At 34.1% G+C, this 70,623-nt stretch overlaps 8 protein-coding genes across 12 annotated transcripts; 4 read left to right on the forward strand and 4 right to left on the reverse strand.

Moving 5' to 3' along the window:
- The first annotated feature begins 3,198 nt into the window (after positions 1-3,198).
- On the forward strand, positions 3,199-14,287 carry LOC116127454 (probable serine/threonine-protein kinase SIS8). 2 transcript variants are annotated; one of them, XM_031413100.1, is made up of 13 exons: positions 3,199-4,281; positions 5,302-5,739; positions 7,381-7,484; positions 7,928-9,183; positions 9,296-9,336; positions 10,111-10,179; positions 10,894-10,994; positions 11,789-11,867; positions 11,977-12,075; positions 12,184-12,252; positions 12,572-12,621; positions 12,708-12,884; positions 13,716-14,287. In XM_031413100.1, the coding sequence occupies exons 1-13, from the start codon at positions 3,790-3,792 to the stop codon at positions 13,879-13,881; spliced, it is 3,141 nt and encodes a 1,046-aa protein (XP_031268960.1). In that variant the 5' UTR covers positions 3,199-3,789; the 3' UTR covers positions 13,882-14,287. The 2 variants fall into 2 exon arrangements, with proteins under 2 accessions (XP_031268960.1, XP_031268961.1); XM_031413101.1 differs by having other exon boundaries at positions 4,164-4,281; positions 5,283-5,739.
- Positions 14,288-15,848: 1,561 nt separating this feature from the next.
- On the forward strand, positions 15,849-16,951 carry LOC116127632 (peptidyl-prolyl cis-trans isomerase FKBP17-2, chloroplastic-like). The gene is made up of 3 exons (XM_031413274.1): positions 15,849-16,222; positions 16,331-16,375; positions 16,458-16,951. The coding sequence occupies exons 1-3, from the start codon at positions 15,849-15,851 to the stop codon at positions 16,813-16,815; spliced, it is 777 nt and encodes a 258-aa protein (XP_031269134.1). The 3' UTR covers positions 16,816-16,951.
- Positions 16,952-17,446: 495 nt separating this feature from the next.
- Positions 17,447-21,827, forward strand: LOC116127623. Of its 2 annotated transcripts, none has more exons than XM_031413262.1 (10): positions 17,447-17,589; positions 17,686-17,755; positions 17,883-17,950; positions 18,282-18,343; positions 18,597-18,678; positions 18,772-19,005; positions 19,915-20,043; positions 20,136-20,197; positions 20,308-20,424; positions 21,562-21,827. In XM_031413262.1, exons 1-10 carry the CDS (start codon positions 17,539-17,541, stop codon positions 21,608-21,610), a joined length of 924 nt encoding a protein of 307 aa, XP_031269122.1. In that variant the 5' UTR covers positions 17,447-17,538; the 3' UTR covers positions 21,611-21,827. The 2 variants fall into 2 exon arrangements, with proteins under 2 accessions (XP_031269122.1, XP_031269123.1); XM_031413263.1 differs by having other exon boundaries at positions 21,568-21,827.
- Positions 21,828-21,948: 121 nt separating this feature from the next.
- LOC116127545 (golgin candidate 2-like) lies at positions 21,949-26,010 on the reverse strand. The gene is made up of 7 exons (XM_031413197.1): positions 25,999-26,010; positions 24,946-25,003; positions 24,094-24,146; positions 23,851-23,943; positions 23,118-23,243; positions 22,552-22,599; positions 21,949-22,462 (listed from the first exon to the last, which is right to left on the reverse strand). The coding sequence occupies exons 1-7, from the start codon at positions 26,008-26,010 to the stop codon at positions 22,109-22,111; spliced, it is 744 nt and encodes a 247-aa protein (XP_031269057.1). The 3' UTR covers positions 21,949-22,108.
- Positions 26,011-27,218: 1,208 nt separating this feature from the next.
- On the reverse strand, positions 27,219-27,732 carry LOC116127466 (golgin candidate 2-like). Its single transcript, XM_031413116.1, has 2 exons — positions 27,658-27,732; positions 27,219-27,570 (listed from the first exon to the last, which is right to left on the reverse strand). Exons 1-2 carry the CDS (start codon positions 27,661-27,663, stop codon positions 27,277-27,279), a joined length of 300 nt encoding a protein of 99 aa, XP_031268976.1. The 5' UTR covers positions 27,664-27,732; the 3' UTR covers positions 27,219-27,276.
- Positions 27,733-27,739: 7 nt separating this feature from the next.
- On the forward strand, positions 27,740-32,056 carry LOC116127465. Of its 2 annotated transcripts, none has more exons than XM_031413114.1 (10): positions 27,740-27,818; positions 27,915-27,984; positions 28,112-28,179; positions 28,511-28,572; positions 28,826-28,907; positions 29,001-29,234; positions 30,144-30,272; positions 30,365-30,426; positions 30,537-30,653; positions 31,791-32,056. In XM_031413114.1, exons 1-10 carry the CDS (start codon positions 27,768-27,770, stop codon positions 31,837-31,839), a joined length of 924 nt encoding a protein of 307 aa, XP_031268974.1. In that variant the 5' UTR covers positions 27,740-27,767; the 3' UTR covers positions 31,840-32,056. The 2 variants fall into 2 exon arrangements, with proteins under 2 accessions (XP_031268974.1, XP_031268975.1); XM_031413115.1 differs by having other exon boundaries at positions 31,797-32,056.
- Positions 32,057-32,177: 121 nt separating this feature from the next.
- LOC116127464 (golgin candidate 2) lies at positions 32,178-37,400 on the reverse strand. The gene is made up of 10 exons (XM_031413112.1): positions 37,259-37,400; positions 36,084-37,094; positions 35,666-35,776; positions 35,455-35,514; positions 35,175-35,232; positions 34,323-34,375; positions 34,080-34,172; positions 33,347-33,472; positions 32,781-32,828; positions 32,178-32,691 (listed from the first exon to the last, which is right to left on the reverse strand). Exons 1-10 carry the CDS (start codon positions 37,310-37,312, stop codon positions 32,338-32,340), a joined length of 1,968 nt encoding a protein of 655 aa, XP_031268972.1. The 5' UTR covers positions 37,313-37,400; the 3' UTR covers positions 32,178-32,337.
- Positions 37,401-38,710: 1,310 nt separating this feature from the next.
- Positions 38,711-43,171, reverse strand: LOC116127588 (ras-related protein RABA6b-like). Of its 2 annotated transcripts, none has more exons than XM_031413227.1 (2): positions 42,721-43,171; positions 38,711-39,311 (listed from the first exon to the last, which is right to left on the reverse strand). In XM_031413227.1, the coding sequence occupies exons 1-2, from the start codon at positions 42,981-42,983 to the stop codon at positions 38,873-38,875; spliced, it is 702 nt and encodes a 233-aa protein (XP_031269087.1). In that variant the 5' UTR covers positions 42,984-43,171; the 3' UTR covers positions 38,711-38,872. The 2 variants fall into 2 exon arrangements, with proteins under 2 accessions (XP_031269087.1, XP_031269086.1); XM_031413226.1 differs by lacking the exon at positions 38,711-39,311 and adding an exon at positions 40,961-41,563.
- Between the last annotated feature and the right edge of the window lie 27,452 nt (positions 43,172-70,623).

A 70,623-nucleotide genomic window follows, 5' to 3' on the forward strand; every position in this document is an offset into this window, starting at 1 on the left:
TGTTCGTTCATGTTTGGTTTGATTGCAGGCCTATGACTGGGTGGAGATGAGGCGTTGGATTTTGGTTTCAGTAGATTCGACTAAGAAGTTAATGGGCGGGGTGGTGGAAGAAGAAGAAGTAGGTGGGTTCAAAACGATGTTGTTTTCTTAAATCCTTATAAATAGCCAAGCCGAGCTCGAGCTGTTTATTTTTTTAAACGAGCCGAGCTCGAGCTCCTGCGCCAGAGCCCCTCGAGCTCGAGCTCGAGCCTCCTCCTAATACATTCGAGCCGAGCTCGAGCCAGCCACTACTCGACTCAGCTCGGCTCGTATGCACCCCTAGGCTCGATGTTAAAATATAATTTATCAATGCTTCTCGAGTAAAGATTAAATTTAATAATTAATAACCTTATTCGTTTACAAGGATAATTTTATCTGAACCTCAGATTCATGATCGAAGGTTTGATCAAACATAATCCTCCGACTCTTTAGGAAATGTTATAATGAATCAAACCATATAATATCCAACGAAGAAATTGGATACATTAAATTGAGAATTAAAATAATAATCTAGTGACCTGGTAATGGGGTAGAATAGATTGGCCTCAAAAGGCAAACTAGTTGACCAATAATTTAAAATGGGGTTTTAGGGATTATTATTAAATGAGGATGACAGCTACCCAAAGTCAATGAGATTGACCTATAGGTATATTTTACTTAAAATATTAATTAATTTTATTATAAGATTTTAAATGTTTTCCTACGTGTAAATAGTAAGTTGGGATAATTCAAAATATTATTTAAAATATTAACAGTCATTTTTCAAATAATACGAATTAAAAATAATATTCTAATAAGTAATTGGTATATTCGTGAATTGAAGCCGTTACACTCAATTTATGATAAAAGTAGTATATTATCCACTTTTAATTAGAGCCGCAAAATTGTCTATGTAATGTTTGGTCCTTTTCATTTATTTATGAGAGCTACATCCAATAGAACTATAGTCCTCCACAAAGTTAATTAATGAAATTAAAGTATATGCTACAAATTATTCAAGCTTAGAGTTAACTCCATGCAATTAAAGTATATGCTACAAATTATATTAATTAAGACATATCATATTACATATGAAAATCAATTGAAGAGATTAAATCAAATTTTACAAATAATTTTTCATTACTTGAATTGATATTATTCGAGACTAAAATACTTTATGCTATAGACAATTTTGGGTAAAATATAGGTGGATATTTGGATTTTGTGGAATCGTATTTATTTAGTCCTTCATAACCAAAAAAATAAAAAATAAAATCTAAGGCTTCGTTTGGTTGGATTTTGGGAATACTACTTTTAGTATTCCCAAAAAAGTTAAACAGTAAAATACCCAAAAACTCACAATATTATTCAACTTTATTCAACATTTTTTAAACCCCCTAAATTTGTTAATTCAATTAAATACCCCTAAATATTTTTAATGTTTTTGTTACGGCGACTCCGGCCACCCTCCGGCGGTGGTGGCCGGCTGTCCATATTTGAGGGTGGATTGGGGGTATTTTTGTTAACTTTTAATATTTTATTATAAGGGGTGTTTTGTAAAAAAACAAACATAGGGGGTATTTTAGAATTTGTAAATCCTACATCGTAATACCAGTCCAATTCAATTTTTTTTTAACTTTTTTCAAAAAACTTTTCCCAAAAACATAAAATTGTGAACCAAACGGAGCCTAAAATATTATAGAAATCCCGCGATAACCATACCACAAGGTGCCACAAGCTAATGTTTTTTATATCAGATTTAACTTTTATTATTATTGAATTTGATTGAGGGTCCATTTGGTGCGGCTTCTATAACATAAATTATAGAAGAACGATTTATTAGAATAGAACTTATATGAGTAGAGCTTCGTTGAAAATTATGATAATTGTTTGGTCAAGAAATTATAAAAGAGCTGTCTAATATTAATTTATCAAACAAGAATAACTCAAGTCAAATTTATTAATTTGAATAGGAATATCTTTGAAATTTCAACACTTTAAATAACTTATTTTAAATTATATAAGTGCTTTACGCAACCAAACAACAGAAAAACAATTTCAAAAGTACTTATAGCTTTAAATAAGTTTATTTGGGTAGTAAATAAACCCAACTAGATAGGCTTCGATAATCATTAAAATTAATACTTGTCTATATACCTCTATTTTAAAACCCAAATCGGACCAATCTGACTAGGAACCAGACTTTTATCTGATTCGAGTTGTAGCAATTGGACTGGATTGACTTGGGGTTGGATGGGCATAACAATGTCGAATCACCAGTTAAACCGCGAGTCGACCAACCATTTTCTCTCAACTCCTATAATACCTCGCTGGTCGGACTAGTCAAACCGCCAACTCGAGGGACTAGCCCCTTGATCGGGTCAAGGCCAGTCCGAGTATATAAACATTGCTATAAATATGATTATAGTAAACAAAGTAGACAAACAAGCTAAAATTATACTAAAGTAAAGAGATAAATATTGGTAATTAAGCATGAATAGATATAAGAAATGTATTGTTGCCATGTGAATTCATAACATAGAGCAAACTTTGACGCGTGAGAAATTGCACGTGGGGTTTCCGAATTTGGCCCAATGAAGCGCATTTGAGAACAAAATTTTTCCATATTTGAATATTTATTTTATTTAAAATTATTAAAGGAACAATACTCAAAAATAGCAATAATCCAAACATATTTTGCACGTATAATACACCACCTCAAAATTAATTATCAGTATGGTAAAGTAATATAATTTACAAAAATATTAAATATAATCTAAATTTAAATAATTATCAGAAGAAGTTTTTAATTATCATTTTATTATGATATTTCATATAATTATGTATAGTGCAAATCGCCTTTTATGTTTTATAATATGATTAATTTTATTTTTCTCTATAATGTGGAACATGAATGATGTAATATATATAGATAAGAAAACATTTTCACAATATAAGTGAAAAATAAAATAAAAATCCAATAAGAAAAAAGAAAAAAAAAATGATCTTTTTGTCGAAGTAGTTTTAAGTTTTCACCACAAATTTCCAAGCTTTGCCACCATTGATAAGATGGAAGTATTTGGAGTCCCAAGATTTTGAAGACACAATAGTTTATACTTTACAGTTTTGGACATAAAAGAGAGAGAAAGAGACATTGTTTATTTGTTTGTGGACTTCTAGATAGGTGGAGAAGAGGAAGAGAGAGTGAGAGAAACAGCGAACAAGTTGGTTGTTGGTGTAGTTGTAGTTGTTTTGGCACCAATTAAACCTTTTTATGGGACCTTGAAATCCTTCTGCCTCTAAACTCAAGTGGGTCACTCTATTTTTGATTTGAGGTCCTACTCTTACTTCTCTTCTCCCACTTGCTCCTCCTCTTAGTTGTCTCTTTTCTTGCTTCTGTTTCTTCTCTCTTTTTTCTATGCCTTCCTCTCTATTCTACTCTTTATCCTAAGAAAGATCTAATCTTTTCTCTTCTCACTTATGTTCAAGGTTGAAGCGTTCAATATCTTTGTTTGATGTTCTTCAAACTTTGATTGTTTTGATCTTCAAGAGGGTGGTGTTATTAAAAGTGGATGTTTATCTTTCAATTAAAGCATCTGGGTACTTTTGTTGTGTAAGTCAAAAGGGTGGTTTTCTGTTGGATTGCTTAGAGCTTTGTGATTTTTGACTTGGTGGCTTGAGATTTATTCATGCTTGGTCCAAGACAATGGAGATGTTTATGGCCAGATTTTTATTTTTTTAGCATTCAATACATTAGCTTGGTGAAATAGTATGAAGAATCTTCTCAAGAAGCTTCATATCATGTCTAATCCATCAGAAGATCCAGAAGGATCAGCTTCATCAAAGATTAGTAAGTCCCATGAATTACCAGCATCGTCATCGTCATCATCATCATCATCCCTCCATAATCCTGAGAATAAATCCAATTCTGGTCTTTCAAATTGGTTGAATTCAGTTGTAAATAGAAAAAGTCCAAGTCCACCATCTTCTTCAAATGTGACAAGAGCAGAAAGAACAACTGAGCCTGCTGATTTGGTTAGTGGTAGTGGCTCAGATGTTGTTTTGGATACTGTGAGGCATGACTCAGGGTCCACTAACTCCAGGGATCCTGATATAGAGGAAGAGTATCAGATACAATTGGCTTTGGAGTTGAGTGCAAAGGAGGATCCTGAGGCTGTTCAGATTGAGGCTGTTAAGCAAATCAGTTTAGGTTCTTGTGATCCTGAAAATACTCCTGCTGAAATTGTTGCATATAGATACTGGGTAAGTTTGCCTTTTCAATTACTATCTAATTGACTCAAGTCAAGTCTTGTTGCTATTAATTTCATTAGTTATTATAACTTTATGTGAAGGAACATTTTCATTACTTCTTGGTTTTTTAAGTCAACTGACATGTTCTATTATCAAGCTATTGATGTTGCCATAAATTTGTTATTTCTTTCTGATGAAATTATTTGTCTTTAATGTGAAGTTAAGTTAGGAAGACGAAAGAAATTGAATAATAAGTTCTGGGAAGTTGTCAGTGTCATTCATGTGATTTTCGTGATATATGTTACTCAAGATGTGATGAAAGGAAGAGACAATAAATTATTAATGTTGTTAGCTTCCTGATGTCAGACCCATGTTATTGAGAGGCCCTGTCGAGTTTTTTAACTAGTTGAAAGAAAGGAGTAATTGTTTCGATAGTTGAGCTTCATTATCTGTGAAAATCTAGTTTCAGCGATACATATTGGCCTGGAAAGTGAGTGTGGAGAGACTTCTTTTGTGGAGTTGGTAAACAAGTTGATAGAGTAATAGCATTCACAGAAACAGGAAAAGTCAGATCAGCAATTAGGTTGGTCCATTATCATCTTCTACTTTAGATTATTGGGTGATATTTGTGAAGACAATAGGGCTTCCCCTATGTTGCTATGTGGTTCAATCCTTGGTTACTCATGGACTTTGTTACTAACTGAAATTCAAATCGGATGCCCATGTTTGAGATATGGTTGATAGACTTAGATATTAGTGTCGGAATCTTATCTAATAGCTTATGCTTTTAGGTTAAGTGGCTCCTTAACAATGATCAAATGAGTGAAGCAATTGATGAAATCTGTTTTGGTTTGTAAACATTCAAGGTTTATTAACCTTATAAGATATATTCTTAAGAAGTTGGATATACATATGCTATGTGCCATCTTTAAATGAATGCTTGGCAATTGGCATTTGTTTTAAGATTTAGTTTGCCACATGTTTATTCCTTTCTAACATATCTCATATCGTAGATTTGTCCGTGCTTCACAGAATTACAATTCTCTTAGCTATGATGACAAGATCTTGGATGGATTTTACGACCTGTATGGAATCTTGATGGCGTCCTCCTCAGACAAAATGCCATCCCTTGTTGATTTGCAAGGAACACCTGTTTCAGATGGTGTCACCTGGGAAGCGGTTTTGGTCAATAGATCTGCTGATGCAAATTTGTTAAAACTTGAACAGAAGGCCCTTGAGGTGGCTGTCAAGTTAAGATCACAAACTCTAGCTTCTGTGAGCAGCGATTTGGTGCAAAAGCTTGCTGTTTTAGTTGCTGAACACATGGGTGGACCAGTTGGGCATCCTGAAAACATGTTAAGAGGATTTCAAAGTCTTAGTTCCAGTTTGAAAGCAACTCTTGGTAGTATGGTTTTGCCGCTTGGTTCTCTAAGAATTGGTTTAGCTCGTCACCGTGCATTGTTGTTTAAGGTACTTGCTTCACTTATTTATTCTTTTTGTGGTAAGTTGCAGACATTTATTTGTTTATGGTGTGAAATTTGATATTGCACTGGATAGAGTAGAATGTCACAGAAAACAAAGTTCATGCAACCAAATCCATTTATGGTGGTTGAGACTGGGATAAGTTAGAATTTGGATAACCCATAGTGCCATTTTTGCTTCCATGTTACAGGGAGCTTTCGTTTCCAAATTCAAAATATAAATTTGGATTATTAACATGAAATTTTCCTTGAACAATTTGGCACTTTTAGCTTCCCTATGATGAACAAAAATTCTGTACTTTCTGTCCCTGTTTATGTTACTTATATCATTGTGTACCTTTTTTTAGATTTGACTTGTGATTAGAAATGTATGGACATTGGAATGAGGGTCAATTTCTAAACAATTTTCAGATCAACTGCTTCAGATTAGGTTAACAAGAGAATATGAAAAAATGCTCAAATATTTGTGTCATTCCATGATATGGTATTCTCAATTTCTTTACTCGTGTCATTAGCTAAAGTTTTATTCATCCTATACCTCAATCTTCCCTGTGACAGAAGAGCTTTTTATTTGCTTTTGACTTCTACTGAAAAAACATTATTGTTCATGCAAGTGTTGTATTTGAGACAGACATGGGATGTCCAATATGAGAACTGCCAAAAATCTTGATTTAGGATAGGGCTATATATGATTTGCATGGGTGTTGGCTTGATAAAACTGTCAAACAATTATGAAAGTTGTAATTTGTGCAAGTTTCTTGATAATAATGCATAGCAACATCATAGTTCTAAAATTTCTTCTGGTTACACAGAAGTATTGCTTTTATAATTATTTGTGCCCGTATGTGTTGGACTAGCCTTCTTTTCAATAGAAGAATTATTCTACAAATAATAGGTACCAGTATTGCCTAAGATGGAGAAAACAACCAAAAAAAACCAACCCAAATGCGTCAGGTTATAGGTGGAAAAGTTCAGCAGGTATATAGAGTCATTTCCTAGAGGGATGACCAAAAACCTTTCTGTCAGACTAGTATCAATCTCTTAGTGCTGGATGCTCAGAGATGTTATACCTTTGTGTTCTAGGGGAACCATTTTTCTCAAAGAAAACATTTCCTGTAAACTGCATTGTGAAAAGTGTTGGGGATATATCGAGAATGTGCAATAATTCAAGTAAATAATAATTTATGCACAGCTGAATTAATATAAGAGCCTGTATGGTTATTATACACACAGAGAACTGGATAAAATAATTGTCTACAAGTCTAGAAAATTTTAGCCCTTTCTTCATTGGGTCTAGATAGAGAGAAAGTGGCCGATTTGACAAAATGAATCAAAGGATGATGAAGTATCTCTCAAATCTTCATTTTCTCTTACTTCTCCTTTCTGGAAGGTGTAGGAGATTGGATCTAGCTGTTAGAGGAATGTTTAAATAGCTATACCTTTATTTTTGTAATACTCTTACCTTTTCACTTATTTATATATTTATTCATATGTTTTTATTGACTATCTCAAGTTTTATACTTCCTTTGTTCCTCACATCACTTTTTGATCAGCTCAGCTTGTTTTGTTAAAGTCCTGTTGCTTTCACCAATTGCGTATAGTCCACTTAATGTTCTATATGTTTATGTAGGTTATCGCTGATAGTGTGGGCATCCCTTGCCGGTTGGTGAAGGGACACCAATATACAGGTTCTGATGATGTGGCAATGAATTTTGTAAGGATTAATGATGGAAGGTAAGTGCTATTAAAACTTTGAAGTTACCATTTTTCACAATGTGAACAAGTTATCTCAGATGTCTAGGTTTTGGCTATCTTTATTTTGTTGTCCACAGGAATCAGGGATTATCTATGATGTCTAGCATATTCACATGAAAAACTTCGAACATTCTTTTTTTTATGCATATGATGCCTACTATATTGTATACTTGTTCTCAAAATTAATTTCGTGAGTTCCATTATTATGAGATTCTTGAGTAGGAGAAATCTTCAGTTTGTTGCATGCATCTTTTTGTTTTAAAATTATGTGTGGTTTCTGCATTTGTTCAATTGGCTACACGGCTTACCAAGGTCTCATGGCAGAAAGTTAGCTTCCATTATATGTGTTCATTGTTTGTTTGGTGTTGCAAAATGTGCACCTCTTTATTAAGATGATTAATGATTAATAGTGTGGATTTCAGGGAGTACATTGTTGACCTAATGGCAGATCCTGGAACTCTTATTCCTTCTGATGCAGTTGGGTTACATATAGATTTAGATGAATCTTTTTACTCAGCCAGTCCTTTATCAAGAGACATTGACTCATCTCATGTAGCCTCCTCCAGCAGTGGGGTTGGGAGCTCATTTGAAGAACATTCCGAGTTTGGGACATCTGAAAAGAGATCCAGGTTCAGAAGTTCTGTTGCTATAGCCAGTCAATCTGAAGACACTGGAAAATTTGATACTTCTACAACTTTTACTGGGACAATTAAAGGTGAGGAAGAATCCAATAAAATTCTTTCCAATTTAGAGAGCGTGCCAGCACGAGAAGTTCCAGGCAGGTCTGGTTATCCTTACACTCATGGAAGATCTCCTTCCTGGACTGAAGGTGTTGGCTCTCAAACAGCGCGTAGAATGAAAGTGAAAGATGTTTCACAATACATGATTAATGCTGCCAAAGAGAATCCACAATTAGCTCAGAAGCTTCATGATGTGTTGCTTGAAAGTGGTGTTGTTGCTCCTCCAAATCTGTTTACTGAAATTTATCAAGAGCAATTAGATGCATCCACAGCTGAGATCAGGTCACCAACTGAAACGAAGGATGAAAATAAACAGGGTTTTGGAACTGGGGAAAGTAAGGATCAACATGATCTGAGTTCAGCTCGTTTTTTGCCTCCGCTACCACGTCAAAGAGTGTATTCCAAGGGAACTCCTCTTTTTGACCAACCTGAGTATCTTAATAAGCCTGCTGAAGGTTTAGGGTTCAATTTTCCTGATATAAGGGAATCGACTGGACAGCCTTCCTCACTGCAGTCTGATGTGACACCTATAAAATACCGAAAGGATGTCCCTGTGGCTGCTGCGGCAGCTGCAGCTGCAGCTGCTGTTGTTGCATCTTCAATGGTAGTAGCTGCAGCAAAGTCAAACACTGACTCAAATATTGAACTTCCTGTGGCTGCTGCAGCCACTGCTACTGCTGCAGCTATGGTAGCAACAACTGCAGCTGTGAATAAGCAGTATGAGCAGGGTGCACGAAGTGATGGAGATACAGATTCTGCTGGTTATGAGCCACGTGGTAGTGGAGGGCTGGAACATGGTTCTTTCGGGGCAAATTCAGAAGCTGAGAGAGTATCAGATAGATCAGCTGGCAATGATAGCACAAAATCTGATCTTGATGATGTTGCGGAATGTGAGATTCCATGGGAGGAACTCACCTTGGGTGAACGTATTGGACTTGGTATGAACCCATGCATTATGCTATGTAATACTGTACCCTGTTTCATTTGATACTTCTTGACTCTAGCTATGCTCACATAATTGTCAATTTCTGGCTTATTGTTGTCTTTCAGGATCATATGGAGAGGTATATCGTGGGGAATGGCATGAAACTGTGAGTTTTCTCTTGCTGAAACTAAACCTTCTGGGCTTTTTTCATGTCTACTATGGGTCTAATTCAAATATTTTCGTGTTTTGAGAAGCATAAAGTTTTTGTAGAATATTAGTATGCTAGAAAGCCAACTGAATAGCTCTGGTAAGCAGTTTGGGAGCTGGAATTGGTAAGTTACAGTATGATTAATGTAGAAAATCCTAAATAAAATTAATTATGGGACAGACTGTTGGATATAAAGGTTGATGATGAGTGGAATATCTCAAGATAAACAATATACAATAAATTGGATCAAAATTTATATAAATTATTCTAAGATATTAAGGATTGTCTAACTGACAAATAAACCTTAAGTACCTGATTTTCCAAAGTTTTATAGTATAATATAATTATTATATATTTCATACCCAAAAATCACCCTATTTTTCTTTAATGTTCACCAAATTCTAAAATTAGGGCCTACTTTTTTCGTGTTAGTTTTTTAAACTATGGTTCTGGAAAATTCATCCTTGGAAATACTACTGCACAATGTTTTGTCCTTGGAATAGGTATAAGTATTTTGGGGCTCTAGAAATGATCGGCAATGCCTTAATAAGACAATTCATAGTTTTGGATCAATTGTTTTTTTGGTACATGTCGTGACTCGTGAGATGGTTTGTGTGGTAGAAATTAAATGTTTAAACCTATGCTGAGTTTTTTCCTCCAAATTGACGTATGATAATCCTTGTTCTTGGAAGGTACATTTTTTGAACTTGTTGCTGCTCTTTGATTTCATAGGAAGTTGCGGTGAAGAGGTTCCTAGACCAAGATATTTCTGGTGAATCACTTGTAGAATTCAAAAAAGAGGTACAAGTTCTCTCTTCTCTTGCTATCTTAGACATCAACTGATCTCATGCCATCTATAGCAAAATCTGAATAGATACTTCTTTCACACATGTCACAAAAGATGCCTGAACCTTGTGATCTGCTTATTGTCTTGTGCCTGATTCAAAACTCATGTTAATGATTATATCCTGATGGGTCATTCATCACTTTGCAAATTAATTTTAATGTAATCTGGTCAATTTATCTTTGTTATTGTTGTTTCATATGCTGTAACTGCTCACTTTCTTTTCTTTTGATGGTATGTGTTACATTTAAAAGGATACTTAGATCAACTTCCCAAAAGACATGGAGCGCCTCTTAAAATCTGGTTGATTCCTTAGCCTCGTGCTTTATGCCTATACCTCAAATTAATGTGAAAAAAGAGAAAGAATAGATAACTAATATTGTATAGTGTTAGTATATTATTAGACTTCAAGCGACTTGGGCTTGTTACAATTTATTCACTGGCTCAATGAACTAAATTCCTAAGGCGATAGTATTTGTATGATGTTGCTGATCTTTTCTGGTAAGGAAGGCTGTTAGATTGACAATTTCTTTTCCAAATCATGTTAATTCTTCTTTCATGGCATACTTAAATCATATTAACAGCCTCTTTCTACCACTTTAATGTTAAGTCCTGTGAATTTAAATTGTATACCATTATTGATTTTCGCAAATTGTGATTTGTTATGTAAGGTCCTACTCATGAGAAAGCTTAGGCACCCGAATGTTGTTCTCTTCATGGGAGCTGTAACTCGTGTTCCAAATCTCTCAATTGTTACAGAATTTCTTCCTAGGTATGTGTCCACCTTATCTCTTTCCATATTTGTGTTGTAATCTTATATTAAATTTTATGCAGTCATTATATTAGAGTTTTATTAATGGCTGGTAGGAAGTTTATAATGCTTCTGTAACTAGTTTATACTGACTAGTTTTCTTGCGATCAGAAATTAGTTCTTGTGGCAGCAATGTCACTAGCATTTGTCATCTTGCAGTGTCCAAATTATTTAACTGAGTTATCAGTAAATGAGATGACTTGAAATGATGCTCTTGTAAATGTGCTTTATTTAACAAATCTTAAATAAAATTTTGTTGATTGAGGGATAGTTTTAGTAGTAGAATTTTGTTTAACTTAAATATTAATGTCGGACCCTAATCTAATACCTTAACCTTTTGGGTGAAGTGACTACTTACTTAGAATCAGAGTTAAAGGTCTTAAGTTTGAATCCCTCACATTTACTTTATATGCTTTTTTATATTTATCTTTCTATATATCTTGGGTTGGTTTGACCTATCTATTATCTATTCTTGTCTCTTGGCATATCTGTCTGATTTATGTTACATGTGAGGGAACTTGGTACTTGGATATTAATGTTTGATATTCACCTAGTAACATAAATTTTGGATAAAGTGTTTACATAACTGAACTGAACTGTATCAACTATTCCTCAAGTCTTTGGCATTTTGTTTCCTTACTTTTGTCAGTCATATAGAGCTCTTAGTGCTTGTGTTTCTTTAACTATTATTAGTTTATTGGGGCTTTATTGTTTGTGTTCAATCTGAAAACTAAAGAAGAATTTATGTTTTGCAGAGGTAGTTTGTATAGGTTACTTCATCGGCCTAACAATCAATTAGATGAGCGGAGACGCTTGAGGATGGCCCTGGATGCTGTATGATTCTATTATTCTTATGTTGCGTTCCATAACTTTCCTACAAAATGTGATTTACTTGGTGCTCAGATGGCAATAACTTTTCCCTTTTAAATAATTTAATTTTCAGGCTCGGGGAATGAATTACTTGCACAACTGCACGCCAGTAATTGTACATCGTGATTTGAAGTCTCCAAATCTTCTAGTTGATAGAAATTGGGTTGTCAAGGTATCACTTCTCTCTTTTGTACACTTAAGTGTCTTATATGTCTAATCCAGTATGATGTGAATCTGTGTCTGTAATTCCATCTTTTACATATTTACATCTGTTATTTAGGTATGTGATTTTGGGTTATCACGGATGAAGAACAGCACATTTCTGTCTTCAAGGTCAACTGCTGGAACGGTAAGCTGTGCTAAACAACTAGCTGCAGGTGTATTTATATTTTATATGCCTTTTGTTTTGTATGAATTTTATTGTTTATGTTTGTTTCATATTCTTATTTGTCATTGCCGTCTTTCTTTGGATTTCCTTGTGGGCCTTTGAAAATTTGTCTTCTTTCTCTTCCTTTTTCATCAAGTTCTTATAAGTCTAAAAGATAATCACAATTCTGTAACTTGCAATATGTTTTGCCCCATTGATTAATCATTATCTAGTTACTTTGTTTGATATAATTTGACCATTACCGCTACAGATTAGTGATTTAATTTTGTAGCACTTTCAGGCTGAGTGGATGGCTCCAGAAGTGCTCAGAAATGAACCTTCAGATGAAAAGTATGCCTTTTCTTTATTGAACTTAGTATTATTATTGGACCATTCCTGTGCTTCCTCTGTTATAATCTTATGAATATGGAATGCAGGTGTGATGTTTATAGTTTTGGGGTCATATTATGGGAGCTATCTACGATGCAACAGCCATGGGGGGGAATGAACCCAATGCAAGTTGTTGGTGCAGTAGGATTCCAACACCGCCGTTTGGACATTCCAAATAATATGAATCCAGCCATTGCAGATATAATTCGGAAGTGCTGGCAGACGTGAGTATATTTTAAGTTGTTGCCTTCCAACCTGACACTTCTGAACATGCTTGATTACTAATTAGTTTTCTACTCTGATATTGTATCTGGTGCGGGGTACTGTTTGGTGATTTATCTTAAACTGGAGTAGGCATTAATAATCCCTGGTAGCTATGCTTATTCTAGTTATTTAACTGAAGGTTTAATGTGTTGCTGGAGGCTCTCATGGTGTGGTGGGTGGCCGGTTGATTTCAAATTCATGAGATGTGCTTTCCTGATCCACTTATTTATTCTGCCATTTGGTTTCCTTATGCTTCTTGTATTTGAAAACCTTCAGCCTTCTGTGAACTTTCATTAATCCTGCTGTGATGCATCTTTTTTCACCCTTAAGTGTTAATGATATTTGTACTTGGACAATCCTACAATTGAAAAATCAAGCTACCTTCTTAGAATTGATTTTCTCTAGCCTCATAAGAAAGCCACCCTTCGAGTAATGAAACGTGATTGCCTTGTTAAAGTGTTTGGAGAATCTATGCTGATACTCTTTCGACGGAATATTTGCAACATTGATCGTGTATGTGTTGGCTGTCTCATTTGAGCTAAGAATAAACATTCCGTTTCCTGCCCCCCTTGCCTTCCATTCTTTTTCATGGTAGAATAATCATTTTCTCCATTCACTAGTTTTTAACATTTAGTTGTAGAGATTATTTTTGCTTGTTTCTCTGGAAATACTTTTCTGAAGTTGATGCTATTTCTTCACATTTAATTGTAAAAATGAAATTTTTGATGTTATTATCATTGGCCATATTGATTGACAACTGACAATTGACCTTATTTTTTTTAACCCTGTAGAGATCCAAGATTGAGGCCAACGTTTGCAGAAATCTTGGCTGCTCTGAAGCCATTGCAGAAGCCTATAACTAGTTCACAAGTGCCTAGACCAATTGCACCATTAAGTAGTGGCCAAGAGAGGGGCCAGAACCAGACAGCGAGATTTATTGACGACTCAACAGGCTAAAAGATCAAAGTTTGCAAACAGACTGAATCTCGGCTCATCGGACTGCCAAAACATGTTGGCAAGTCCTGGAATGTTGGAACAGATATAAGACAAACATAACGGATTTGATAGAAGATGATGAACCAAACATATACTCCACTTGAGATGATTGTGATTCTTTCCTTCTTTTCTCTCAACAATTTTCCTTTTCTCTTTTTGTATTCTTATTGGTGCAGCCTCCTCAATCTTGTGTATTTGTTTGTAAAAAAAAGGTTCAATTGCAATTGTTGTAATCAATGTTTTGCATTTGTTTTTGTGTTCCATGTGTTGTTCTTCAGGTCATATGATCGTAACTGAAGAAAGTCATACAAAAAATGGAAACCATTTTGCTGCAATAATCAAACTAGTGGTCAATTTTGAATTGAAATTCAAACTGGATAGTATCTTACTAAGATGTCAACTTAGGTACAGGGAATTTTTTATACCAATGACTAACTCTGCAAGTTGATATGCTTCATCTTTCACCCCATTTTGGTAGGGGCTTGAATCCGGAATCATATGCAGAGGTGAACAGTAAGCCACAGGTCCGTCTAACTATTTGACTAAATCCTTGCGGGTTTGTTAAACAAGAGAAATAGCTCATATTATTGAATCTTGATAACTAATGATTTTAGTATGGTAAGGTTGTCGCTTATCGATCAATATTATATGAGTAAACCATTTTTTCCCACCCAAATAATGGATTTTTAAAATATAATTTTACAATTCAAATTTATATTCTGTTTTTGATTTCGACATCATTATGACTCTAGATCATAGTCATTCTTTTTTTCGATCATCACTCACCAAAACCCTTCAAACCCTACACCTGACAACCCTGTCAATCGCCGCCAATTGAGTGATTAAGGTTTGCACAACCGTTCCTCCCAAGTCAAATTCCGGCAATCTCAACCACCAAAATCCAATATTCCACCATCAAAAGACTCATTGACCTACTCTCTTCAAAAGTCCTAACAATTTGGATCGAGTTTATTCTCTGTTCGTCGTCGAAATGCAAATTTGGTAGTAAACTGATATTTTAAAAGTCCGTGGGTAGAAAAGTGCAGTGTTCTGAAAACTGGACGATCCGATTCGATCAGGAGCTGGCGACATCTTTAGTTCGGTATCCTCTGAAAACCGATATTTTCAATCAAACCGGATTGAGCCGTGGTTGGACCGTCGAAATAGTGCCGAATCGCCATCCAATCGCAACTCAATCCCACCGGATTCCGACATCATTCGAGGGAGAAAATACCACCATTAGACTTGACGACATCTCTACGAAAAAACCCATCCATTTTCAATGGCCGTCGTCCAGCCTTCGTCGCTCGCTGTCCACCTATAGTTCAAGCGACCGTCGAACTTCCTTCTTGATTCCGACAACTTCTGGCGTCGATAGAACTCCCTAACACCACCATCAGATTCGTCGACACCTATACATCAAAAGCCCCATGATTCCAAACTTCGATCGGCCGTCGATCCTCGCTGCCGTTACCACTCACCAGTCACTAGTCTCTTCACGTGACAGGGGTGTTTTGGACATATTTTAAACTTTAAAGGAGTATTATAAGGGTGTTTTTGATGAATTCCAAACATTTAGGGACTAAATTTTTTTTATAGAATACGGTCCAACCGACTGATCCAATTGGTCAAACCGGAAACCGAACCCTTGACCGGGTCATAATCTGGTCCGGTTTTCGAAACATTGGAAAAGTGTCATTAAATCATTATTTGGGTGGGAAAAAGTCGTTAACTCGTATTATATTATTCTTTTTCACAGCTTCCAAACAGACCTCAAGAAAATTGAAATAAAAAAACTAGAGATAGAAGGGACACAAGATTTACATCCAACCACTTACAAGGATAAGGTTTTAGAGAAGAAAAACCCCTAAAATGGACTGAACAAGATATTTTTTTTAATCCATTCTCAAAAGAAGAAAAAGGAAAACATGGCAACTTTCTTTGGATCCCCACCATTTCTCTCTCACCCAATTACCAGAACTCACCAGTTTGCTTCTTCATCTCCAACTCCTCCTCCTCCAAGTCCATCTTCACAATCACCATCAGAACCACAAACTTCAACTCCGTCTTCACAGTTAAGCACAAGCTCACCTGACCAACCAACACCTCTTACTGTTAATAAACAACAAGAGAAGCCTGCAAAACCTGCCACTGTTGAAACTACAGATTGGATAGCTTCAACCTTAACCAGGAGGTTTGGTCTTGGTGCAGGCCTTGCTTGGGCAACTTTTCTAGCTGTTGGAGTTATCTCTGAGCAGATAAAAACCCGCCTTGAAGTTTCTCAAGAAGCAGCCAATACAAGGTGAACTAACTTATCCGGTTTCATATTTTACTGTTCCTTTGTTTGTTGAAGGTTTCCAAGTAGCTTCAGGTTGAGTTACTGAGTAGTCTTGATTAAAATGTTGTGCAGAAATGTTGAAAAGGAAGAGGAAGTGGTGTTGCCTAATGGCATCAGGTAAAAATCTGATGAGTTTAGAGATTTGTAGCTTCTTTGTATCAGAAAATGACAGTCTTCCTCATTGTAATATTTGAAACAGATACTATGAATTGAGAGTTGGAGGTGGTGCTGCTCCAAGAACAGGAGACTTGGTGGTGATTGATTTGCAGGGGAAAGTTGAAGAAACTGGGAAAGTATTTGTTGACACAATTAATGGTGAAAAGAGGAAGCCATTGGCCTTGGTAATGGGTTCAAGGCCTTATAGTAAAGGAATGTGTGAGGGAGTTGAATATGTATTGAGATCAATGAAAGCAGGAGGGAAAAGGAGAGTGATAATTCCTCCTAGTTTAGGGTTTGGAGAGCAGGGTGCAGATTTGGGTTCTGATATGCAAATTCCTCCATTTGCAACTCTTGAGTACATAGTTGAAGTTGATAAAGTCTCCATTGCACCAGCTTGAATATGTACAGTCACATTTTTACTGATTCTTACCTGTTCTTCTCGAGAGTCATGAATTTGTATCAGAAGGGACACAAAGTTGATTACCAAGTAAATGTAATCCCATGTGCTTGATTAACTCAGATTTTTTTATAATATCAGAACTTGATTATATCAATTATGGCTATATATGCAGAAAAATATGTAATCTTCTGACGATAAAAGTTTTCAATCTATTACTAGTTCTATAATCAGATTGAGTGGTGTAAATATTTACCACTCAAACAATAAGTAAACATTTTTCTATGCAATACACTAATTCTCTCCCATTAAGAATAAAATTGGCATATATTTTTAAATATAGTTTTATATTATAAAGGTAACGTTACTCTTCATCTAAATCATTAGAATCGTGGTCCAATTTAATTAACCTTTGAACTTATGATCAAGGATTTATATGGGTAAAGTTAAACTCCGGTATGGTAACTGTACTGACTCTGTATTGTAACCTTAGAATAACGGTCCTGTTAAGGGAATTAAATTTCAACACTTGGAAGCTGCTGGGAACTTGGGATTCATTCAAAGTGGGTCTATCTAACAACCCAAGTACAACAAAGAGGCTAACGAGTATGTTTTAATATCCACCACACAGCCTATGACAAGTTAAAACTCTTCAATACTTTCACTTCATATAAAGACACACACATCGTAATAAAGCACAAAAAACGAAGCATAATCAGCTTGAATGGGAACCGTTTTGGACTCCCATTTCTTGGCTCTCACAGCCATTGTCACTGTACTATTAAATTTGTTCGCTTTCACCCTCTTTCTCTTCAGAATTTGAGGTTCCAAGTGTAAAGTTTTTTTTTTTTGTTGTTGTGTGTTTTTGCAGGTGGGTTACCAGTTGTTGTTCTTTGTGATCACTGCTCTTCTCAAGTTTGATAAAGTCACTGACTTTGCTGGTGGGTATCATCACTCTTTCTTTACTTGTTCTAGTAAGAAACTTAGGTGCTTAATTGGGGTTCTTTTGTTGCTGAGAAATAGCAGGATTCTGTTGTTAATTTTGTTGTTTTTGTTTTTCTGTTTTAGGAAGCACGAATTTTATTATAATAGCTGTGTTGACTTTGGTTCTTAAAGGGACTTATCATTTTAGACAGGTGAATTTACTCTCTTTATTGTCATTAGTTCATGAAAGAAATGATGTTCTTTTTTTTTGATGAAAAGCAGCATGAATTTAATTGATTTTCAATTAAAAAAACTTCCTTTAGTTTGCATAAGTAAACTCTTTGATAAGGATGGAGAAGAATGAGATACTTTTCATGATTTTATCAGTGATTCATAATATATCAGTTTTGATATTTTTCGTTACGGCAGAAGTTATACAAGTCTTGTTCGATTTAGTTCTACTATAAGTTTATTTATTTAATCCTTTCTAAGTAAACCCTGTTCAATTGTCCCGAGATAAAAAATTTCTTTCGTTTTTTGCAGGTAGTCTTGACATTGCTGGTAGTGGTATGGGGTCTTCGTCTAGGTCTCTTTCTATTAATGAGGTATTATAGCATTGCGTTAGCAAATCCTTTAACTTTGTGGGATTTTCTTTTTATATATTATGCATCACTGATACTTTCGGATATATATGGCACTAAGGTTTGTTGTTTACCTATGCAAGTTAATTAGATCTTAATCTATTGATTCTGACTCTGGCAGCATTACCTCAAGGTTTTAAATCAAAAGGAATCATTTTTTATAGTATTACCACTTTGATTGTTTCGTTTATGATTTTAACTATAGAGCGTTCTGCAGAATTCTGCAGTGGGGTGAGGATCGACGCTTTGATGAAATGCGTGGTAATTTGGGAAAATTGGCAATTTTCTGGATATTTCAGGTATCATATTGCTTGCTATATTCACTAATGAGTCAGCTAAAGCTCATTTACAATTTCACATATAATATACACAAGTTTATGTATACACTGCAGGCTGTGTGGGTGTGGACTGTGAGTTTACCTTTAACCGTGGTCAATGCAAGTGATAGAGATCCATCTCTTCAGGCAGTGGATATAATCGGGTGGATTATGTGGTCTGTGGGTGCTTCCATTGAAGCTTCAGCTGATCAGCAAAAACTAGCTTTCAAAAATTCTCCAGAAAACAGAGGGAAGTGGTGTAATGTTGGAGTTTGGAATTATTCTCGTCATCCAAACTATTTTGGCGAGGTCGGTTCTGTCTTTCTATCAAATGAAACTATTTTTGGATTTGGTGGTGCATACAATCTTTGTTATAGTCAATGAAGTAGTACAAATCCTAGACAAATTTATGAAGTTTCATTTACTTAATTGATTGTTTCTTATACTTTTTTCTAAATGTTTACTGGTTACATCATTGAGCTCCGACTTCATCATTATTCATTTTTGGGCTATATTTCTGTACATGCTTCGAAGCACCTGTATATTTTTGCAGCTTGTAATAACTGGAAGCCTTTCAGCTGAAAGGCTATCTATTGTTCATTGACTTGCTAAAAGACGTCATTTTTATCTAGCAGCATCATTTATAGTTAATAATATTAATAGCATCTCTTCAACCTGTTACTGTTTGCATTATTAAAATCAGATTTTGTTGCTATATTCGTATGCCTTCCTGTTGTTCACTGCGTTAATATAATTAGATTTAACCTTCATAATTTGTGCTATCTGGATGTCTTTCGGCTGAAAAAGTTGAAAAGTATGCTAGTCTGGGTCACTTGTTATGGAGAATCTAGAATATAAATAGGGTCTCTGTTTATGCTACTACTTGACATGTGGAACAAGAGAATTGAGATTTCCACATAAAGGGCTTCGTAGTTTTTTACAGTAAGGAAATGATTAAATTTTTTTCTTTGCATCTATGAATTTGTCTAAATAATAAATTTCATGTATTCAAAAAGTATAAAGGGCTTCGTAGCTTTTTACAGTGAGGAAATGATTAAATCTTTTTCTTTGCATCTATGAATTTGACTAAATAATGAATTTTATGTATTCAAAAAGTATACCTTACTGGCTTTCTAACCTTAAGAATGCATAATTCATCAAGCTACTCTGTTACCTCGTTATCGTGATTTTAATTCTACCCATAAATATTGTGCTCAGATTTTCCTATGGTGGGGAATTTTCATTGCTTCCACACCTGTACTGGAAGGTGCCGAGTGGCTAGTAATCCTTGGGCCTATCTTTCTCACATTGTTGCTTCTTTTTGTCAGTGGCATACCATTGCTTGAGGTTTGCTTTCCTGCCATACATTTTATTTTTACAGAATTCAATTCATTGCCATGTGACAATATGCTAATAATATAATACTTGAACCGATGCAGGAATCAGCAGACAAGAAGTATGGAAATGTGGCTGCATACAGAGTTTATAAGAAGACAACAAGGTTAGGTTAATGTTTTCACCTTCTGTTTATGTTCTATTTATATTGGACGAGGAAGTAACTAAACCTAACATGTGGTGTTCTTGCATTGGCGAATGCATATTCTGTTTCAGCCCTCTTATTCCATTGCCTCCAATAGCATACAGGCGCTTGCCTTCATGGTTCAAGGCAACTTTTCTCTTTGAATTTCCTTTATACAGCCGCAATCTTCCACAAGAGCAGCCAAACTGGTAAGACTTCAATGTCTTGAGAATAATCTTACTTTTGATAATATTAACTCTTAATCAGAAGTAAACTGATACATGTGCAATTATTTTTGTTCATGGTTCTATTGGGAATTAAGGAATGTCAGTTGTGCGTATTGTTTAGAATCATTCTTCTTGGCTTATAACATTTTCCAATGGGCGAACATGTAGTATTTATTGTGAAACTATGAGAAGGTCGAAATGAAAAAATAATCAATATTGCAATATTTTGGATTTTTGGGCATGTAAAGTTGTATTTAAAAAGCCAAAGAAACAATACCCGCCTCCAGGTGTTTGTCATACTATCCTCCCCAAGCAAACATCAAACTGAAACTGTCAAGCAGAAAAGTTAACAGCTAAGAATCAAATCCTATTCTCTGTTATTAGTCCAAAATTTTCACATACTGGTAAAATTCAGTATGCTTCTGCTCCATAAGATTTCGGAGAACTCCGTTTGAGTAACTCTTTTCCTATCTCTTTACATCATCTCTTTGTCACCCTATATTTGTCTGCAGTGCTTAATTTGTTACATGAGATTGATCCTTTTTTTTCTTTAATTCTTGGGCATATATGGTTAGGTCACTTCTTTTGTGAAGCCAACCTACCTAATGTATCCTAACTGATATGTCCTGTGACCTGCGTTTGCTCAGAAACAGTAGGGGACATTAATCTGATTCATTAAATTTGATTTTTGCTAGTGCTTCTATAGGCTGATTCTCGATATACTAGTTTCTTGCTTGTTGAGGAATATCTTTGTACGGTTAAAAAAAAAATTAATCATCTTTGTTGGGAGTTCTCGAACTATGGTAGTAATTGTGAATTCATGTTGCCATGCCAGGTTCTCATAGTTCATCATTTATGCTTTGCCTGCCATATTACCGGAACTGCTGTTGCTAACGTATATTTTACAAATTGCATGCTTTGAATGGAGCTTATAAATTTGAACAGACAGAATAACATTGTACCGTCGTAATTTTATGTTCTTAAGTAGACATACGTCTGTTTTCTCCGAATATCCTTATTGATGGTTCCATTTCTGGATTTCTGTAATGACAATGTAATTTTTTTATATTGATGGTTCCATTTACATTTTTCTAAAGCCACCTATAATATTTGTGCAAGGTATAGAACAAACAAAGGAGAAAGAAGTCAAGGATTGAAGATGGGTTAGTATTTGTTTATTCTTTGTCTCTGCTATGCTTTGTATTTCTTTCTGGAACAAACAAGTGTTAGCTATAACTACAATGATTCTTCTTTGTTCATTGTTCATTTATATTTTGTTTACAGTTGTAATAATTTTCGAGTAATTTCCCAGACTAACATCTGGTTAAGGATTCAATCTTCCTTGGAACCTTTGCATAACATATATCCATCAAATGCTTTAGTCAGTCGATTTGCAAATCCGAGTTCAAAATTAGACATTAACTCTAAAATTCCATAACTTGCTTTGCAAACCCGAGATCAAGATTAGAGGAAAGTGTTGGCCCGACCATTCGATTAAGTCGAAAATGAAAAGTTGTAATCTCAGTATATTGTATTGATATGGAAAAGAAATTACATGCCTACTGATTCAATGTTTTTTACATGTTAAGGGGGAAAAAACTGAACAAACTACGCCCCAGCAAAAAGAACCTCTTAAAAGTGAGGCAAAAGAAATGAAAAACAAATATTATAAAGCTGTAGTGTTATTGATATTCTCCAAGGAAAAGACAGCGCCCGATCTGGCCTCATTTGATGAGTTTGAATGTGACATTAGAATGTAAACGACCCAAAAGTGAAGGCATACAAGGTAAACCAAAGACCATAATTTTGCGGTTGGATTTCGCCTCAGAAACACCATACCGGCCAAAAAAATTGAATCCAACTGCAGAACCAGTGATCCTATATGCCTCCTCCCCGAACGGATCTTGTCTTCGAAAAGAGGCCCCAACTTTGACTGGGAGAGCTCCCATGCTCCAGATTCCAAATCTCTTGATGAGCTACTGCTCATTGACTTATTTTCTTCTAGCAACCTTGAAACTGCCTGTAGAATGGATTGGCACATAAATTGAAAACCACCAGTTTTGTTTAAGAAGAAAATGCATGTATGATTGTTCTGATTTGAATATTTACCTCCATTCTGAACAATATAGTCGCCTTTTCTGAGGACAGAGCCTCAACCTGATTAAATGAGCATAATTGAAAATGTTAGGACATGATATTCTATCAATCAACGGCCAGCAAGTCCTCAATTAGTAAAAAGTTTCAATCATCAAAGTCTAATAGAATAAAGGAAATAGAAAAATCCTTGCTCTTTCCTTGATACAATAAAGATCCATATGTTACTCTTTGACAAAGCTAGGCAGTGGGAATTAAACGGATTATAAATTTGTTTTGGGCAAGGACTCGAAAGCATAAAAGTTGAAGCTATAGTTTATTTTCAAAACTCCTAATCTCTTCTGAGCTAAAAGATGAAAAGGCATAAAAACTGAACAATACATAAGCTAGGATAACCCTTGTAAGAACAAAGTTTTTAATTCTTCTGCGTTTCATACATAAGTGAATATTCACAGGACATTTCAGTCTTCACTGAAATAAAGAAAGATGTCTTTCATTCCATCTAACCATACAAATACCAAGCATTCCTATCACTAGAATTTGTGGTGTCATTGAAGTAATAAGATTTCTTAAGCAAATACCTGGGCTTGTTTCTGAATTAAATGGTCAGTCAGCTGACCAAGCCTCCTCTTCAGCTCAATTTCTACTTCTGTTGGATCCTCTATCTCCTTCCTTGTTATTTCTATGTCTTCTTCCAGCTTCTTAGCCTAAAATGTTACCAACAGATTGAAGGAAAATCAATAATACCCAAACAAATCATATTAATAAATATAACAAGAATACTATCTTAACATGAGTAAACACTTGACATAATCTCAATGCCAGTATAAATTACAGCCTGGTAAAACTTGAACATTTTCAGTCTATAATTGGACTAGGGGAAGGGGGTGTCAAAGAAATGATAACCTACGGCCAGATACAAAAAAGTGGTTCCTTGCAATTGTACCATTATCCTGTCATGTCAGTGCACTCAAGGTCACAAAGCAAAAAATGGCATTTGTATAGGTTAGTCTGAGCATTCATAAAAAAGAGCCAATACACTGGAATTATATAATTTGATATGGATTCATTACTCATTCATAGCAAGGACATTAAAAGCAGTAATTGAATCCAATTCTAGCTTGAACCATGCACTGTTTATTATAATATTATAATTGCATAACAAAAAAAAAAAAAAAAATAATAATAATAATAATAATAAACAATCGGCATTAAGCAAAAACTTGTATATGCAGTGCAGTCCATTCTAATATTATCAATTTGGAAAATGAGTAATAGCTGAATATGATAGATCTTGAAAACATGAAAGCTAACCTTATCTTGCAATTGTACGATTTTATCAGTTATGAATGAGTACTCTGCCTCAAGTATTTCTCGTTCAAATTCAACTCCTTTTGAAGCTGCTGACTATATTTTTATGTAAGATCAAAAGACTATCACAAAATGGTCAAGAATACTTGGACGAAAGAGTAGTGTAAAAGTAAAGAAAGAAAAAGAAGGGGAAGAGAAAAGGCACAGCCTCTGCAACTAATATGAACACAGACAAATATAACTCACTTGGCTGAGGTAAGTTCCAGTCTGGTGAGTATGGGAGATACTCCTACTGAGTTCTGCAACAAAGAAAAGGTGTTTCAAGGATCCATATTTGAGGCTATCAATAAGGCAAAAATAAAATTAACACCATGAATGTGGGACTAAAGTCTAGCATACCACAACACCTCAGCTTTTATGGTTCAAGTTCCTATTATTTTCAATTTTTCATAGAATATGGAAAAAAACAGCTCTCGGAGAGCTGCTTTGGGAAAAATATATCAGAAACTTCCACATTAGGTCCATAAAACACCATTGTATACTGTCAGCAACAGGACAAAGCTGGCAAGATACCGAATAACTAATGTTTATTCCCATTACCCCATTCTAAATTAATCAAGTTTTGCTTTTTATCAACCAAAAAAATCATCCAGTAAGAGGTTTCAGCAGTCCTATTTCCTAAAGTCCAGTATCTATATACTTTCACCCTCTTACATCCATCTTCCTGTACACCAAATCTAGAGTTCCAGATCTCTAAGCAGTTCGTGCTATTTATTTATTTATTTTGGACGCCAGTAACAAAATTCGGTTTGGAACACAGCCTAATCAAATGCCATCTCCATTTCATAAACCGCAAGACCATAAGTAGCCTGGAGTCCAACCATCCTGTTACTTGCGTAGACTACTTTCATTATCCTGAGGTGAACTAAATGTGAACTAAATATGAATAAAATCAAGTTTGCTTGGACGGATAGTCTTTGTTCTCATAGAGCACTTAACTAATTGACTCCCAAAAAAAGTCATCAGCATGTCAAACACAGCATTTTGATAACTATGGAAATTGATTGTACTGCATTACTATCATTTGGGGGTTCATACCTTCACGAGCCACTTCTTTCAACTCAATTTGTTGCCTGAGTTCTGCCACCTGATCAGTCTGGCCAACAAAAGCTCATGCATGTAAATAAAATCGCATAAGTTAAAGCATGGAAACATAGGTGATTAATTGACACTTAGGCATTACATCGATGTATAGTAGAAATCAGAAAAAAAAAAAAAAAAAGATAAGCCCTTGGCCTATCTTTCTCACATTGTTGCTTCTTTTTGTCAGTGGCATACCATTGCTTGAGGTTTGCTTTCCTGCTATAAATTTTATTTTTACAGAATTCAATTCATTGCCATGTGACATATGCTAATATATAATACTTGAACCGATGCAGGAATCAGCAGCAAGAAGTATGGCAATGTGGCTGCATACAGAGTTTATAAGAAGACAACAAGGTTAGGTTAATTTTTTCACCTTCTTTTATGTTCTATTTATATTGGACGAGGAAGTAACTAAACCTAACATGTGGTGTTCTTGCATGGGCAAATGCATATTCTGTTTCAGCCCCTTATTCCATTGCCTCCAATAGCATACAGGCGCTTGCCTTCATGGTTCAAGGCAATTTTCTCTTTGAATTCCTTTATACAGCCGCAATCTTCCACAGAGCAGCCAACTGGTAAGACTTCAATGTCTTGAAATAATCTTACTTTTGATAATATTAACTCTTAATCAGAAGTAAACTGATACATGTGCATTATTTTTGTTCATGGTTCTATTGGAAATTAAGGAATGTCAGTTGTGCGTATTGTTTAGAATCATTCTTCTTGGCTATAACATTTTCCATGGCCAAACATTTAGTATTTATTGTGAACTGTGAGAAGGTCGTAATGAAAAAATAATCAATATTGCAATATTTTGGATTTTTGGGCATGTAAAGTTGTATTTAAAAAGCCAAAGAAACAATACCCGCCTCCAGGTGTTCGTAATACTATCCTCCCCAAACAACATCAAACTGAAACTGTCAAGCAGAAAGGTTAACAGCTAAGAATCAAATCCTATTCTCTGTTATTAGTCCAAAATTTTCACATATTGGTAAAATTCAGTACCTTCTGCTCCATAAGATTTCGGAGAACTCCGTTTGAGTAACTCTTTTCCTATCTCTTTACATCATCTCTTTGTCACCCTATATTTGTCTGCAGTGCTTAATTTGTTACATGAGATTGATCCTTTTTTTTCTTTATTTCTTGGGCATATATGGTTAGGTCACTTCTTTTGTGAAGCCATCTACCTAATGTATCCTAACTGATATGTCCTGTGACCTGCGTTTGCTCAGAAACAGTAGGGACATTAACTGATTCATTAATTTGATTTTTGCTAGTGCTTCTAATAGGCTGATTCTCGATTACTATTTCTTGCTTGTTGAGGAATATCTTTGTACGTTAAAAAAAAATTAATCATCTTTGTGGGAGTTCTCGAACTATGGTAGTAATGTGGATTCATGTTGCCATGCCAGGTTTCCATAGTTCATCATTTATGCTTTGCCTGCCATTACCGGAACTGCTGTTGCTAACTATATTTTACAAATTGCATGCTTTGAATGGAGCTTATAAATTTGAACAGACAGAATAACATTGTACCGTCGTAATTTTATGTTCTTAAGTAGATCATACATCTGTTTTCTCTGAATTTCCTTATTGATGTTTTCATTTCTGGATTTCTGTAATGACAGTAATTTTTTTATATTGATGGTTCCATTTACATTTTTCTAAAGCCACCTATAATATTTGTGCAAGGTATGAACAAACAAAGGAAAAGAAGTCAAGGATTGAAGATGGGTTAGTACTTTGTTTATTCTTTGTCTCTGCTATGCTTTGTATTTCTTTCTGGAAACAAGTGTTAGCTATAACTACAATGATTCTTCTTTGTTCATTGTTCATTTATATTTTTGTTTACAGTGTAATAATTTTCGAGTAATTTCCCAGACTAACATCTGGTTAAGGATTCAATCTTCCTTGGAACCTTTGCATAACATATATCCATCAAATGCTTTAGTCAGTCGATTTGCAATCCGAGTTCAAATTAGACATTAACTCTAAAATTCCATAACTTGCTTTGCAAACCCGAGATCAAGATTAGAGGAAAGTTTTGGCCCGACCATTCGATTAAGTCGAAAATGAAAAGTTGTAATCTCAGTATATTGTATTGATATGGAAAAGAATTACATGCCTACTGATTCAATGTTTTTTACATGTTAAGGGGGAAAAAATGAACAAACTACGCCCCAAAAAGAACCTCTTAAAAGTGAGGCAAGAAATGAAAACACATATTATAAAGCTGTAGTGTTATTGATATTCTCCAAGGAAAAGACAGCGCCCGATCTGGCCTCATTTGATGTGTTTGAATGTGACATTAGAATGTAAACGACCCAAAAGTGAAGGCATACAAGGTAAACCAAAGACCATATTTTTGCGGTTGGATTTCGCCTCAGAAACCATACCGGCCAAAAAAATTGAATCCAACTGCAGAACCAGTGATCCTATATGCCTCCTCCCTGAACGGATTTTGTCTTCGAAAAGAGGCCCCAACTTTGACTGGGAGAGCTCCCATGCTCCAGATTCCAAATCTCTTGATGAGCTACTGCTCATTGACTTATTTTCTTCTAGCAACCTTGAAACTGCCTGTAGAAGGATTGGCACATAAATTGAAAACCACCAGTTTTGTTTAAGAAGAAAATGCATGTATGATTGTCTGATTTGAATATTTACCTCCATTCTGAACAATATAGTCGCCTTTTCTGAGGACAGAGCCTCAACCTGATTAAATGAGCATAATTGAAAATGTTAGGACCACAAAAAACGAAGCATAATCAGCTTGAATGGGAACCGTTTTGGACTCCCATTTCTTGGCTCTCACAGCCATTGTCACTGTACTATTAAATTTGTTCGCTTTCACCCTCTTTCTCTTCAGAATTTGAGGTTCCAAGTGTAAAGTTTTTTTTTTTTGTTGTTGTGTGTTTTTGCAGGTGGGTTACCAGTTGTTGTTCTTTGTGATCACTGCTCTTCTCAAGTTTGATAAAGTCACTGACTTTGCTGGTGGGTATCATCACTCTTTCTTTACTTGTTCTAGTAAGAAACTTAGGTGCTTAATTGGGGTTCTTTTGTTGCTGAGAAATAGCAGGATTCTGTTGTTAATTTTGTTGTTTTTGTTTTTCTGTTTTAGGAAGCACGAATTTTATTATAATAGCTGTGTTGACTTTGGTTCTTAAAGGGACTTATCATTTTAGACAGGTGAATTTACTCTCTTTATTGTCATTAGTTCATGAAAGAAATGATGTTCTTTTTTTTTGATGAAAAGCAGCATGAATTTAATTGATTTTCAATTAAAAAAACTTCCTTTAGTTTGCATAAGTAAACTCTTTGATAAGGATGGAGAAGAATGAGATACTTTTCATGATTTTATCAGTGATTCATAATATATCAGTTTTGATATTTTTCGTTACGGCAGAAGTTATACAAGTCTTGTTCGATTTAGTTCTACTATAAGTTTATTTATTTAATCCTTTCTAAGTAAACCCTGTTCAATTGTCCCGAGATAAAAAATTTCTTTCGTTTTTTGCAGGTAGTCTTGACATTGCTGGTAGTGGTATGGGGTCTTCGTCTAGGTCTCTTTCTATTAATGAGGTATTATAGCATTGCGTTAGCAAATCCTTTAACTTTGTGGGATTTTCTTTTTTTATATTATGCATCACTGATACTTTCGGATATATATGGCACTAAGGTTTGTTGTTTACCTATGCAAGTTAATTAGATCTTAATCTATTGATTCTGACTCTGGCAGCATTACCTCAAGGTTTTAAATCAAAAGGAATCATTTTTTATAGTATTACCACTTTGATTGTTTCGTTTATGATTTTAACTATAGAGCGTTCTGCAGAATTCTGCAGTGGGGTGAGGATCGACGCTTTGATGAAATGCGTGGTAATTTGGGAAAATTGGCAATTTTCTGGATATTTCAGGTATCATATTGCTTGCTATATTCACTAATGAGTCAGCTAAAGCTCATTTACAATTTCACATATAATATACACAAGTTTATGTATACACTGCAGGCTGTGTGGGTGTGGACTGTGAGTTTACCTTTAACCGTGGTCAATGCAAGTGATAGAGATCCATCTCTTCAGGCAGTGGATATAATCGGGTGGATTATGTGGTCTGTGGGTGCTTCCATTGAAGCTTCAGCTGATCAGCAAAAACTAGCTTTCAAAAATTCTCCAGAAAACAGAGGGAAGTGGTGTAATGTTGGAGTTTGGAATTATTCTCGTCATCCAAACTATTTTGGCGAGGTCGGTTCTGTCTTTCTATCAAATGAAACTATTTTTGGATTTGGTGGTGCATACAATCTTTGTTATAGTCAATGAAGTAGTACAAATCCTAGACAAATTTATGAAGTTTCATTTACTTAATTGATTGTTTCTTATACTTTTTTCTAAATGTTTACTGGTTACATCATTGAGCTCCGACTTCATCATTATTCATTTTTGGGCTATATTTCTGTACATGCTTCGAAGCACCTGTATATTTTTGCAGCTTGTAATAACTGGAAGCCTTTCAGCTGAAAGGCTATCTATTGTTCATTGACTTGCTAAAAGACGTCATTTTTATCTAGCAGCATCATTTATAGTTAATAATATTAATAGCATCTCTTCAACCTGTTACTGTTTGCATTATTAAAATCAGATTTTGTTGCTATATTCGTATGCCTTCCTGTTGTTCACTGCGTTAATATAATTAGATTTAACCTTCATAATTTGTGCTATCTGGATGTCTTTCGGCTGAAAAAGTTGAAAAGTATGCTAGTCTGGGTCACTTGTTATGGAGAATCTAGAATATAAATAGGGTCTCTGTTTATGCTACTACTTGACATGTGGAACAAGAGAATTGAGATTTCCACATAAAGGGCTTCGTAGTTTTTTACAGTAAGGAAATGATTAAATTTTTTTCTTTGCATCTATGAATTTGTCTAAATAATAAATTTCATGTATTCAAAAAGTATAAAGGGCTTCGTAGCTTTTTACAGTGAGGAAATGATTAAATCTTTTTCTTTGCATCTATGAATTTGACTAAATAATGAATTTTATGTATTCAAAAAGTATACCTTACTGGCTTTCTAACCTTAAGAATGCATAATTCATCAAGCTACTCTGTTACCTCGTTATCGTGATTTTAATTCTACCCATAAATATTGTGCTCAGATTTTCCTATGGTGGGGAATTTTCATTGCTTCCACACCTGTACTGGAAGGTGCCGAGTGGCTAGTAATCCTTGGGCCTATCTTTCTCACATTGTTGCTTCTTTTTGTCAGTGGCATACCATTGCTTGAGGTTTGCTTTCCTGCCATACATTTTATTTTTACAGAATTCAATTCATTGCCATGTGACAATATGCTAATAATATAATACTTGAACCGATGCAGGAATCAGCAGACAAGAAGTATGGAAATGTGGCTGCATACAGAGTTTATAAGAAGACAACAAGGTTAGGTTAATGTTTTCACCTTCTGTTTATGTTCTATTTATATTGGACGAGGAAGTAACTAAACCTAACATGTGGTGTTCTTGCATTGGCGAATGCATATTCTGTTTCAGCCCTCTTATTCCATTGCCTCCAATAGCATACAGGCGCTTGCCTTCATGGTTCAAGGCAACTTTTCTCTTTGAATTTCCTTTATACAGCCGCAATCTTCCACAAGAGCAGCCAAACTGGTAAGACTTCAATGTCTTGAGAATAATCTTACTTTTGATAATATTAACTCTTAATCAGAAGTAAACTGATACATGTGCAATTATTTTTGTTCATGGTTCTATTGGGAATTAAGGAATGTCAGTTGTGCGTATTGTTTAGAATCATTCTTCTTGGCTTATAACATTTTCCAATGGGCGAACATGTAGTATTTATTGTGAAACTATGAGAAGGTCGAAATGAAAAAATAATCAATATTGCAATATTTTGGATTTTTGGGCATGTAAAGTTGTATTTAAAAAGCCAAAGAAACAATACCCGCCTCCAGGTGTTTGTCATACTATCCTCCCCAAGCAAACATCAAACTGAAACTGTCAAGCAGAAAAGTTAACAGCTAAGAATCAAATCCTATTCTCTGTTATTAGTCCAAAATTTTCACATACTGGTAAAATTCAGTATGCTTCTGCTCCATAAGATTTCGGAGAACTCCGTTTGAGTAACTCTTTTCCTATCTCTTTACATCATCTCTTTGTCACCCTATATTTGTCTGCAGTGCTTAATTTGTTACATGAGATTGATCCTTTTTTTTCTTTAATTCTTGGGCATATATGGTTAGGTCACTTCTTTTGTGAAGCCAACCTACCTAATGTATCCTAACTGATATGTCCTGTGACCTGCGTTTGCTCAGAAACAGTAGGGGACATTAATCTGATTCATTAAATTTGATTTTTGCTAGTGCTTCTATAGGCTGATTCTCGATATACTAGTTTCTTGCTTGTTGAGGAATATCTTTGTACGGTTAAAAAAAAAATTAATCATCTTTGTTGGGAGTTCTCGAACTATGGTAGTAATTGTGAATTCATGTTGCCATGCCAGGTTCTCATAGTTCATCATTTATGCTTTGCCTGCCATATTACCGGAACTGCTGTTGCTAACGTATATTTTACAAATTGCATGCTTTGAATGGAGCTTATAAATTTGAACAGACAGAATAACATTGTACCGTCGTAATTTTATGTTCTTAAGTAGACATACGTCTGTTTTCTCCGAATATCCTTATTGATGGTTCCATTTCTGGATTTCTGTAATGACAATGTAATTTTTTTATATTGATGGTTCCATTTACATTTTTCTAAAGCCACCTATAATATTTGTGCAAGGTATAGAACAAACAAAGGAGAAAGAAGTCAAGGATTGAAGATGGGTTAGTATTTGTTTATTCTTTGTCTCTGCTATGCTTTGTATTTCTTTCTGGAACAAACAAGTGTTAGCTATAACTACAATGATTCTTCTTTGTTCATTGTTCATTTATATTTTGTTTACAGTTGTAATAATTTTCGAGTAATTTCCCAGACTAACATCTGGTTAAGGATTCAATCTTCCTTGGAACCTTTGCATAACATATATCCATCAAATGCTTTAGTCAGTCGATTTGCAAATCCGAGTTCAAAATTAGACATTAACTCTAAAATTCCATAACTTGCTTTGCAAACCCGAGATCAAGATTAGAGGAAAGTGTTGGCCCGACCATTCGATTAAGTCGAAAATGAAAAGTTGTAATCTCAGTATATTGTATTGATATGGAAAAGAAATTACATGCCTACTGATTCAATGTTTTTTACATGTTAAGGGGGAAAAAACTGAACAAACTACGCCCCAGCAAAAAGAACCTCTTAAAAGTGAGGCAAAAGAAATGAAAAACAAATATTATAAAGCTGTAGTGTTATTGATATTCTCCAAGGAAAAGACAGCGCCCGATCTGGCCTCATTTGATGAGTTTGAATGTGACATTAGAATGTAAACGACCCAAAAGTGAAGGCATACAAGGTAAACCAAAGACCATAATTTTGCGGTTGGATTTCGCCTCAGAAACACCATACCGGCCAAAAAAATTGAATCCAACTGCAGAACCAGTGATCCTATATGCCTCCTCCCCGAACGGATCTTGTCTTCGAAAAGAGGCCCCAACTTTGACTGGGAGAGCTCCCATGCTCCAGATTCCAAATCTCTTGATGAGCTACTGCTCATTGACTTATTTTCTTCTAGCAACCTTGAAACTGCCTGTAGAATGGATTGGCACATAAATTGAAAACCACCAGTTTTGTTTAAGAAGAAAATGCATGTATGATTGTTCTGATTTGAATATTTACCTCCATTCTGAACAATATAGTCGCCTTTTCTGAGGACAGAGCCTCAACCTGATTAAATGAGCATAATTGAAAATGTTAGGACATGATATTCTATCAATCAACGGCCAGCAAGTCCTCAATTAGTAAAAAGTTTCAATCATCAAAGTCTAATAGAATAAAGGAAATAGAAAAATCCTTGCTCTTTCCTTGATACAATAAAGATCCATATGTTACTCTTTGACAAAGCTAGGCAGTGGGAATTAAACGGATTATAAATTTGTTTTGGGCAAGGACTCGAAAGCATAAAAGTTGAAGCTATAGTTTATTTTCAAAACTCCTAATCTCTTCTGAGCTAAAAGATGAAAAGGCATAAAAACTGAACAATACATAAGCTAGGATAACCCTTGTAAGAACAAAGTTTTTAATTCTTCTGCGTTTCATACATAAGTGAATATTCACAGGACATTTCAGTCTTCACTGAAATAAAGAAAGATGTCTTTCATTCCATCTAACCATACAAATACCAAGCATTCCTATCACTAGAATTTGTGGTGTCATTGAAGTAATAAGATTTCTTAAGCAAATACCTGGGCTTGTTTCTGAATTAAATGGTCAGTCAGCTGACCAAGCCTCCTCTTCAGCTCAATTTCTACTTCTGTTGGATCCTCTATCTCCTTCCTTGTTATTTCTATGTCTTCTTCCAGCTTCTTAGCCTAAAATGTTACCAACAGATTGAAGGAAAATCAATAATACCCAAACAAATCATATTAATAAATATAACAAGAATACTATCTTAACATGAGTAAACACTTGACATAATCTCAATGCCAGTATAAATTACAGCCTGGTAAAACTTGAACATTTTCAGTCTATAATTGGACTAGGGGAAGGGGGTGTCAAAGAAATGATAACCTACGGCCAGATACAAAAAAGTGGTTCCTTGCAATTGTACCATTATCCTGTCATGTCAGTGCACTCAAGGTCACAAAGCAAAAAATGGCATTTGTATAGGTTAGTCTGAGCATTCATAAAAAAGAGCCAATACACTGGAATTATATAATTTGATATGGATTCATTACTCATTCATAGCAAGGACATTAAAAGCAGTAATTGAATCCAATTCTAGCTTGAACCATGCACTGTTTATTATAATATTATAATTGCATAACAAAAAAAAAAAAAAAAATAATAATAATAATAATAATAAACAATCGGCATTAAGCAAAAACTTGTATATGCAGTGCAGTCCATTCTAATATTATCAATTTGGAAAATGAGTAATAGCTGAATATGATAGATCTTGAAAACATGAAAGCTAACCTTATCTTGCAATTGTACGATTTTATCAGTTATGAATGAGTACTCTGCCTCAAGTATTTCTCGTTCAAATTCAACTCCTTTTGAAGCTGCTGACTATATTTTTATGTAAGATCAAAAGACTATCACAAAATGGTCAAGAATACTTGGACGAAAGAGTAGTGTAAAAGTAAAGAAAGAAAAAGAAGGGGAAGAGAAAAGGCACAGCCTCTGCAACTAATATGAACACAGACAAATATAACTCACTTGGCTGAGGTAAGTTCCAGTCTGGTGAGTATGGGAGATACTCCTACTGAGTTCTGCAACAAAGAAAAGGTGTTTCAAGGATCCATATTTGAGGCTATCAATAAGGCAAAAATAAAATTAACACCATGAATGTGGGACTAAAGTCTAGCATACCACAACACCTCAGCTTTTATGGTTCAAGTTCCTATTATTTTCAATTTTTCATAGAATATGGAAAAAAACAGCTCTCGGAGAGCTGCTTTGGGAAAAATATATCAGAAACTTCCACATTAGGTCCATAAAACACCATTGTATACTGTCAGCAACAGGACAAAGCTGGCAAGATACCGAATAACTAATGTTTATTCCCATTACCCCATTCTAAATTAATCAAGTTTTGCTTTTTATCAACCAAAAAAATCATCCAGTAAGAGGTTTCAGCAGTCCTATTTCCTAAAGTCCAGTATCTATATACTTTCACCCTCTTACATCCATCTTCCTGTACACCAAATCTAGAGTTCCAGATCTCTAAGCAGTTCGTGCTATTTATTTATTTATTTTGGACGCCAGTAACAAAATTCGGTTTGGAACACAGCCTAATCAAATGCCATCTCCATTTCATAAACCGCAAGACCATAAGTAGCCTGGAGTCCAACCATCCTGTTACTTGCGTAGACTACTTTCATTATCCTGAGGTGAACTAAATGTGAACTAAATATGAATAAAATCAAGTTTGCTTGGACGGATAGTCTTTGTTCTCATAGAGCACTTAACTAATTGACTCCCAAAAAAAGTCATCAGCATGTCAAACACAGCATTTTGATAACTATGGAAATTGATTGTACTGCATTACTATCATTTGGGGGTTCATACCTTCACGAGCCACTTCTTTCAACTCAATTTGTTGCCTGAGTTCTGCCACCTGATCAGTCTGGCCAACAAAAGCTCATGCATGTAAATAAAATCGCATAAGTTAAAGCATGGAAACATAGGTGATTAATTGACACTTAGGCATTACATCGATGTATAGTAGAAATCAGAAAAAAAAAAAAAAAAATAGGTCCAAGAAGACAATATTTGAAGGAATGGATAACAGAATTAAGAAGGTGGTGGATAGGTCAACCTAGCCATGTAAACTAGAATTGCAGCATACCTCTACTTCAAGTTTCTTCTGTGCAGTAGCAAGGGATCTTGCAAGATCAGCATTTGCAGTCTGCAATCACCATTTATCTTTAGAGACACACAGAATTAACCCCCAATACACCACATCGCAAGAACTTCAACAAGAAAGCATTTAGTGCCAAACATAACAGAAAGACAAAAAGTTGATAAACATGTCTAAATAATGGGTAATTTTGGAGTACCTCAAGTTTAGCCAAGCGTGCCAGGACTTCCATCCTAGTATTATTATGTCTCTGTTTTTCTAACTCAACAGCCTCCATGGTCTCCATCGTAGTTGACTGCAGCTCTGAAGCCTGAAGCAAGTAGGAAAATAATATTAACTATACTAATAATGCCAGAGAATCAAAGATACATTTTTTGAAATTCAGAAAAGCCAGGTACTCCCAAGTTTGGGTCAAATGGAAAAGTCAGAAAGAGTTTAAGTATATATGTAGAGCACAACCTCATTTCCATGATAATTATAAAAACTAAATATATCGTATTTCAAACCCATTTCCATGATACATGACAAACAAGATATCAATTTCTTATTTTCATCAGAGCAAAACAGTACCTTGATCCACCTCATAAGAATAATAACAAAGAACTAAACGACATTACCTCTTTTGCTTGTTGTTTTGCTCGTTCTTCAAGTATTTTCTCTAAGCTCTGCTTCTCTCCCTCCAATCTAGCAACCATATTTTCACGCTCCTTAATGGCCTCCACAGCTTTAGCTGCTGCTTTCTCAGCCAAAATCTTCTCCCTCCGCTTCCTCCTTTCTTCCCTCTCATGTTCACTTTCAGACCCAGAAGACGACCCAGAATCAGACCTTGAATCCAAATCTGAATCAGACCTATTATCTCTTAAAGAAGAAGAAACTCTCTTCAAATCATCTGATACAGAAGTTCTAGATCCTACGCTAGACTCATAATTCCCTCTAATATTACTACTACTCAACCGATCACTTACATCATCTGAACCAATCTTCACATCAGACAAAGCATCAACCTTCCCCAATGCTGACACCAACTCCAACTGATGACTCTTCTTAACCTCACCATTCTCTCCACTTCCCCCATCCTGTACTTTCACATCTCTTCCTCTTAAATTCTTCCCATCCTTTTGCATTTCAACATTTGAAGACCTCCCCGAGGAAGCCGACTCATCCCCATCACTCAGCAATTTCGCACCATTTACTTTACTTCCCAAAACAACATCCAACCTTCCACCACTACTCGCCCTACTATTGATACCCTTCTGACTCCTATTGCCCAAACCCCCCAATTTCCTACGATTCGCCAGACTCGCAGGCTTATCAGGCGTACTAAGCAGCTGAGTCCAGTCACTATCAGTGAGAGAAGACGTAGGTTTTGGATTTGGATTTGGATTTGGAATAGGACTGGGACTAGGCGTAGGATTACTAACTGGAACTGGATTGTTTCTACTAAGAGTTTTGAATTTACTAGGATCACTCTGTAATTTACCTCTATAATCTTCATTTTCTTGCCTTTTTTTCTTCAATTGATCCTTTAAAGACACACTGCCACTGCTTTTACTTGGCTTGTCGATTTTCGGATCATCAGATCGAGGGTTTTCACCCTTACCAAGCGACTCCGCTGCTTGTTGATCGATCTGAGCCATTCATTAATCAATTCAATTCAGTTCACAAATTAACAATGAACGCCATGTCAAACATTCGTAAGTAATCAATCTCTCGCGGAATAAACACAATGCATCAAATTACAAAACTAAAAAAAAAAAAAAAAATAGAGAGAGAGAGAGAAAGGGATATTAACCTGCTGAAGGAAAGTTTCGGCGACTTTGAGTTTGTTGGAGATCCAATTCGCCATTGTAATTTCTTTGGATTTGAATTGGAGTTCAAGCACGAGGAAAGAATTAAAAATTTTTAATTTGTTTTTTACATTTTAATTTAGAATAACCAACAACAACGACCTTCTGTTTCGTTGAGCTGAAGAAGAAGATAGAAGCAAACTGCTAAAGTGACAGTATCAGTGATAGACAGACACGTAAGTTAGAGTAGCGGTTTTATTTCAGGTTTTAACTTGAAAATTGAGAATTAATAAATTTGCACATATTTTAGAGATAAAAATAAATTAATAAATTTTAAAAGTAAAATTTTAAAATTTGGAATTGACCCCAAATCTTTTTTAATTTCTTGTTTTCTCATAACTCAAATATTTAAATTCAATCTAAGCTATTTTTTATGGTGATGATAGGGGCTGTGTTTTAAGAAAATCACAGACAGAATTTATATAATAGTCTAAAATAAGAGAAAATAACTCTTGAAGGCCATAACAATGACTGACCAACGGCTTTAAATTAGTATTTCCTCATTTTTCAAAATTAATTCTAATTGGTAAAGCGAATAACAAAAATCACAAATTAAAGTTCAATATTTGATTGAGGATAGATTTCAAAATCCACCCTCTCCTTGAGACGACTTCTAATGATTCTTTATTGTCAACTATGAAAAACGACTTTTAATGATTCTTACACTTCTCTTTCACGGAGTATCTCCCTCTTAAAGAGTCTTATGAAGCATTGTCAATATGTCATAAGAAAAACATATTTGACGCCTCAGTTGTCACACCTCATGTGAATATTTTACGAAACCCTTCAACCTCATACACTCTTTACACTTGCTGCTCTTGTCACGATGTTGCGGAATAAAGTCATGACACTATTTGTTGGAGTCATCATTCAATATGGGACTCCTCCCCTTTAAATAAATCCTTCCACATAGCAATAAATAGGGGTGAGCAGGTCCGACCCAATCCCTTAGAATTGGACCCGGACTTGATGATTCTTAGGATTTAGGAACCGGAATCGGACCTGGTCGATTCCAGTTCCTAAATGCCTAGAACCATAACTTGAACCAAGGTTCTGGTTCTAGGCCTGGGCACCGACATTGTCATACAAAATTATAATACACCACTCCTATTTGCAAAAATGACAAATATACCCTGTGAAAATTTAAAATAACCCCCAACTATTTGTAAATATTACAAATACACCTCAAGTAATGGTCGATTCCAACTTGGGTACCTAGACTTCGGTTTCGATTCTCAGATCCGAGTCCAAGTCCGGATCTTGAAATGGTGGAACTAGTAGTGGACTCAGATATGCATGCGCCGGTTCCACCAAATTTCTGACACCCCAAGTACCCATCGATTCCGGATTTACCCTAAAAATTTGCGAACCCCTAGCAACAAATCAACCTTTTCCTTCAAATGTAATTTTACTCATATATCATGAAACTGTGCCAACAAATCAACCCCTAGCAACAAGGCCAACAATTTGTATCATAAAACTGTATATATAACAAAGTTAAAAAAAAAAAAAAAAAAAATTACACAAGAAAAAAAGAGAAATAAAAAAAAGAAAGCTAATTACTTATAACAACAACTATATTGTTTAGTAGCAGTAACTTCATCAACAATATTGATAATTTGTCTTCCAGGTTGAATAATTGGGGGGATTGGTTCATTCAATTTAGCTTCTAAATTTTTTTGGATAGTAGTTTCATAAATTTTACGAATTAATTGCAAAAACGCGTCCTCGACGTTAATATTTTCCATGGCAGAAGTTTCCATGAAATATAAACCTTCAAGCTCTGCAAGAGCTTTGCCGTCTTCTTCATTAACTTCTCTGGAATGGGTTAAATCAGATTTGTTGCCAACAAGAACAATGGCCATGCATGAATTGCCATATTCTCTGAGTTCATGCAACCATTTCTTTATATTTTCAAAGGTTACTCTTCTAGTTATGTCATAAACTAGTAGAGCTCCCAGGGCTCCTCGATAATACGAACCTGTGATGGCTCTAAACCTGCAATCAAATTGAGACATAATTTAGGTATCACAAAATTGGTATAGTCATTAATGGATCAACTTTTTTTAACATGTTCATAACGGATCGTATTCGAGTTTAGCCGTTTAACCCGTTTAAACAATTTACTCCCTGTTTATTTCACCATTTTCAATCATTTTTCTGTTTTCCTATTTAGATTAAAAAACAGAATATGTGTTTATTTATTTATTATGATCATTATTTTGAAAATCAATTCGAAGTAAATAAGATTTTTTCAATTGAAAATGAAAGTGGGTGAGACTTGTTTTCTATTTTTCTATTTTAATATTTTTTTCGACTCTAATTAACAAAAAACAATTACATTTCACAATAAAAGTTTATAAATTAACAAAAACACCCCTACCCACCCAAGCCACCACCGGTCATTGGCACCGGAACGATGCATGACCGGCTGGTCTTGCATTGATCTGGCCATTGATGACGGCCATATTCTGGCCGTAGTTCTGGTAAAAAAAGGTCAGATCGAAGCACGACCAACCAGATCTAGTCAGACATGCGCCATTCCGATGACTTTCGACTGCCATTCGACGGTGATGACCGACTATCGACAATTTTTGTGTGAGTGGGGTGTTTTTGTTAATTTATAAAATTTTATTATGGGGAGTGTTTAGCTAAATTAACAAATATAGAAGATTAAAAAATAATCTAAATATTTTCAAAAAATGTACCAAACAAATATTCTAATTTTTATCTAAGTCAGATATAATTTTCAGATATTATACCAATCACATTCTCAGAATCCTATCCTATTTGATTTAATAATATCCTATCATATTCAGATAGTTTTTCAGAATAACATTTTTTTTCAAATAACCTACCAAACAGGCTCTTAACCTTTTAATTAGATATTTATTATTAATTAATATTGAAAAACCAACACTGTTAGAATCAAAAGAAGAAGAAGGTAAAGCCACAACCAACTTCAACTAAGTTTCATGATCCATATTATTAAAATTCTCCATTAAAACTCAAGGATTAAATGAAATTAAACTATGGATTATAATTAAACAGGAGCTATATATAATAAAGAAAAAAAACCATCACTGTTAGAATAATAAGTTTCATGATCCATATTATAATTAACCTTTTAATTAAATATCTATTATTAATTAATATTGAAAAACCAACACTGTTAGAATCAAAAGAAGAANCCCAATCCCTTAGAATTGGAGTCGGACCTGATGATTCCTAAGATTTAGGAACCGGAATCGGACCTGGTCGATTCCAGTTCCTAAATGCCTAGAACCATAACTTGAACCAAGGTTCTGGTTCTAGGCCTGGGCACCGACATTGTCATACAAAATTATAATACACCACTCCTATTTGCAAAAATGACAAATATACCCTGTGAAAATTTAAAATAACCCCCAACTATTTGTAAATATTACAAATACACCTCAAGTAATGGTCGATTCCAACTTGGGTACCTAGACTTCGGTTTCGATTCTCAGATCCGAGTCCAAGTCCGGATCTTGAAATGGTGGAACTAGTAGTGGACTCAGATATGCATGCGCCGGTTCCACCAAATTTCTGACACCCCAAGTACCCATCGATTCCGGATTTACCCTAAAAATTTGCGAACCCCTAGCAACAAATCAACCTTTTCCTTCAAATGTAATTTTACTCATATATCATGAAACTGTGCCAACAAATCAACCCCTAGCAACAAGGCCAACAATTTGTATCATAAAACTGTATATATAACAAAGTTAAAAAAAAAAAAAAAAAAAATTACACAAGAAAAAAAGAGAAATAAAAAAAAGAAAGCTAATTACTTATAACAACAACTATATTGTTTAGTAGCAGTAACTTCATCAACAATATTGATAATTTGTTTTCCAGGTTGGATAATTGGGGGGATTGGTTCATTCAATTTAGCTTCTAAATTTTTTTGGATAGTAGTTTCATAAATTTTACGAATTAATTGCAAAAACGCGTCCTCGACGTTAATATTTTCCATGGCAGAAGTTTCCATGAAATATAAACCTTCAAGCTCTGCAAGAGCTTTGCCGTCTTCTTCATTAACTTCTCTGGAATGGGTTAAATCAGATTTGTTGCCAACAAGAACAATGGCCATGGATGAATTGCCATATTCTCTGAGTTCATGCAACCATTTCTTTATATTTTCAAAGGTTACTCTTCTAGTTATGTCATAAACTAGTAGAGCTCCTAGGGCTCCTCGATAATACGAACCTGTGATGGCTCTAAACCTGCAATAAAATTGAGACATAATTTAGGTACACAAAATTGGTATAGTCATTAATGGATCAACTTTTTTTAACATGTTTCATAACGGATCGTATTCGAGTTTAGTCTTTAAACCCGTTTAACCCGTTTAAACAATTTGCTCTCTGTTTGTTTCACTCTTTTCAATCATTTTTTTGTTATCCTATTTAAATTAAAAAACGGAATATGTGTTTATTTATTTATTATGATCATTATTTTGAAAATCAATTCGAAGCAAATAAGATTTTTTCAATTAAAAATGAAAGTGGGTGAGACTTGTTTTCTATTATTCTATTCTAATATTTTTTTCGACTCTATTTAACAAAAAACAATTACATTTCACAATAAAAGTTTATAAATTAACAAAAACACCCCTATCCACCTAAGCCACCACCGGTCATCAGCACCGGAACGATGCATGACCGGCTGGTCTTGCGTCGATCTGGCCATTGATGATGGCCATATTCTGGCCGTAGTTCTAGTAAAAAAAGGCTAGATCGACGCACGACCGACCAGATCTAGTCAGACATGCGCCATTCCGACAACTTCCGACTACCATTCGACGGTAATGACAAATATAGAAGATTAAAAAATTTTAAAAAAATAATGGGGAGTGTTTAAAAAAATTTCCGACACTATCGATAATTTTTGTGTGAGTGGAGGTGTTTTTGTTAATTTATAAAATTTTATTATGGGGAGTGTTTAGCTAAATTAACAAATATAGAAGATTAAAAAATAATCTAAATGTTTTCCAAAAATGTACCAAACAAATATTCTAATTTTTATCCAAGTCAGATATAATTTTCAGATATTATACCAAACACATTCTCAGAATCCTATCATATTTGATTTAATCATATCCTATCATATTCAGATAGTTTTTCAGAATAACATTTTTTTCAAATAACCTACCAAACAGGCTCTTAACCTTTTAATTAAATATTTATTATTAATTACTATTGAAAAACTAACACTGTTAGAATCAAAAGAAGAAGAAGGTAAAGCCACAACCAACTTCAACTAAGTTTCATGATCCATATTATTAAAAATTCTCCATTAAAACTCAAGGATTAAATGAAATTAAACTATGGATTATAATTAAACAGGAGTTATATATAATAAAGAAAAAAAAAAAAAATACCTTTCTTGTCCAGCAGTGTCCCAAATTTGAGCCTTGATGAGCTTATCTCCAACCTTAATATTCTTGTAAGCAAATTCAACTCCAATGGTTGGCTTTGAATCTAACCTAAATTCATCCTTTGCAAATCTTGATAAAAGGTTCGATTTCCCAACTGCAGAATCCCCGATCATCACTGCCTTGAACAAATAATCACACTCTTGATCTTCAAATGAATTGGAATCCGCCATTAATATAACCAGAAACAAAAACAGAACTATGAACATACAATACAAAGTTGAACTATTCAAGAAACCCTAAAACAATACTTCCATGTTAAGTCTCAATGAGTCTTGTGTTCACAAATATAAATCCAAATCATGAACATTATTTTTCTTAATTTTTTTTTGGTATTTGGCTTGGTGGGTATTGAGGAATATTATTATGATGGATGTTTCTTCGTGATGATTTTGTCTGGGTATGCATCTTCTAGCTCTCATTAACCTCAAAGTTTACTATTATTTTCTCTTCTCAAACATTCATGTGAAGAGAGAAGGTCCAATCATGCTGTGACATTTGTCAGGAGTCGATTAGTGGGTCGTCGGAAATGCTGAGGTGGCATATTTCTATTGGGTTTTTTTTTGTGAAGATATATGACTCCAAAGTTACCTTATCAAGGGTTCAATTGTTTAATTTAGATGTCTCTTTTGTTGCTTTACGATATGGCACAAAGTAGTCATGGGTAATTATTGTAGACGCCTCTTTTGCTTGAAATTATTTAAGAGTTTTGATGTGACAAAATGATGGTGATCCAATTCTTCAACCAACAAAAACAAAATTATATGTTCCCGTGAGTTTTAAACCTAATTATTTATTTTAGTGTTATTCTTTTAAACTATTGGCTCCGTGACTCTGAATTTTGAGTTAGAAATGGAGTTGAAAATAAAAAAATTAGATATAGAATTAAAGATTGTTGTTACGAGTAAAAAATGTTACCTTTGTTCTAACCTTTCAATTCACCTAAGGATAATCCAAAGGTCGAGGACCGACCATAAAACCTTGCTCGATAAGTGGACTGCATTAATTATCCACTTTCAGGTTAGGCAGTTAAGGGTCACAGAAAAGCAATTACTCATTCTTAAAATCGGCGGTCAGAGAAGGAGCAACCGCTAATTCTTAAAACTGTCATTCTTAAGACCAAAGAGTCGGGGGAAAAGAGGGGAAAGTTCTCCGTTCCCGGCTCTTTTGTAGCTGTATCCTCCAAAACCACAAGAATCCTTACTTAGAATGGGATTCCAACTCAACACTCTTTGAGATTTTGAGAAGAGTTGCTCTTAGGAGTGCACAGTATGATGAAAGTTGTAAGCTATGTTTGGAATGGGAGTTATTATCTATCATTGGCCTCTATGGTGATGATCTAAATGTTGTTATTTGGATAATGTTATTCTCTCCACCACTAATTAATTACAAAAAAAAAAAAAAAAAAGATTAATTAAAAATGTATTTAACAACTTTCCAATTATCATTTGTGTTAATATTTTCATAGGAGATTCAATATTTTTCACGTTAAAGATTATATGAACTATCTACAGTACCAAAAAGATTAAAAGAAAATGGTTTTCAAATGTCCTTAATAAGCTTAATTAAACTCAAAGACAATAGGGTCTTTATATAACCATTTAAAATGTATTTTTTAATTCTTTGAATAATATTTTTAGTTACACTTATATATTTTCCAAAAAAAAAAAAAAGTAAACAAAGCAATCAATTTAATTGATTACATTGGATTGATAATAAAACCTCTTAGGGGCCGTTAGGATGGAGTTAATATTAGATAGCTGGGGTAATATTTTTTAATCTTTGTCGTGAATCATGTATGATATGGAAGATTACCTGAATATTATCAAGATCAAAATTTAAACTTAAAATTATACTGACCTTCAGCAATTTCTGTAACTTATATTCGTTTCAGTTGCATTGCGCGAGTATTTTTTTACATTATATTGGTTTTTAGTGTTTTAAATATATATTTTTCTATATTGAATTTCATTTTTATTGAATTGACAATTAAATCAATAAATAAAATATCCAAAAATTGAACTCAAAGTCTTATCATCAGGTTCTTTGTAAATATGTCACCATTTGAAATCCACAACCAGTTTAAAACTTTGTCAAGAAAAGTAAAAACAGTTGCAGGATAACCCACTTGGTATTATTGATAAGTCTAATAATCAATCGGAGAAGGAAAATTGTTGAAAATGGAACTTTTAAGCAAGAGATTTGCAGAGCCAAAGGAAAAAAATTGATTTTGATTGTTGAGAAGGAAAATGAAATATTTTATTATTATATTTTAGAAATTAAAAAAAATTAAGAATGTTGAGAAGAGAACTCACATACATGCAACAAACAACTCCAACAATATAACCTTCGCAATATAAAATTAGAATTGTAATACAATTTTATTTGCTGCAATTAGAATTGACCACCACCTATAAAAAAAAAGCATTTGATGATAGCATTCTAAAGAAGATGATAATTGTAAAACCCACAAATCAAACACCAAAATCAATCCAAAAATCAACAAAAAGAGATAGAACAAATATAATTAAAACTATATATCAATATTTGTTTTCCTTTGTCATCACTAAATTGAAATTGTTTATATGTGTGATGATAAAATGAATGGTCGGTAGCAAGTTTATAGTTATTCTAATTTATCATATAATATATCAAATTAAAGCTCTATCTTTCTAGTTTCCAAGATTCAAACCATATCAATTGGATTTTTATGGCAAGTATAAGCAAATTTACTATGACTATCAGTAGAAATCGGAAATAGGGGAAACTGAAATGTATGTGATAATAAAAGAATGGTTCGATATTGGAGCTAGTTATCCAAATTAAGGTATCATATATCAATTTAAGGCTCTGTCTATCTAATTTCTAAAGATTTAAATCTCTCATCAATTGCATTTTTATTGAGAAGTTTTAGCCAATTTACTACTGATGTTTTAGAAACCGAAATGTGTGTGTATAAAATGAATAGTTGAGTGAGGCACAGTATTCAAAAATAAGCGTATAATATATCAAATTAAAGCATATTTATCTAGTTTCTAAGGATTCAAACCTCTCATCAATTGGATTTTTATAGAAAGTTATGGTCAATTTACTGTTTAGTGGAAATCGAAATGCTTGATGATAAAATGAATTGTCATATGGGGCTACAGTTATCCAAATAAGCTTATAATATACAAATTGAGCTCTGTCTATCTAGTTTCTAAAGATTCAAATCTCTCATCAATTGGAGTTTTATTAAGCAAGTATAGTTAATTACTATTGATTGTTAAGTAAAACCTAAAGGGGATGATAAAATGATTGTTTACTAAAGCTAAATGGTTCAGCATCAAACATCAATGATATTTGTTAAATAAATGAAATTAGTTATATTAGCAACAACCACTTTTCATAATATAGTATGTAAAATAAAAAGATATCAACAAAAAGAGATATAACAATTACAATTAAAACTATATATCAATATTTGCTTTCCTTTAAGGATAATAATAAGGTTCGGCATATATAAATGGTTTACTAAAGCTACATGGTTCAACAACAACATCAGATGATATTGTGATACAAATAAAATTTGTTATATCCAGCATAACCTGTTTTCGATATTGTATGTAACATAGAAAAATATCAAAAAAGAGATAGAAAAAATACAATTAAAACTACATATTAATATTGTTTTCCTTTGTCATAAATAAATTGAATTGGTTTGTGTTGTGATGATAAAATGAATGGTTCGGCTGCAGGTCTATAGTTATTCAAATTCATCATATATATATAAATTAAAGCTCTATCTTTCTAGTTTCCAAAGATTCAAACCAATCATCAATGGAATTTTATTGAGTAAGTTATGACCAATTACTACTGATTGTAGTGGTAACGAGAAACAGGGGAAACCAAAATGGTGTATGATAAAAGGAATGGTTCGGCAGTGGGGGCTACAGTTATCCAAATTAACGTATATTATGCCAAATTAAAGCCTGTCTGTTTAGTTTCTAAAGATTCAAACCTCTCATCAATTGGAGTTTTATTGAGCAAGTTATGGTCAATTTACTATGACGTTCAGTGGAAATTGAAATATGTGTGATGATAAAATGAATGGTTTACGGCCTAGATTAAGGGATTATTATATTAAGACTGATAAAAAAAATTCAAACAACACCTATTAATTGGAAAATGGAATCAACCAAAATTAGTTCATTTATCATTTATGCTAGCATATCAGCAGGACATAAAAATTAATTATTCATACAACAAATTAAAATACACGAATTTTTTTACAGAAAACATATTCAACAAATATGAATTTTCTACTAATATAGATATATGACACATATCACAGTTCGACTGACAATAAGATCACCTCGATTTGATCTTAGTAAGTACATGAACATTTCCTTGAAAACAAACATAACAAAAATTAATTGATCTTTAAGTTAAGATTGTTAAGGAACAATTATCATTCGTATAATAACATGGACCTGAAAACTAAATCAATAAAGTGTAATTAATCTTCATATAAATTGTTAAGGAATACACTACCGTTCGATAGGACTAACACAAAATCATTCAAATAATTTGACTGAAAACAAAACAATCATTCAATCAAAATATAACCGTTAAAAAGTTGAAGATATACTTACAATTTCGTATTAAAATAGTTAGAAGATATAATTAAAGTTCAGAAGAACGAATCAAAATAACAACTCAATTGACAATGTCAATCGGACATCCTTCCTTTATTCCATGCCAATTCAGAATCTGTGACCTGCAAACAACAACAAAAAATATAAATAAATAAAAAATCATCGATTAACAAAATCATAAGAATAGACATATTATTGACACAAACTAACATGACCTATAAACAATTAATAAAGACTAGACGTATTTGACACCAAAAACATATTACGATAAATACAACTGAACATACACCCCTTTTATAACCCCTTATTTAACTTTTCGAATGCACCACACATTAAATACGAATTGAATACAAGAAATGTTTGCAATGTCAATACAATGCACCTATATAATAATTAATAAACAAATATGCTCTTACTAAATGCAATGCATTATGTAATCTCATCTTTATGTCTATTATAGATTTGGAATACCAATACAATAATTAATATTGTCACATCATCACCAATAAAATTCAATCACAAATCCAAGGTTCATTATGGCTAGACTTTTAAAATGTCAATGCAATGCACTTATATAATTAGTATTATTATTAATTATTAATACACACCTATGTAATCCAATCTTTATGTCTATTATATAGACTTTGGAATACCAATGCACAATAATATGTTACATCATTACCAATAAAATTTAACCACATGGCAATCACAAATCCAATGTGTCATTATGGGTAGACCTTTAGAATGCTATGCAATGCAATGCACTTGTATTATTATTATTAATTATTAATACAAATCCCATTTTTTAATTAATTAATAATTATAGATGAAGCAATAAATACCCACCTATAACAAAAAAAGCATTTGATTATAGTATCCTAAAGAAAGACGATAATTGTAAAACCCACAAAACGCACAAATCAAACAACAAAATCAATCCAGAAATCAACAAAAACAGATAGAACAAATACAATTAAAACTACATATCAATATTTATTTCCTTTATCATCCTAAAATTGAATTGTTTTATGTGTGTGATGATAAAATGAATGGTTCGGTAGCAGGTCTATAGTTATTCTAATTCATAATATAATATATCAAATTAAAGCCCTACTTTCTAGTTTCCAAAGATTCAAACCGCCATAATTGGATTTTTATTAAGCAAGTTATAGCTAATTACTACTGACTAATTAGTAGATTCAAATACAATGAATACTGTTGAAGTGTAAAATAGGAAATAAGATTTTCATTAAAGACTACTTCTATTTATGTTGGATCAAAGCTATTAAGAATTAGATCAGTTATAATAGGAATGTAACAATTTACTTCCTAGATTAGTCTTTGTTTTTGCTATAAATTCATTGTACATTTCATTGTGGAAAATAAATAAAAACAAAGTATTCTTCACATGTGTATCAGAGCAGGTTTCTAAAAATCCAAATTTTTTTTCTTCTTTTCTTGGCAATTTTTCTTTTTTTTGACGACTGTTCTTCGACAAGATCAGGATCTGGTCTAATCACACCAGACTGATCGCTTCTCATCGGGTCATAACCCAAGTGGTTTTGTCGTCGATTGCTGCTGCACGGCCTTACTCCCTAATCATGTTCGTCAGCCTGTGCTCCGATCTGCTTTTTTGGCGAGCGTGAGCTCTCACCGCACTAGCATCTGTTCCTCTCCACCTCGCCGGCAAAACACTTCAAGGTATTCATCAGTTCTGCTCCGATTTGTTTTTCCAATGAGCGTGAGCTTTTGCTTTTTGTCAGCTTCAAGACACTCTGACCTTCTTCATGGATCCCCCTATCAGCCTCTCACCGCATCAAGTGGTTTTCTTTTTATCTCTCCCCCATCACACACTGAGAGATAATTGGGATGCGTAATTATTCATCCGGGCTGCCTCTGTTGAATTATGGTGTATGGGTCAAGGTCTAGAGGATCACTGACCCCAAGGCTACCGATATACACAGATAAGTCTTCCTGGACTAAATTGAGCTAGTTGTTAGTATGTATGGCAAACTATTGATCCCCCCTTCACTTATTTACAATCTTACGCTCTTATGTTGATATTTGGAGTTAGGCTAAACTTCTATCAAATGACATTCAACATTTTATTTGTTGTGTCCAACTTAGTTCATCTCAAACAACAGGATATGAATATGTCGGACTTCCCGGTAAGATGGCTCCCTTAAGACAGAATTCAATCTGCTGTTACCAACTGGTAGATCTGCGGCAGAAGATTTGGCTTAATGGGACAAGTTCTTTATGGTCCTGACACTTGCAGCTCTAGGTCCAGATCTTAACCTCTTCGAGATCAAATCTACCTGGATATTATGCCTTCCCTTGATGAAGTGTTGTGCCAGATTACTTCGTGTTTCCTCCCCTACTATAGTGCATTCCCCTAGTGGACCTTCAGTTCTTGTTTCTCAGTCCCACACTTTTATCAAAACAGAATAGGGCGATCGAGGGGCAAAGGAAATCGACCCACCCAAGTGTAGTTACTGTCATTGGTGAGGGCATACCGAGAGAAATGTTTTAGTTACATGGTCGACCTACCCGAGCTGCTAATATTGCTCAGGTTGATCACTTGATCCTATTCTGAGTCCTCTATAGTGCAGGTTCAGCCTCTTAACTTTCATGGTACTAATTATGATGAATACTTATAGTATCAAGCCAGTAAGCGTATTCTTCATCCCATGCCTCACACTCAAACGGGTAATTCAGTTGCCTACCTTACTCAGTCTTCCGCTCTAAGACCTTGGGTCCTGGATTTAGATGTTCGGATCATATTTTGGTAACCCTCGTTACTTATTAGATTACAAATACTTCATCTTTACCCGTTACTTTAGCTAATAGGTCTAAAGCCGATTTTCAAGCTATTGGTTGTGCAAAACCCCTCCCCTCTTAGAATTAGACACTGTGCTTTAATTCCCAACTGTCCCTTTAATTCGTGTTTGTCAATAAATTTACCGATCTTTAAATTGTCATATTCATTGATACTGACTCTGTTGTTATACAGGACCGCAACATGGGACGGATGATTGGCACAGGACATGAGTCATAGGGTCTCTATCATCTCCATATCCATCAGAGCATGCAATTCTCTGAGTCTCCGGATCCCTTCATAATCGTTTTGGGCCATCCTAGTCTTTCCAAACTTCAGAAAAGATCCCAGGTCTATAATATATCTCCTTGAGTTGTGAGTCGTGTCAGCTTGGAAGCACTTGTAGTTCTTTTCCAAGCATGTCAATAAAAGGGCTACGTCCCCCTGATGTTAGTGCATTCAAATGTGTGGGGTCCTTGTCAGTTACCCTCATTGGGATTTAATAATTGGACCTTTATTGATGACTAATCCAGGCACTTGGTTATTCTTATGAATCTTGTTCTGATTATTATTTTGTTACCTTTATTGATGACTATTCTAGTTGCACTTGGTTATTTCTTATGCAATCTTGTTCTGAATTATTTCCATATTTTTATCATTTGTGCTAAAAATAAGACTCAACATATACTATCATTCGTATATTACGGAGTGATAATGCTCGTGAATATTTCGATTCCTTTACTAAATTTTCATCTCCAGGAATTCTTATCAGTCTCTTGTGCTTATAGTCCCAACAGAATGGCATTGTTGAGCGTAAAAAGACACCTCATTGAAACTGCTCGCACCTTCTTTTACAAGCACGTCCCTTTCTGTTTTGGGTTGACGCTATTCTGACGCTTGTTGCTTAATAAATCGCATGCCTTCTTCTGTCTTACAAGACCAGGTCCCACACTCCATATTATCCTGATCATCCTTATTTCTTTACCCCACGTGTTTTGGGAGCACCTGTTTTGTTCACATTTTTTCTCCTGATCAGGATAAACGTCAGCCAAGTCTACGAAGTGTATTTTCTTAGGGTATTCACGTCTAAGAGGACTAAGTGTTATTCTCCAGTCACACATCGCACTTCATCTGCTGATATTACGTTCTTTGAGTCTTCTCCATTTTTTCCATCCTATATTAGAGTTGATTGATAGTAGATGTTCTACCAATTCCATCATGTGTTTCCACCTTCTCTGTTTCGGTACGTCAGTCTACTTCCAATACCACTCCCTATCGACCTAGTCTTGTTTCTTTTACAAGTGATCATGATGTTCCTGCTGCGTTCCTTAGACCCTTGTCACTATAAGTCCTGTGCTCGATTCCTCCATGCCACGGTCTTGTCTCACATGATCAGTTCCGTTGCTATTCGTAAAGGTATGTGGGTTACGCAACCCTCATCCCATTACAATTTTTTGAGTTATCGTCATTATATCCTTCATATTACGCTTTGTATCCACTTCTTCGTTTCTATTCTTGTACTGTCATGAGGCATTTTCTCGCCCGGGTGGCGTCAAGCAATGGTTGAAGAAATGTATGCTTTGCATCATAATCATACTTGGGAGTTGTTTCCTTACCTCCGAGCCATTCGATTGGTTGTCGATGGATTACACTAAAAAGGTTGGTCCAGATGGTAAGGTTGATCGGCTGAAAGTCCTTTGGTGGCGAAGGGATACAATCAGATCTAGGGACAGATTATTTGACCCTTTTCTCCAATTGCTAAGATGTCTTCCATCCGGTTGTCTTTGCTATGGCTGCCATTCGACACTGGCCTATGCATCAATTGGATATAAGAATGCTTTTCTTCATGGTGAACTTAGGAAGATATTTAATGGAGCAACGTCCTGGTTTTGTTGTTCAGGAGGAGTCTGGTTTGGTATGTAAACTTCGTCGTTCTTAGTGGCCTAAAACAGTCTCCTCGTGCTTGGTTTGGACGATTTAGTACAGTTATCCAAGAGTTTGGTATGTTCGATGTGAGTCTGATCACTTTGTTTTCTATGACATACATCACCAGGGCAATGGATCTATCTGGTTGTCTATGTTGATGATATTGTTATTACAGGGAGTGATCAAGATGGCATTGGATAGTTGAAGCTACACTTGTTCAAACACTTTTAGACGAAAGACTTAGGGCTACTCATATACTTTCTTGGCATAGAAGTCGCTCAGTCCAAATTTGGTATTGTTATTTCTCAGAGGAAGTATGCATGGATATTCTAAAGGAAACAGGATGTCAGATTGCAGACCAATAGACTCTCCTAGGATCCTAATTTAAAACTTTCACCTAGACAGGAGGAGCTCTTGCTGATCCTGGAAGGTATCAAAGACTTGTTAGAAAACTTAACTATCTTACTATCACACGACTTGATATTTCCTTTTGTCAGGGTTGTAATTCAATTCCTTCAAACTCCATGTGATAGTCATGGGATGCAATTGTCCGGATTTTAAGGTATATCAAGAGAGCAAAGGTAGGGCTTATGTATGAAAATAAGGCCATTCACATATGTCGGATATTAGATGTTGATTGGGCAGGTTCTCCATTTGATAGACGCTCTACCTCAGGTTTTTGTGTTCTTGTTGGAGGAAACCTAGTTTATGGAAAAGTAAGAAACAAGCGGTTTGTGCAAGGTCAAGTGCTGAAGCAGAGTATCGAGCAATGGCCTTAGCCACTTTGTAGCTGTTGTTTGGTTAAAAACTAATTCAAGAGTTGAGATTTGTCGAAGTACACAAATAGTTACTTTGTGATAATCAAGATGCCCTTCATATTGCTTCAAATCTACCGTTTCATGAGAGGTCTAAACACATAGATGATTGTCACTTTGTTCGAGAGAAGTTCTATCAGCAGGTGTATTGCAACTAGTTATGTAGTTCCAACGACCAGTTAGTAGACATCCTCACTAAGTCTCTCAAGGGTTCTCATGTTGATTTTATCTGTAACAAGCTTGGTGCATATGATTTATAGCTCCAGCGTAAGGGGGAGTGTTAAAGTGTAAAATAGGAAATAGGATTATTCTCATTAAAGACTATCTTCTATATTAGGTTAGGATCAAAGGTATTAAAAATTAGATAAGTTTAATGAAATAGGAAAAGTTATTCTCATTAAAGACTATCTTCCTAGATTAGTCTTTTTTGCTATAAATTCATTGTACATTTCATTGTGAAAATAAGTAAAAACAAAGTATTTCTTACAAATACATTTAATTCAATTAAATTATGCACAATGAATTAAATGTATTTGGGTGGCATAATTTAATTGAATTAAATATATTCATTGTACTTGAATATTTAATGTATTAAATGTACAAAGAATTAGATTAAAAATCACTTAAATATAAAACCAATATCCAAAAGTATCTCTTAAACAACAACTAGGGTTACAGATCCATGGTGAATGTACGCCAGCATGGACAAAATTCCTATGGATATTGTTTTTTCTTATACTGTTAACCAACATGTTAATGATGTATAATCTTTATTAACAACAAACAAAAAATTGAAACAGGTGTCGATACAAGATTTGCTCAACTTAAGCTTTGTAAGAAAAAGTTTTTGAAATTGTAATAACTAAATAAGGATGACCATGTGAAATGTTGGGTATGGATGGAGTTGAAATAAAAACAGCTCACAAAGAGAGAGAGCCCATAAAAACATGTGAGATTCTGCCACAGTCCTTCAATTAATATTGTTATCTTTTGAAATCCCTAAAAGTAAAAATTAATATATGCCTTCACATTTACTCATGCATTGCATACCAACAATAATAGAAAATATAGTTTATGTGTAAAGTTTTGGAGCCAAGTAGAATGGTTAGAGTAAATTGGAGAAAATATGATAGACACATGTTTCATGTTTGATTTTTTCGGAGATCTACGATTTAGGAGGGTTAGAACCAAGTTATGTCAATTACATTACATTGTGACCCTTATCGAATCACACACCTTATATAAGTTTAATAGTCAACCTAACGGGATTATAATCCAACATCAGAAAAACATGGTGGGATCTTGAACTTATAAAAACGATAAAATCATCGATTTTTTTGGCAATTGAAAGTGTTTGGTCATAACCCCTATAAAAGCGATAAAAAACCACCATTAATAAGGTCGTTTTTTGATAGTTGGCAAGTGTTGATCGAACACTTACACTAGTGGAATGATTCTGTAGTTACTTATTAATCATTTATGAATAGGACAACTACTTTGAATCTAAACCAACTTTCATTTAAGTTGATATGCATGATTACTTCCATTTGATAATTAAACTGGTAGTTGAACTGTGTAAAAAAACGGCTCTTTTCTTTTTGAAAACACATGTTGACAACATATAATGCTTTACACTAACAAAAACCATACCAAAAACCATACAACCCAAGTACTAGCTGACATGACAAATCTCTCTATTACCACGTCAGTTCCCCCTGCAACCCCCCCCCCCCCCCCAACAAAAAAAAAAAAAAAATAAATCAAAATTTCAAGTGAACTGTACTTGGATCAGTATAATTTGGTTAGTGCAATAGCATTCCCTAATTTATCTCGCATTAAAAGGCTTTACTTTCTTTGGTACCATTGATTAGTATTTTCCAGAAGCATTTACTATTTTCAATTATTTACACCTTTTACTCCCTAAACCATCAATTATAAATTGATCTCTTTCCTTTTTTTTTTTTTTTTTAATCAAACACCTCCTATAAATATTTCAAAATGCAACACAATTCTCACCAAGTAGCCTAAACTTCTACCATACATTAAAAAAATAAATAAATAAATTTGAAGAGCTTCCCAACTTTTGTTGCCCTTCTAGTCCTTTTCTTCATTGCTTCGGGTAATTAAATCTTTCTCAAAGGTCTATATTTTTATAATATTTGTGCTTTTCTTTGCGATGAAATATTAATTTTGAGGTGAAGGCAACGAAATGTTAATGGTAAATGGTAAATGTCGTTGCTCAATGTGAGGGAGTCTTGTATGGAAATGGTTGCAAGACCAAAAAATGTCATAGGGATTGACCTCTATGGTGATAATCTAAATGTTGTTATTTGGATAATGTTATTGTTAGTGTGATGGCTTGAAATGTTGACTTTTTATGACTTAAATGAGACGACATCGTTTTGAGCAGATATGAAGAAGTAATCCTGAGCGTTGATGAAGAGAATATCCAAAGGCTGGAAATTAACCCTTCGATCAACCATATAAAAGCTGAACTTTTTGGCAGATTGTAATACAGTAATTTTTAAGTGAACTCTCTCTTCTCCTTTGATACAAAATTGAGTCTGTTAGGGTTTACGATTTTGGGTGCTTGAATCTTGTAACTTAGTGATTGAGTGACTGATTCAGGTCATTCTGGGTGTATTTGTATACGCAATTAGTAGGGATTAGAAGGATAGAGTCTCTAAGGTGAGTTACAGGTTGGAGAAGAGATTTAAAGGATTTTCATTACTATGTGTAATATGTACTGTAATCTTGATGGTGTTTAGTGCAACAAGCTTGTGTGTTTCCTGAGCTCAACGTGGATGTAGCTTGCTCAGATTGAGCAAGTGAACTACGGTAAATTCTTGGTGTTTGTTTGTGTGTGTGGTTTGTGATTCTTGATTGTGTGGTTTGTGGTTAGTTGATTCTGTGCGTGTGGTTATAACAGTTATTCTCTCCACCACTAATTAATTACCAAAAAAAAAACAAAAAAAATTTAAAATGTATTTAACAACTTTTCAATTATCATTTATTCTAATATTTTCATAGGAGATTCAATATTTTTCACGTTAAAGATTATATGAACTATCTACAGTACCAAAAAGATTAAAAGAAAATGGTTTCCAAATGTCCTTGATAAGCTTAATTAAACTCAAAGACAATAGGGTCTTTATACTGTATAACCATTTAAAATATATTTTTTAATTATTTGAATAATATTTATAGTTACACTTACATATTTTCCAAAACAAAAATTGTAAACAAAGCAACCAATTTAATTGATAATAAAACCTCTTAATGATAGAAAAGATAAATATCAAATAAATTTTTTTCTTTTAATTTTTGCTTAATTATTAATTTCCTTAATTTCATCCTACCCTAATTAATTAAAACCTCTTAACGATGACTTAAATATAGGAACCAATTTCCAAAAATATCATCTTAATTGAAAACCATCAATTATTAACCATCAATAATAAATTAATCTCTTTCCCTTTTTTCTTTTTATCAAACTCCTCCTATAAATATTTCAAAATGCAACACAATTCTCACCAAGTAGCCTAAACTTCTACCATACATTCAAAAAAAAATAAAAAATGAAGAGCTTCCCAACTTTTGTTGCCCTTCTAGTCCTTTTCTTCATCGCTTCGGGTAATTAAATCCTTCTCAAAGGTCTATATTTTTATAATATTTGTGCTTTTCTTTGCGATGAAATATTAATTTTGATGTGCAGGCACCGAAATGTTAATGGTAAATGTCGTTGGTCAATGTGAGCGAGTCTTGTATGGAAATGGTTGCGAGACCAAAAAATGTAATAGGGATTGTATTGCCAAGTATGGATCGAAAGCGTATGGATTATGTTTCTTCTATAAGAAACCTAGCGATACTTGTATTTGTCGTCATCCCTGTGGAAGTGAAACCCTAAATTGATATAAAAGCTTGGGCTGTTGGGCATGATCCTTGCTAAATAAATCCATCTTCTATTTGTATGTTCCATTGGAGATATTAAATAAAACTATATATATTTCTATCTATGTTTTTTTTCTTTTATCTCATTCATTTATGTGTTTATATATATAATATGAACTAGATGTGGGGCCCGTGCATTATGCGGGTATGTTTATTCAATGTATGTTAAATAGACTGTAAACAAATTTGTTCTAACAAAATAAACTAATTAGATTAAGACATAATAATTGTTAAATTATACGAATTTTAAAATAAATATAAATTTTATATATATACAAAGTTGTATTAAGATAAAATTAATAATTGTACCTATATAATTATTAATACTAATTATAGGTAGATGTCATTAAATCATTCATCTAACTTGAGAAGATCACCTGAATATTATATGATCTAATTATATTTTCAGGATCATTACCTTATACAATTGGTATTATTTTTGCGGACATGTCTTTGACATTTGATGTCAATATTTTGTAGTGAATCATGTATGATATGGAAGATTACCTGAATATTATCAAGATCAACCATTTAAACTTAAAATTTATACTGACCTTCAGCAATTTCTGTAACTTATATTCGTTCTCAAGTTGCATTGCGCGAGTATTTTTTTTACATTATTATTGGTTTTTAGTGTTTTAAATATATATTTTCTATATTGAATTTCATTTTTTATTGAATTGACAATTAAAAAATCAATAAATAAAATATCCAAAAATTGAACTCAAAGTCTATATCATCATGGTTCTTGTTAAATATGTCACCATTTGAAATCCACAACCAAAGTTTAAAACTTTGTCAAGAAAAGTAAAAACAGTTGCAGGATAACCCACTTGGTATTATTGATAAGTCTATAAATCAATCGGAGAAGAGAAACATTGTTGAAAAATGTGAACTTTTAAGCAAGAGATTTGCAGAGCCAAAGGAAAAAATTGATTTTGATTGTTGAGAAGAGAAAATGAATTATTTTTATTATTATTATTTTAGAAATTAAAAAAAAATTAAGAATGTTGAGAAGAGAACTCACATACATGCAACAACAACTCCAACAATATAACCTTCGCAATATAAAATTAGAATTGTAATACAATTTTATTTGCTGCAATTAGAATTGACCACCACCTATAACAAAAAAAGCATTTGATGATAGCATTCTAAAGAAAGATGATAATTGTAAAACCCACAAATCAAACACCAAAATCAATCCAAAAATCAACAAAAAGAGATAGAACAAATATAATTAAAACTATATATCAATATTTGTTTTCCTTTGTCATCACTAAAATTGAATTTGTTTTATATGTGTGATGATAAAATGAATGGTTCGGTAGCAAGTTTATAGTTATTCTAATTTATCATATAATATATCAAATTAAAGCTCTATCTTTCTAGTTTCCAAAGATTCAAACCACTTATCAATTGGATTTTTATTGAGCAAGTTATAGCAAATTTACTACTGACTATTCAGTAGAAATCGAGAAATAGGGGAAACTGAAATGTATGTGATAATAAAAAGAATGGTTCGATATTGGAGCTAGTTATCCAAATTAAGCGTATCATATATCAATTTAAGGCTCTGTCTATCTAATTTCTAAAGATTTAAATCTCTCATCAATTGCATTTTTATTGAGCAAGTTATAGCCAATTTACTACTGACTGTTTAGTAGAAACCGAAATGTGTGTGATAATAAAATGAATAGTTTGACAGTGAGGCTACAGTTATCAAAATTAAGCGTATAATATATCAAATTAAAGCATATTTATCTAGTTTCTAAGGATTCAAACCTCTCATCAATTGGATTTTTATTGAGAAAGTTATGGTCAATTTACTGTTTAGTGGAAATCGAAATGCTTGATGATAAAATGAATTGTTCAATAGTGGGGCTACAGTTATCCAAATTAAGCTTATAATATATCAAATTGAAGCTCTGTCTATCTAGTTTCTAAAGATTCAAATCTCTCATCAATTGGAGTTTTATTAAGCAAGTTATAGTTAATTTACTATTGATTGTTAAGTAAAAACCTAAATGTGTGTGATGATAAAATGAATGGTTTACTAAAGCTAAATGGTTCAGCATCAAACATCAATTGATATTTGTTAAATAAATGAAATTAGTTATATTTAGCAACAACCACTTTTCATAATATATGTATGTAACATAAAAAGATATCAACAAAAAGAGATATAACAATTACAATTAAAACTATATATCAATATTTGCTTTCCTTTAAGGATAATAATAATGGTTCGGCATATTATAAATGGTTTACTAAAGCTACATGGTTCAACAACAACATCAGATGATATTTGTGATACAAATAAAATTTGTTATATCCAGCAATAACCTGTTTTCGATATATGTATGTAACATAGAAAAATATCAACAAAAAGAGATAGAAAAAATACAATTAAAACTACATATTAATATTTGTTTTCCTTTGTCATAAATAAAATTGAATTGGTTTTATGTGTGTGATGATAAAATGAATGGTTCGGCTGCAGGTCTATAGTTATTCAAATTCATCATATAATATATCAAATTAAAGCTCTATCTTTCTAGTTTCCAAAGATTCAAACCAATCATCAATGGAATTTTTATTGAGTAAGTTATGACCAATTTACTACTGATTGTTTAGTGGTAATCGAGAAACAGGGGAAACCAAAATGTGTGTTATGATAAAAGGAATGGTTCGGCAGTGGGGGCTACAGTTATCCAAATTAACCGTATATTATGCCAAATTAAAGCCCTGTCTGTTTAGTTTCTAAAGATTCAAACCTCTCATCAATTGGAGTTTTATTGAGCAAGTTATGGTCAATTTACTATTGACTGTTCAGTGGAAATTGAAATATGTGTGATGATAAAATGAATGGTTTACTTGACCTAGATTTAAGGGATTATTATATTAAGACTGATAAAAAAAAATTCAAACAACACCTATTAATTGGAAAATGGAATCAACCAAAATTAGTTCATTTATCATTTATGCTAGCATATCAGCAGGACATAAAAAATTAATTATTCATACAACAAATTAAAATACACGAATTTTTTTACAGAAAACATATTCAACAAATATGAATTATTTCTACTAATATAGATATATGACACATATTCACAGTTCGACTGACAATAAGATCACCCTCGATTTGATCTTAGTAAAGTACATGAACATTTCCTTGAAAACAAACATAACAAAATTTAATTGATCTTTAAGTTAAGATTGTTAAGGAACAATTATTCATTCGTATAATAACTGTTACCTGAAAACTAAATCAATAAAAGTTAATTAATCTTCATATTAAAATTGTTAAGGAATACACTTACCGTTCGATAGGACTAACACAATTAATCATTCAAATAATTTGACTGAACAAAAACAATCATTCAATCAAATAATAACCGTTAAAATAGTTTGAAGATATACTTACAATTTCGTATTAAAATAGTTAGAAGATATACTTACAGTTCAGAAGAACGAATCAAAATAACAACTCAATTGACAATGTCAATCGGACATCCTTCCTTTATTCCATGCCAATTCATGAATCTGTGACCTGCAAACAACAACAAAAATATAAATAAATAAAAAATCATCGATTAACAAAATCATAAAGAATAGACATATTATTGACACAAACTAACATGACCTATAAACAATTAATAAAAGACTAGACGTATTGTTGACACCAACTAACATATTACGATAATATACAACTGAACATACACCCCTTTTATAACCCCTTATTTAAACTTTTCGAATGCCAACACAATTAAATACGAATTGAATACAAAGAAATGTTTGCAATGTCAATACAATGCACCTATATAATAATTAATAAACAAATATGCTCTTACTATCAATGCAATGCATTTATGTAATCTCATCTTTATGTCTATTTATTTAGACTTTGGAATACCAATACAATAATTAATATTGTCTACATCATCACCAATAAAATTCAATCACAAATCCAAGGTATCATTATGGCTAGACTTTTAAAATGTCAATGCAATGCACTTATATAATTAGTATTATTATTAATTATTAATACACACCTATGTAATCCAATCTTTATGTCTATTTATATAGACTTTGGAATACCAATGCACAATTAATATTGTCTACATCATTACCAATAAAATTTAACCACATGGCAATCACAAATCCAATGTGTCATTATGGTTAGACCTTTAGAATGCTAATGCAATGCAATGCACTTGTATTATTATTATTAATTATTAATACAAATCCCATTTTTTTAATTAATTAATAATTATAGATGAAGCAATAAATACCCACCTATAACAAAAAAAGCATTTGATTATAGTATCCTAAAGAAAGACGATAATTGTAAAACCCACAAAACGCACAAATCAAACAACAAAATCAATCCAGAAATCAACAAAAACAGATAGAACAAATACAATTAAAACTACATATCAATATTTATTTTCCTTTATCATCACTAAAATTGAATTTGTTTTATGTGTGTGATGATAAAATGAATGGTTCGGTAGCAGGTCTATAGTTATTCTAATTCATAATATAATATATCAAATTAAAGCCCTATCTTTCTAGTTTCCAAAGATTCAAACCGCTCATAATTGGATTTTTATTAAGCAAGTTATAGCTAATTTACTACTGACTAATTAGTAGATATCAAATACAATGAATACTGTTGAAGTGTAAAATAGGAAATAAGATTATTTTCATTAAAGACTACTTTCTATATTATGTTAGGATCAAAGCTATTAAGAATTAGATCAGTTATAATAGGAATGTAACAATTTACTTCCTAGATTAGTCTTTTGTTTTTGCTATAAATTCATTGTACATTTCATTGTGGAATAATAAATAAAAACAAAGTATTTCTTCACATGGTATCAGAGCCAGGTTTCTAAAATTCCAAATTTTTTTTCTTTTCTCTTTCTTGGCAATTTTTCTTTTTTTTCTGACGACTGTTCTTCGACAACGATCAGGATCTGGTCTAATCACACCAGACTGATCGTCTTCTCATCGTCGTCATAACCCAAGTGGTTTTGTCGTCGATTGCTGCTGCACGCGCCCTTACTCCCTAATCATGTTTCCGTCAGCCTGTGCTCCGATCTGCTTTTTTGGCGAGCGTGAGCTCTCACCGCCACTAGCATCTTGTTCCTCTCCACCTCGCCGGCAAAACACTTCAAGGTATTTCCATCAGCTTCTGCTCCGATTTGTTTTTCCAATGAGCGTGAGCTTTTGCTTTTCTGTCAGCTTCAAGACACTCTGACCTTCTTCATGGATCCCCCTTCATCAGCCTCTCACTCGCATCCAAGTGGTTTTTCTTTTTTATCTCTCCCTCCCATCACCACTGAGAGATTAATTGGGACTGCTAATTATTCATCCTGGGCTGCCTCTGTTGAATTATGGTGTATGGGTCAAGGTCTAGAGGATCACTTGACCACCAAGGCTACCGATATTACATCAGATAAGTCTTCCTGGACTAAAATTGATGCTATGTTGTTAGTATGTTATGGCAAACTATTGATCCCCCCTTCACCTTATTTACAAATCTTACCGCTCTTATGTTGATATTTGGAGTTAGGCTAAACTTCTCTATACAAATGACATTCAACATTTATATTTTGTTGTGTCCAACTTAGTTCATCTCAAACAACAGGATATGAATATGTCGGACTTCCCTGGTAAGATGGCCTCCCTTAAGACAGAATTCAATCTGCTGTTACCAACTGGTAGATCTGCGGCAGAAGATTTGGCTTAATGGGACAAGTTCTTTATGGTCCTGACACTTGCAGCTCTAGGTCCAGATCTTACACCTCTTCGAGATCAAATCCTACCTGGATCTATTATGCCTTCCCTTGATGAAGTGTTTGCCAGATTACTTCGTGTTTCCTCCCCTACTATAGTGCATTCCCCTAGTGACTCTTCAGTTCTTGTTTCTCAGTCCCACACTTTTATCAAAACAGAATAGGGCGATCGAGGTGGCAAAGGAAATCGACCCACCCAAGTGTAGTTACTGTCATTGGTGAGGGCATACCAGAGAGAAATGTTTTAAGTTACATGGTCGACCTACCCGAGCTGCTAATATTGCTCAGGTTGATCACTCTGATCTTCATTCTGAGTCCTCTATAGTGCAGGTTCAGCCCTTCTTAACTTTCATAGGTACTAATTATGATGAATACTTATAGTATCAAGCCAGTAAGCAGTCTTCTTCATCCATTGCCTCTATCACTCAAACGGGTAATTCAGTTGCCTACCTTACTCAGTCTTCCGCTCTAAGACCTTGGGTCCTGGATTTAGATGTCTCGGATCATATTTCTGGTAACCCTCGTTTACTTACTTAGATTACAAATACTTCATCTTTACCCCCTGTTACTTTAGCTAATAGGTCTAAAGCCGATTTTCAAGCTATTGGTTGTGCAAAACCCCTCCCCTCCTTAGAATTAGACACTGTGCTTTATATTCCCAACTGTCCCTTTAATCTCGTGTTTGTCAATAAATTTACACGATCTTTAAATTGCTATATTCATTTTGATACTGACTCTGTTGTTATACAGGACCGCAACATGGGACGGATGATTGGCACAGGACATGAGTCATAGGGTCTCTATCATCTCCATATCCCATCTAGAGCATGCACTATCTCTGAGTCTCCGGATCTCCTTCATAATCGTTTGGGCCATCCTAGTCTTTCCAAACTTCAGAAAATGATCCCAGGTCTATCTAAATTATCTTCCTTGAGTTGTGAGTCGTGTCAGCTTGGAAAGCATACTAGTAGTTCTTTTCCAAAGCATGTCAATAAACGGGCTACGTCCCCCTTTGAGTTAGTGCATTCAAATGTGTGGGGTCCTTGTCATGTTACCTCTAATTTGGGATTTAAATATTTTGTTACCTTTATTGATGACTATTCCAGTTGCACTTGGTTATTTCTTATGCAATCTTGTTCTGAATTATTTAAATATTTTGTTACCTTTATTGATGACTATTCTAGTTGCACTTGGTTATTTCTTATGCAATCTTGTTCTGAATTATTTTCCATATTTTTATCATTTTGTGCTAAAATTAAGACTCAACATAATACTATCATTCGTATATTACGGAGTGATAATGCTCGTGAATATTTCTCTGATTCCTTTACTAAATTCATGTCATCTCAAGGAATTCTTTATCAGTCTTCTTGTGCTTATAGTCCCCAACAGAATGGCATTGTTGAGCGTAAAAATAGACACCTCATTGAAACTGCTCGCACTCTTCTTTTACATAGCCACGTCCCTTTCTGTTTTTGGGTTGACGCTATTCTGACCGCTTGTTGCTTAATAAATCGCATGCCTTCTTCTGTCTTACAAGACCAGGTCCCACACTCCATATTATTCCCTGATCATCCATTATTTTCTCTTACCCCACGTGTCTTTGGGAGCACCTGTTTTGTTCACATTTTTTCTCCTGATCAGGATAAACTGTCAGCCAAGTCTACGAAGTGTATTTTCTTAGGGTATTCACGTCTTCAGAAGGGCTACAAGTGTTATTCTCCAGTCACACATCGCTACTTCATCTCTGCTGATATTACGTTCTTTGAGTCTTCTCCATTTTTTCCTCATCCTATATTAGAGTCTGATTTGATAGTAGATGTTCTACCAATTCCATACATTGTTTTTCCACCTTCATCTGTTTCGGTACGTCAGTCTACTTCCAATACCACTCTTCCTATCGACCATAGTCTTGTTCCTTTTACAAGTGATCATGATGTTCCTGCTGCTGTTCCTTAGACCCTTGTCACTATAAGTCCTGTGCTCGATTCCTCCAATGCCACGGTCTTGTCTCAAGCTGATCAGTTTCCCGTTGCTATTCGTAAAGGTATGTGGTTTATACGCAACCCTCATCCCATCTACAATTTTTTGAGTTATCGTCATTTATATCCTTCATATTATGCCTTTGTATCCACCCTTTCTTCTGTTTCTATTCCTTGTACTGTTCATGAGGCATTTTCTCGCCCCGGGTGGCGTCAAGCAATGGTTGAAGAAATGTATGCTTTGCATCATAATCATACTTGGGAGTTAGTTTCCTTACCTCCGAGCCATTCGACTGTTGGTTGTCGATGGATTTACACTAAAAAGGTTGGTCCAGATGGTAAGGTTGATCGGCTGAAAGTCCTTTTGGTGGCGAAGGGATACACTCAGATCTATGGGACAGATTATTTTGACACTTTTTCTCCAATTGCTAAGATGTCTTCCATCCGGTTGTTCTTTGCTATGGCTGCCATTCGACACTGGCCTATGCATCAATTGGATATTAAGAATGCTTTTCTTCATGGTGAACTTTAGGAAGATATTTATATGGAGCAACGTCCTGGTTTTGTTGTTCAGGAGGAGTCTGGTTTGGTATGTAAACTTCGTCGTTCTCTAGATGGCCTAAAACAGTCTCCTCGTGCTTGGTTTGGACGATTTAGTACAGTTATCCAAGAGTTTGGTATGATTCGATGTGAGTCTGATCACTTTGTTTTCTATAGACATACATCACCAGGGCAATGTATCTATCTGGTTGTCTATGTTGATGATATTGTTATTACAGGGAGTGATCAAGATGGCATTGGATAGTTGAAGCTACACTTGTTCAAACACTTTTAGACGAAAGACTTAGGGCTACTCATATACTTTCTTGGCATAGAAGTCGCTCAGTCCAAATTTGGTATTGTTATTTCTCAGAGGAAGTATGCATTGGATATTCTAAAGGAAACATGGATGTCAGATTGCAGACCAATAGACTCTCCTATGGATCCTAATTTAAAACTTTCACCTAGACAGGAGGAGCCTCTTGCTGATCCTGGAAGGTATCAAAGACTTGTTAGAAAACTTAACTATCTTACTATCACACGACTTGATATTTCCTTTTTTGTCAGTGTTGTAATTCAATTCCTTCAAACTCCATGTGATAGTCATTGGGATGCAATTGTCCGGATTTTAAGGTATATCAAGAGAGCACCAGGTAGAGGCTTACTGTATGAAAATAAGGGCCATTCACATATTGTCGGATATTCAGATGTTGATTGGGCAGGTTCTCCATTTGATAGACGCTCTACCTCAGGTTTTTGTGTTCTTGTTGGAGGAAACCTAGTTTCATGGAAAAGTAAGAAACAAGCGGTTGTTGCAAGGTCAAGTGCTGAAGCAGAGTATCGAGCAATGACCTTAGCCACTTGTGAGCTTGTTTGGTTAAAACAACTAATTCAAGAGTTGAGATTTGTCGAAGTATCACAAATGAAGTTACTTTGTGATAATCAAGATGCCCTTCATATTGCTTCAAATCTACCGTTTCATGAGAGGTCTAAACACATAGAAATTGATTGTCACTTTGTTCGAGAGAAAGTTCTATCAGGGTGTATTGCAACTAGTTATGTCAGTTCCAACGACCAGTTAGTAGACATCCTCACTAAGTCTCTCAAGGGTTCTCATGTTGATTTTATCTGTAACAAGCTTGGTGCATATGATTTATATGCTCCAGCGTAAGGGGGAGTGTTAAAGTGTAAAATAGGAAATAGGATTATTCTCATTAAAGACTATCTTCTATATTAGGTTAGGATCAAAGGTATTAAAAATTAGATAAGTTATAATAGGAAATAGGATTATTCTCATTAAAGACTATCTTCCTAGATTAGTCTTTTGTTTTTGCTATAAATTCATTGTACATTTCATTGTGAAATAATAAGTAAAAACAAAGTATTTCTTCACAAATACATTTAATTCAATTAAATTATGCACAATGAATTAAATGTATTTGGGTGCATAATTTAATTGAATTAAATATATTCATTGTACTTGACATATTTAATTGTATTAAATGTATTCAAAGAATTAGATTAAAAATCACTTAAATATAAAACCAATATCCAAAAGTATCTCTTAAACAACAACTAGGGTTACAGATCCATGGTGAATGTATCGCCAAGCATGGACAAAATTCCTATGGATATTGTTTTTTCTCCTAATACTGTTAACCAACATGTTAATGATGTATAATCTTTATTAACAACAAACAAAAAATTGAAACAGGTGTCGATACAAGATTTGCTCAACTTAAGCTTTGTAAGAACAAGTTTTTTGAAATTGTAATAAAACTAAAATAAGGATGACCATGTGAAATGTTTGGGTATGGATGGAGTTGAAATAAAAACAGCTCACAAAGAGTTAGAAGAGCCCATAAAAACATGTGAGATTCTGCCACAGTCCTTCAATTAATATTGTTATCTTTTGAAACTCCCTAAAAGTAAAAATTAATATATGCCTTCACATTTACTCAGGCATTGCATACCCACATAAGTGAAAATATAGTTTATGTGATAAAGTTTTGGAGCCAAGTAGATGGTAAGAGTAAATTGGAGAAAATGATATGTAGACATGTTTCATGTTTGATTTTTCGTCTGAGTATCTACGATTTAACTGGAGGGTTAGAACCAAGTTATGTCAATTACATACATTGTGACCCTTATCGAATAACCATATATAAGTTTAATAGTCAACCTACGAGGATTATAATCAACATCAGAAAAACATGGGTTGGATCTTGAACTTATAAAAACGATAAAATCATCGATTTTTTTTGGCAATTTGAAAGTGTTTGGTCATAACCCCTTATAAAAGCGATAAAAACACCATTTATAAGGTCGTTTTTGAATAGTTGGCAAGTGTCTGATCGTAACACTTAACACTAGTGAATGATTCTGTAGTTACTTATTATTATCATTATGAATAGGACAACTACTTGAATCTACTAACCAACTTTCATTTAAGTTGATAATTGCATGATTACTTCCATTTGATAAATTAAACTGGTAGTTGAACTGTGTAAAAAACGGCTCTTTCTTTTGAAAACACATGTTGACAACAAATAATGCTATTACACTAAAAAAACCATACCAAAAAACATACAACCAAGTACTAGCTGACATGACAAATCTCTCTTATTACCACGTCAGTTCCCCTGCAACCCCCCCCCCCCCCAAAAAAAAAAAAAAAAAATTTCAAAATTTCAATTGATGATACTTGGATCAGTATAATTTGGTTAGTGCAATAGCATTACTCCTTAATTTAATCTCGCATTAAAAGGCTTTACTTTTTCTTTGGTACCATTGATTAATGTATTTTCCAGAAGCATTTACTATTTTTCAATTATTATACACCTTTTACTCCCTTGCTCGATAAGGGACTGCATTAATTATCCACTTTCATGTTAAGCAGTTAAGGGTCACAGAAAAGCAATTACTCATTCTTAAAATCGGCAGTCAAAGAAGGAGCAATCGCTAATTCTTAAACCTGTCATTCTTAAGACCAAAGAGTCGGGGGAAAAGAGGGGAAAGTTCTCCGTTCCCGGCTCTTTTGTAGCTGTATCCTCCAAAACCACAAGAATCCTTACTTAGAATGGGATTCCAACTCAACACTCTTTGAGATTTTGAGAAGAGTTGCTCTTAGGAGTGCACAGTATGATGAAAGTTGTAAGCTATGTTTGGAATGGGAGTTATTATCTATCATTGGCCTCTATGGTGATGATCTAAATGTTGTTATTTGGATAATGTTATTCTCTCCACCACTAATTAATTACAAAAAAAAAAAAAAAAAAGATTAATTAAAAATGTATTTAACAACTTTCCAATTATCATTTGTGTTAATATTTTCATAGGAGATTCAATATTTTTCACGTTAAAGATTATATGAACTATCTACAGTACCAAAAAGATTAAAAGAAAATGGTTTTCAAATGTCCTTAATAAGCTTAATTAAACTCAAAGACAATAGGGTCTTTATATAACCATTTAAAATGTATTTTTTAATTCTTTGAATAATATTTTTAGTTACACTTATATATTTTCCAAAAAAAAAAAAAAGTAAACAAAGCAATCAGTTTAATTGATTACATTAGATTGATAATAAAACCTCTTAGGGGCCGTTAGGATGGAGTTAATATTAGATAGCTGGGGTAATATTTTTTAAATTGAGCGGATGACAATGTCTGGTTAGTTTGTAAAAAATTATTCCCGAAATATTTTATAACAAACAGTAGCATTTGGGGGGTATATTGTCGGGAATCTTAATACCTTAGGGGGCCGCCGGCCGGGGGGGAGATTAATACAAATTTGTTTCCCATGCTGCCCCTAAACAGTTGAGCATTTGGTCCAAATTAACCTTATATTTGTTAACATTTACAAAACACCAAATTCACTCATGCAGACACTTTTCTCCTCGCTTTTTAAATTTTTTGGATGACATTGCCCTGTTATTGTCATTATTTACGGAAATGTCATTATACCCAGATCTAGCCACCATCGCCAGCCAACGTTGACCGTCGCCGGAGGCTGCCAAAAGTCGCCATAATGGCATACGACCAGCCATATATGGCCAGCCATGCACCAGTGAGGCTTTTCCTGACCATGGATCACATGGTCGAAAAAGACCAGATTTGGTTGTTTCATGGCCAGATCTATGGCCATTTCCCAGCCAAAGATGTGGCTGTGAAATAGCCGAAATTTCACGACTAGATCTATGGCATTATCGACGTCATGACCAGATCTGTGGCACTGCCAGCATCACGACCAGATATATGGCACTACCGGCCGTCGCTAGCGGTGGTGGCTGGTTGGCTATCGGGCAGTGGCTTAGGGTGGGTATGGGTGTTTTTGTTAAGTTTAAAACGTTTTTGGTTGCTAGGATGTTTTTACTAAATCTGAAAAATAGGGGGTTAAAAAAAATTATTCAAAAAATAATAATAAATAATAATGTTATATTAATATTTAAAAAGGAGGGCAATGTAGTAATCTATATAACATACCCACCCATTTATCCTCCCAACCAAACATAGTATTCACCAATTTATTCGTACCAACCAAACACATTTTCTAAACATTCCTAGTACTCTTCAAAATGATCTTTTATTCCATTAAATATATATCCCCCTATAATAAAACATTATATGATCCAAACAACTCCTTAGGGGCCGTTTGGATGGAGCTATTTGGATCGGGTGTAGATAAGATAACGGGGGTAATTTTCGTTTATTTTGCAAGATTCCTGTGTTTGGTTTGTAAGTAATAAAATATTATGGTAATCTTTTATTGAAAATAGTGGTTACTGTTGCTAATATGGGGGGTAATCTTATTACCTTGCTAGAGGTTGTTATTAAAACATTACTGAGGTAATATGATTTTTCTTCACATTTTGCCTTTAATTAAAAACCATTTCGGACACAATTGCCCTCAAATGTCTACCAAATAACAATTACCCAACCCCCTTACATTTGAGAAATTAGCTAAAACACCTCAGTCATAAAAAAAGTTTAAAAGTTAACAAAATACCCCTAGCCACCTAAGACCACCGCCGGCCGTGACTCACCACCATTGACTGCCGACGTCAGTCCCCCTAATGGTACACGACCGGTAGGATCTGGCCAGTTGTGCACCCATAAAGCCTTTTTTGGCCATGGATCTGTCGGAAATAGGCAGATCTGACGTTTTTATGGCTATTTCACTGCCACAAATGTTGCCATGAAAAAGCCAAATCTTTGGCTGTGACATTTCACGGCCAAAGATCTAGCCTTTTCACTACTAGATCTATGGTCGTTTCACAGCCACATCTTTGGCCATGAAATGACCATAGATCTGGTCGTGAAAAGGCCATGGATTTGTGATCCATGGCCATTTCCGACTTTGCCAATGCATGGT

Source organism: Pistacia vera, unplaced genomic scaffold (genome assembly GCF_008641045.1).
Source record: "Pistacia vera cultivar Batoury unplaced genomic scaffold, PisVer_v2 Contig192, whole genome shotgun sequence".
Lineage (NCBI taxonomy): Eukaryota > Viridiplantae > Streptophyta > Magnoliopsida > Sapindales > Anacardiaceae > Pistacia > Pistacia vera.

Coding starts and splice junctions, on each gene's coding strand:
- LOC116127465 (XM_031413114.1), top strand. CDS start 27,768: ATGGGAACCGTTTTGGACTCCCATTTCTTGGCTCTCACAGCCATTGTC. Junction 27,819..27,914: donor CTCTCACAGCCATTGTCACT/GTACTATTAAAT, acceptor GTGTTTTTGCAG/GTGGGTTACCAGTTGTTGTT. Junction 29,235..30,143: donor ATCCAAACTATTTTGGCGAG/GTCGGTTCTGTC, acceptor TATTGTGCTCAG/ATTTTCCTATGGTGGGGAAT.
- LOC116127623 (XM_031413262.1), top strand. CDS start 17,539: ATGGGAACCGTTTTGGACTCCCATTTCTTGGCTCTCACAGCCATTGTC. Junction 17,951..18,281: donor GGACTTATCATTTTAGACAG/GTGAATTTACTC, acceptor CGTTTTTTGCAG/GTAGTCTTGACATTGCTGGT. Junction 18,679..18,771: donor CAATTTTCTGGATATTTCAG/GTATCATATTGC, acceptor TATACACTGCAG/GCTGTGTGGGTGTGGACTGT.
- LOC116127464 (XM_031413112.1), bottom strand. CDS start 37,312: ATGGCGAATTGGATCTCCAACAAACTCAAAGTCGCCGAAACTTTCCTT. Junction 35,777..36,083: donor CAAAACAACAAGCAAAAGAG/GTAATGTCGTTT, acceptor TACTTGCTTCAG/GCTTCAGAGCTGCAGTCAAC. Junction 35,233..35,454: donor AGAAGAAACTTGAAGTAGAG/GTATGCTGCAAT, acceptor TTTGTTGGCCAG/ACTGATCAGGTGGCAGAACT.
- LOC116127632 (XM_031413274.1), top strand. CDS start 15,849: ATGGCAACTTTCTTTGGATCCCCACCATTTCTCTCTCACCCAATTACC. Junction 16,223..16,330: donor CAAGAAGCAGCCAATACAAG/GTGAACTAACTT, acceptor AATGTTGTGCAG/AAATGTTGAAAAGGAAGAGG. Junction 16,376..16,457: donor GTGTTGCCTAATGGCATCAG/GTAAAAATCTGA, acceptor TATTTGAAACAG/ATACTATGAATTGAGAGTTG.
- LOC116127545 (XM_031413197.1), bottom strand. Junction 23,944..24,093: donor CTGGAACTTACCTCAGCCAA/GTGAGTTATATT, acceptor ATAAAAATATAG/TCAGCAGCTTCAAAAGGAGT. Junction 22,463..22,551: donor CTATATTGTTCAGAATGGAG/GTAAATATTCAA, acceptor TCCATTCTACAG/GCAGTTTCAAGGTTGCTAGA.
- LOC116127588 (XM_031413227.1), bottom strand. CDS start 42,983: ATGTTCATAGTTCTGTTTTTGTTTCTGGTTATATTAATGGCGGATTCC. Junction 39,312..42,720: donor GACACTGCTGGACAAGAAAG/GTATTTTTTTTT, acceptor ATTTGATTGCAG/GTTTAGAGCCATCACAGGTT.
- LOC116127454 (XM_031413100.1), top strand. CDS start 3,790: ATGAAGAATCTTCTCAAGAAGCTTCATATCATGTCTAATCCATCAGAA. Junction 5,740..7,380: donor ACCGTGCATTGTTGTTTAAG/GTACTTGCTTCA, acceptor ATGTTTATGTAG/GTTATCGCTGATAGTGTGGG. Junction 9,337..10,110: donor GTGGGGAATGGCATGAAACT/GTGAGTTTTCTC, acceptor TTGATTTCATAG/GAAGTTGCGGTGAAGAGGTT.